This window comes from Pyrgilauda ruficollis, unplaced genomic scaffold (genome assembly GCF_017590135.1).
Source record: "Pyrgilauda ruficollis isolate IOZ18807 unplaced genomic scaffold, ASM1759013v1 scaffold74, whole genome shotgun sequence".
NCBI lineage: Eukaryota > Metazoa > Chordata > Aves > Passeriformes > Passeridae > Pyrgilauda > Pyrgilauda ruficollis.
The window spans coordinates 1,038,850-1,110,938 of NW_024529266.1; the positions used below are offsets into that span (position 1 = coordinate 1,038,850).

Genomic DNA, 72,089 nt, shown 5'->3' on the forward strand with positions numbered 1-72,089 from the left:
CCTTTATACTACTAATCAGCTTCATACCATTTGATCTCCGTTGCTTTTTATCCATCTAATTACAAAGTAGCAGTAGATGTTTGCATCACAAAGACTGGTTTGAGTACACATTGCAAACTCCTTCAATTTTCAAACGTCTGCATTTTTCCAAAGATGCAAGACTGAAAGCTAAACATATATTTAAAGGCTATCTTTCATGTGCCACTGGTAGTCATGTATTTAAAAACTATTTTATGAAGAAAGATTCATAATATTTTTTACAGCAGCAGCATACAAAAAAAATTAACATGAAAAGCATGATAGAAACATATGCCATCTCTCCATTTTATAAATAAATTATTTGGTCTGAGACCAAATAATGTGCTCTTTTTCACTAGCACGCACCAGTTCTGCTTTCTTGTGACCTAAACTGAAACACACCCCCCAAAAAAAAAAAAAAAAAAAAAAAAAAAAGAAATTTTTGGGGGGTTACCAAACCAAAAAACAAAAACAAAAAACCCCCCCCAAAAAAACCCCCCCAAAAAACCCCCCCAAAACACCCCCCCCAAAAAAAAAAAAAAAAAAAAAAAAAAAGGTAGATTTGGAGGCTGCTTTAGTAGTTAGAAGGCTCAGAAGGGCTTGTCTGGATTCCATGATTTAAGTTGGTCTTTGGAAGATATTCTCTCTCACTCTTAGCTGAGTGCAGCCTCCTAAAACACCAGATATGCATAGAGGAGATCCTGTGAACAGACATCTTGTCATGGCTACAAATGCCACCGTGCCTTCTGCCCTTTGCTATCAGTCCAGTCAAAACAGTTTTATGTCTCATGAAGCTTATTGCAATATCCTCCCTCAGCTATCATCTTTTGGAAAAGCCAGTTGTGGCAAGGGAAAATAAGGTATGCTTTGCTTTGGTGTGGACATTGGCCACCAATATGTGATTACAACTGAATGACAGGTTCAGTTCAGCACTCAAAAAAGGGAATGGGACAAGGTCTGAGGCCAGCGCTCCTGCAGTCCTTACAAAATGCACCTCCTTTTTAGCCCAGATTTAACCTTAACTGGAACTGAAGATCCTATCATTGATATTTGCAACTAAACTGATATTTAAAAACAGGTATTTCTGAAAATAGGTATTTTGATTTTTAAAAATAGGTATTTCTATTTTTTAAAAATAGATATTTCATTACCCATGAAATAGGTATTTCATGCTTACTAAAATCCATTTGCTAATGCAGCCCATCCACTATGTTTTTCTGGAAACTAACATGAACCAATGTCATTGTAGGCCTTAATGAAACACAATGACTGCACAGTCAGTGACTCCTCAGGCTGGAATTTTTGCTCATCAGATCATGCTGATCTTATCAGGTACTGCAGTTAAAAACAACCCTCCATTGCCACTTTGTCTAAATGAGAACTTCAACAAATGTTGAAGTAGGCTTCTACTGTGTGAAAAGGCTCACTTTAGGAGGTCTTAAATGCCACTAAGAGAGATGAAATTTTTTGGTGGTCCTTACTTGCTCAACTGTTTCACAACGGCAAAAGATTTTGGAATGAGGTACATGTACTGCTGTAAACATTTATAAAGGGCAAATAACAAGTCATAGTTTCGTGTCTATCTGCGTATTTTATGCCCAAGCTGTCTTTCTCATGTTATTAGACAAAATGTTGGTGCTATGTAAGGTAAAATCTCATGTTCTAGAGCTTGACCAGAAGGCTTGGGGCAGTAGCATGCCCAGTGCCATGCTGCAGCCAGAGTTCAGTGCTGTAAATAATTTTGAAATAATACTCCATCATTTTCGGTGTCACAACTTGCATTACAGAAAGATCAATTACGATGCTATCAAGTTAAAACAACGCTGGAAAATGGAAGGACTTGATGCCTGATGTTAAAATCTTTAAAACCCGCTGTTGTATTTCTTTCTATTACAGCCCAGAGATGGAAGCAAGGAGAGTCATTTGCCTCAGCTGGGGCGTGTGACACACAGCTCTGCCACGCAGCTGGCCGGATTTAGCTCCCGAATCCATCCCGCCTGCCTGCCGACGCAAAGTTTTAGGGAAACCCTGTCCTGGAGAGAAATGCTGGAAACTACAAGCCAAGACCTCCTTCTGCAGCATTACTGCACAAATAGTTTAAAACCCCTGCTCGGCGACGGCTGATAGCTTCATTTTTAGCATGGTTGGAAGCCCTTAAGAATGAAGGAGTTCCACCAAGGAACTCTCTCTCTTCGTTTCCTTTCTCTCTCTCTCTCTCTCTTTTTTTTTTTTTTTTTTTTTTAAATTTTCATTCTCCACAGGAATGCCCGTCAGCTGCTGCTGTCCAACACACCCAGGCCCCCCACCAAAACTTAATCTGGCACGGTTCCCTCCCCACCACCACGCACGGCTCTGGCGGCCAGCGCGGGGCGCGGACGGGCAATGCGGGCCCGCGCCACCCGAGCCCGGCATATCCCTGTGCCCGCCCGCCGGACCAGCACAGCACAGCATAGCATAGCACAGCACAGCACAGCACGGCACGGCACAGCACAGCACAGCATAGCACAGCATAGCACAGCACAGCCCGGCACGGCACTGCACGGCCCGGCACGGCACAGGACCGCGCCGCGCGCGCCCGCCGGCTTCCAGCCAGCCCCGCCAATCAGCGCGCGGCAGGAGCCTCCCGCGGCCGGGGCGGGGCTGGCGGCGCGCGCTCCCCAGGCCTGGCGACTCGATTGGCTGTTTTGCAGGCAAACCGCCCAATCGAAGAGTGCTTTGCAAAGGAGCCCCGAGCCTATCGCAGAGGCGGTTCCTGTTCCGCTCCGGCAGTTTGAAACCGTCGGGGCCGGCGGGGCGCAGCCGGGGCCCGCAGGTGAGCGGGGGGGCCGGGGCCGCGGCCGCGCCGTCCTTCCCACAGCACCCCTGCTCCTGCCCGGGGGCCGCACTGCCGCCCCCAACCCCACCCCGAGTTTCCTGAGGGTGCCAGCGGGCGCTCCCTGCCCACTGTTTGGGCTGGTTGCCTTGAAAGCCCTGTATCAGGAAAGCAAAGGAGAATCTCCTGTGTATAATCTGTCGTATTCGCGGCTGCCTGACCACCCCTGTGCCTCCCTGGTTTCTGTGGGACTCTCAGCGGATTGTCGCTGTTTGTCCCCGGCTGCCATGGCAGCCGCGGTGTCGGCGCTGCCGGCCCCGGGGGCAGCTGCGGAGCCGCTGTGGTGAGGAGTTAGAAGCGTGAGCAGCGCTGCCGTGCAAGGGGTACGGGTAAAGGGAAGGAATAGGTCTGGCCTCTACTGGCGGGAGGTGTGTCACTGGCAGTGTTCCCCAAGGCTCAGTACTGGGCCCAGAACTGTTTAGCTTGTTCATCCATGACATGGATGAAGGGGCAGATGCCTGCTCAGCAAATTCACTGAGAACACAAAGCTGGGAGGAATGGCAAACACTCTGGAGTGCTGTGAAGCCCTTCAGGGACCACGGCAGGTTGGAGAGATGGGCAGAGAAGAACCATCTGAAAGTCAACAAAGGCAAATGAAGGGTCCTGTACCTGGGGAGGAAGAGCCTCAGGCACCTGGGGCTGACCTGCTGGGAAGCAGCTCTGCAGAGAAGGACCTGCAGGTCCTGGTGGACAACAAGCTGTCCATGAACCAGCAGCGTGTCCTTGTGACCAAGAATGCCAACGGTATCCTGGGAGGCATTATGAAGAACATTGCCAGCAGGTCATGGAAGGTGATCCTGCCCCTGTACTCAGCCCTGCTGAGGCCTCACCTGGAGTGCTCACTCCAATTCTGGGCTCCTCAGGACAAGAGAGACATGGAGGTCCTGGAATGGGCGGGCAGAGGCTACAAAGATGATGAGGGAGCTTTTCCATAAGAGGAAAATCTGAGGGAGCTGAGCCTGTTCAGTCTCAGGAAGAGACAACTGAGAGGAGACCTCATCAATGTCTATAATTATCTGAAGGGAGAGTGCCAAGGCAATGGAGCCATGCTCTTCCCAGTGGTGCCAAGCAGTAGGACAAGAGGTAATGGGCAGAAACTGATGCACAGGAAGTTCCACCTGAATGTGAGGGGGAACTTCGATATTGTGCAGCTGACTATGTTCTGGAACTTCTGGATTGCTTAGAGAGATTGTGGAGTCTCTCTCATTGGAAATATTCAAAAACCACCTGGATGCAATCCTGTACCATGTGCTCTAGGATGACCTTGCTTAAGCAGGAGGTCTGGACTGGATGACCCACTGTGGTCTGTTCCGACCTTAGTAGTCAGGATCCATGATTTTCTTTCCTAGGTGTTTAGTCCTCTGATCTAAGTGAAACACTAAATTATTTGGAAAATATCACCTTTAGTTAAAAACAAAGCCAAACCCACAAAAACCTGAGCACAGCTTAATTAATTCAAAATTAAGGAGGAGAGCAACGATGCTGAGTCACACCAAGGTCTTTATAGTTGCATCCTGTTTCTTAAAAGTAGCTGTGTTACTACTGCAGTTGTATGCTTATGGTTTGGAAGAAACTGCTGCTGTTAGCAGCAATCTTTCTTTAATGAAGTCAGAAATACATTTTGGCAGATGCTCGGATCAGTTTAGAAGAACCTGGTAAGCTTGAGGATGTTCTTCTCACATGTCTTTCCCTTTAAAATGATTTGCAGCTTAGCAAATTAGCTTGTTGACCCAGAGGTGGTCTCTTAATATCCCTTGGTTTGTCTTTTAGGAACTTATCTGGTATTTTGTGCTACTTAGTGCTTGTTCACTGAGATCAAAGCTGACAAGTTATTCTTAGGCTGGCTTGGCTGAGCAGGGATCTTCTGAAGCTAAGGGAAAAAAGGAAAGCGTATGCCCAGTGGAAGCAAAGTCAGATTACATGGGAGGAATACAGAAACTCAGCTCTCCATGGCAGACAAGAAATTAATGTGGCCAGAGCTCAGTTAGACTTGAAGCTGTGGGGAACAGAAAAAGTAGTTTTTAAAAATATGTCGATAATAAAAGGCAGTCCAGAAATAACATGAGCCTGTTACATGATGAGGATGATCACCTTACAAACGGGGACAGAGACAAGGCAGAGATGAGTTCTTTGCTTCCATCTGCAACATTGATGCAGTCATCGATCACTGCCAGCATGGGTTCATGAGAAGAAGATTCTGCCTGAGAAACTTAATTCCCTTTTGTGGCAAGGTGACCCACGTACTTGATCAAGAGAAACCAGTTGATGTGATCTTTTTGGATTTCAGTAAAGCTTTTGGTACTCTCACAGTATCCTTCTGGAGAAAATGACCAGCACGCAGCTGGATAACACATTATGTAATGGGTGAGTAACTGGCTCATGAGGTGGGCACAGAGGGTTACGGTGAATAGGGACATAGGACCTGTCCCTAGGGCGTTCCACAGGGCTCTATCTTAGGCCTGGTGCTTTTCAACATCTCCTTAATTGACTTGGATGCAGGCATTGAGGTAAGTTTGACAATACTGAGTTAGGTAGGGCTGTTGATTTCCTCAAAGGCAGAAAAGCCACCTGGGACAGGGCGACCCTGGATGTAAGAACAAACTGGAAAATCAGAGGCTGGAAAACAGCCCCGCTGAAGTGGTCTGGTGAATCCTGATCAGTGGCAAGTTGCCCTGACAGCCAGGAGGGCCAATTGTGTCCTGCCGGGCATCAGGCCCAGCATCACCAGCCAGGCAAGGGAGGGGATTGTCCTGCTCTGCTCTGCACTGGGGCAGCCTCACCTCGAGTGCTGGGGGCAGTTCTGGGTGCCACAGTGTAAGAGAGAAATTCTGCTATTTGAGAGCATCCAAAGGAGGGCAGTGAAGATGGTAGAGGGCCTTTAGGGGAAGCTGTATGAGTGACTGAGCTCACTTTGCTTTGTCACTTGTGATGAAGGAACCTTCTGAGTTTTGGAAGACCAGAGAGTAGTTTCAGTGATAAATAGAGCGCTAGATCCACTTGATTGCTTGGAAGGGGCATGATCTTAAAGACCTGAAAACAGAATTCTGGACAGTGGTTTTAAGTTATTGAACAAACTTTTCAGTAAAAACCTTTCTTTTTGACTTCCTTGGACTTGTCTGTGTTCACATTGAACTCAATTTGCCATCCTATTTCTCAGAAAAATCAATAGATTAGTTCTTTTGAAGTGTACTGAGAAGGGAAGGTATTACAATATTTGGAACTTTTGGCTGCAAATACACATATAATTCCTGTAAGTGCTAGATAGTTGGTTCTTTGTGGTCTTCACTAATGCACGCACATCTTTGAATAGATCCACAGTTTTTAGAATAGTCAGGATCCACAATTTAAGAAACTATGTAGGAAAGCATATGAAGTTGAAGTTGACTTTTTAGAATTGAAGAAGTATTTTTTGGTATTGAAAGACTTTATCAGCTAAAAGAAGGTAGAGTGCTAGTATAGAGCTATTTCATTATGTAGAGAGGCTAAAACCAAGGATTTATATAAGGAATAATTAATGTGAGTGAGGAAAGAAGAAAATTATCAGACCAGGAAGCAATGAAAAAGGTGGAGCTGACAAAGGTAGTATTTCTTCTGTCATTTGCACATAGATATACAGGAATAAAAAGTACAAAGTAAACCTTCATTAGACTGCATTTTTTGTACTTTAAAAATGTCGTTGGTATATGAGGGCTCAGCAAGAGGTAGGAAGGTGGTAATCACGTCTTTTGAACCTTGAGCTACAGGAAATCTCAGCATTTGAAACTGTCTTTATACTGTTTTTTAAACATCCATTGTTGGCACAGAAATGAACTTCTGAAAGGTGTAAAAATATCCATGGCAAAGAGATCTATTGTGGTGCAGGAAGAATCAGTATATAGAACAGCTCAGAGAGCAAAAGGATAATTAATTTATATCTGTATTCCTATGTGGGGGGTTTGATACTTTGAGAAACATTGATGGTGTTTAAGTAGGATATTCCTGCCAGTTTTATGACAGTACAACTAACAATTTAAAATTTACATTTCTGTCAGAAAATGCATCTGTTTAAAAAACAAGAGTATTATAATTGACAGTTGTAAAGATCTCTCTAAAAATAAATTTTCCTTGCAAGTTGTTTGCTGCATTGTACAGTCAGTCAGTTCCTCTGGTTATTTATGGTGATATGCCTTCTCTCCTGACAACTCCTTAGTCAGTGTGTCTAATTGTCTTTCATATGCGTCAGGCACCTATATCACACTGCCATTCATTCATTAACAAACTCACCTTGCTTTATACTCAGTTTCCCCTCCTTTTGTAATTCCTTGCATCATTCCCTCTCCTGCCATATCCTTTAGAGCGCTTTTCCCTTTATTCTGTCAAATCTCATCACAAGAGCTTCACTTCTTCACTGAAGGACCTATAAAAAGCTGTAGTAGATTAAAAGATACATATAACTTTCACGAGGTCTTCAAGCTTCTTATCAATTCTTCAACATTGCCTACTTCCCAAGTAGTCAAAGAATGCCTTACTGTCTTGCTAAGAAGTTGCTGGAATGATTGATACTTATTGAACCTAAGTTATTACTTGTCCTTCCATATCTGTTCATCTTCCTGGACCTGAAACTCAAAAAAGTGACGGGAGACTGATGTTGACCAGTAAGATTCAGGGTATTGAAAAGGAGTGTTCAGGGTACTATCTTATCTTGGGCTTTGGTTGAGGTCGTGTAGTGGGTGGGCACAGTGTAGCTTATAAATTCTTATGTTGCTCTGTAGGAATTTTGTACTGAAACACCCTGATAAACTAAAAGGCAATACCTTGTGAATAAAAATGAGAGACTGACACAGGAATATGTCTGTAACTGCAACAACTGACATTGTTGCTTTGTTTTCTTATAAGATTGTGAAAATATTTCCATTATTTTGAGTATGGATCAGACAGTTTCCAGCATTATATTGTGAGACTGTTCAGTCAGTTTAGTGCAGAGAAGGGCATTGATCCAGTTGTTACAGCAGAATCTGTTTCTGGGGAAAATGTTGATGAATATATGTTTACGTACTGAAACTGAAAAATGAAGTTCAGCTTCTACTGTTTTATAGACTTACTTTGTGCAGAATGTCATCTGATGAGGAGAAAAGCACAAGTCCAGTTTTCCCAAATGACTTTGTTCAGGACAGTTCTCTTTCTTCAGATGCTCAGGTAGGACAGAGGCAATATAATTTGATTTACTGTCATGGCATTTTATTTGGCGAACAATAACTATGAGGAAATCTAATTAAATGTGCATATTTTTTGTATTTTACATATACAGGAAAATAATAAAAATATTAGTGAAAAGAAACAAAGTAGACTGCAAAAAATGCTGATACTAAAATATGTTCAGTTATATTCTACTTCTGTGCATTTCACAAGAAATTTATGTAAAAATTATTACCTGAACTGTAGTGTTTGATCAGCTGCAAGTAAAATAGGTCATTTTCTTACCGTTTTTTTCCCTAGTGTTAGTGTTTATTTGTGTTAAGTCTTATCAAGAAGCCAGAATTTGACACAGTAGGATAGAAACCCATAACTTGTGAGAGATGAAGAGTAACTATATTTTAGGCTTTCACTATGATTCAGTTTTGTAAAAACTGATTTTTTTAATGGATTTATTTCCTCTGGAGTAGTATTATGCCCAAGTTTATCACAGAATTGCTTTTTGTTTTGTTTTGGTGGGGTTTTTTTGTTTTTTTTTACTTTCTGCATCAAATACATTAAGACATTCTGTAACTGTAATACTGGAGGTTGCCTCTTCTGTGCTCATCATGCTTTCAAGAGGATGCAATGATACTGGATTAAGTCTTTGTACCATTCTTTTGAAAGCAGCAGATTTTCATAATTTAATAATTAGTTATTCCTGTTTGCATAGTAGATTGTGTGGCTTTTTCCTTTGGTAGGGTACAGTCCAAGCCAGGATAGTTTTGGTAATAACATGTTTTGCTAGTTGCCTGGTAGAAGTGCATCTCCACATTTGTCACGTGGTGAAATGGGCATATCAGCAGCAGCACTGTTGAAGGGGTTTTCTTCTTTCTTTTTTTTTACCATTTGGATTGACTTCTACTTTTTAAACAACATTTTATGGGGCAGTTCATTTCTGCAGTTCATGTACTTCTCTATTTGTGCTTGTATCTCATGGATAAGTTTTCATAATCTTTGTTTAGGAATAGTAATGCATCTGTGTTTCCAATGCTTTTTGTAGTCAGAGAAGAAAAAAAAAAAAGCATCATGCTACAAATTTTGAAGGACCAGAATTTTCTGTTATGAGCTGGTTGATAATCAAGGAGCTGTAAGGCCACCTGGTAGAGAATGATACAATTATACTAAGAGCAACTCTTTTGTGAATGAGAACGTGTTTAGAGAAGAATAATTCCAGTTGGAGGTGATCTACATCAGTCGTTGGCCAAACCGCTGTTTTGGGGCTGAGCAAAAGTTAAAGCACGTTATTAGAGGACATTGTTCAAATGCCTCTTAAAGGGTGACATGCGGGTGGCATCAAACGCTCTCCCTAGGGCGTGAAGCCCATTCCAGTGTTTGGTTGCCTACTCAGTAAAGAAATGCTCCCTAATGTCAAATCTGATCCTCCCCAACACAATTTTGAAGCATTCCCACTTATTCCATCGCTGGGTCCCAGGGAGATGAGATGGACATCTCTTCTCACTTCCCCTGCTCAGCAAGCTGTACAGAGCAACGAGGCCTCTCAGCCTCCTTTTCTCCAAACTAGACAAGCCCAAAGCTACCCCTGGTAGGAGTTTGCTGCTGTTGAAAAAGAACAACACTGAGGTCACAGCTGATCAACAGGAATGTTGACAGGGAAGTGCTCTACTCCATTTAGATAATTTTGGAAGGTCTGTTCTGTTTTGTTTGTTTGGGCCTTTTTGATAATGTGTTGCTTTTAGCTAGAGACCAGCTTATTACTTTTTCTTTACAAAGACATCCACTGTCTCTTAGAGAATTTCCATTACTTATAATTATTACTTATAATATTTCCATACCTATTACTTTATCCATTCAATCTATTCTTGTTATATTGTCTAATTACCTTGACTACAATCCTCTGCAGTGTCTGTAGATTTTTATTTTAAAAATAGAAAAAAATTATCAAGAAAAGCATCTGGTTTTTTTTGGTGCCATTTGTTCATTGCATCACTACATTTTCTTTTACAAAATCACGGCATTAAATAGTCAAAACTCCACAGACTTCAGGTCATAGAATTATATTCCTATAGTTTTATACATGAATAGAATTGTTTGCAGTTGACGAAACAGCTTGAAAGTTCTGTTTAAAGCAGAACCACAATAATAAACCAAAGACATATTGTTAAATTTATTATGGTTTTATTTTAAATGTACTGGTCAATATTGCATTCCAGTTGCAGCATACTTGTTATGGAGTATTTAATATGGAGGTAATATACTTAATCATTCAGTGTTTCCATACATATTCCCACTGCTGTCTCCAGGATTTTTTTTTCCCATGTGTCTTAAGTTTCTGATTACAACTGGGATACTGTGCTTTCTTTAATATTTGCCTTTCAACTTCATTCCAACAGTGTTGTAATATTGTAATTTATAAACATTTATTTCCAGATTTGTCACTGGATGCTGTCTATTGACACTTTCTGTTGGCGCGTAAGCGTGCGTATTCCTGTACAGATTGGATTCTTTGAGTTTGAATAAAAGAATTAGAACATGAAATAAATTTCCTGACGTAACTTGATATGCATATTTTGAATGCTAGGCATGACTATAATAGGACATATTGCATGATAATGAATAAGTTGGGTGACTCAACGTGAGACACCCACTTGCATCTGACATCTAGCCTCCTAGGTCCTTTGAACTGACTGACATAATCATGGAAGCAGCTGGATCAGCTCTGTCTGAGAACTAACTTGTTTGTTGGGAAGAATTAAATTGCTATTTGGTTACATGATGTCTTATAAGAAGACAGAGGTTTGATCTAACATCTGCAGAATCACTGAATTTTTATTAGTTAAGGCTAATATTGGCTTTTTTACTCAGCTGAGATTTTGCTGCAGGGAGTTTTGTATGGTTCCATGTAGTTCCTGATTGAGTAACAGATCTAAAGGTATCTGTTTTCTTCTTTTGATATCTTATAAAATTTAAACTGTATATATTTAGAAAGATATGGCTGTGGAAAAATTGATAGCTTGTTGATTTGAAGCTAACTATACCTTTTACATGGATTGTGACACACTTGCATGTCCAAAAGATACATTGTGTATTCATAATTCTGTAGCTTCATATACATTTACTTTGAAGGTGATAGATTAGAAGATGGGAAATAGACATTTAAATGGAAACTAGAATTCAGATTAAATGTACCAAACCTAGCTTCTTAAATTCTCTAATTAGTTGAAACACACAAAAATATACAAGTTACACTGGGTGTTTTGAAGTATTATCCTTCTCAGTTGTTAGATTCAAAAACATATTGCATGTAATTGGTACCTTTCATTGACTGTTTTCACTCTAACTTCCCCCAGGTTTAAGTGGAAATTAATTTTTGAATTCACACTTGGTTTCTGAGGTTTGACCTCATTAGGATACTGAACAGAACTAATGTGATAATACTAAGTGAAGAAAAAATAACTGCTAGTGACCTGGTTTAGTATTTTCCAATGGGCATTGTTTTCCAAATCTTTAATTAGTAGATTTTATTTGTTTTAGTAAGCAACTGTTTTACTAAAATAAGTTTTACTAAAACTTTTTTTTAGTAAGCAGTTGTTTAATTAATTACTAGATTGTATGTTTAAGCTATAATACAGATTGTTTATGGTTTCACAATGAACTCTGAATACTTTCATCCTGAAAATCTGTTTCATCAGGAGGTTTAAAAACAAATTGACTTAGTTTGGTGTGTAGCATAATGTCACATACCAGTTAGATAGGTTTATAGCTTCTTAATAGGAAAGCTGCTTTCTAAGTTATATGTACATATTCCTTATAGCTGTATAATTTTAAGAATAAATAATATAAGGTGAGAATAATTATATCCACTCAAAACTGTGTATAATCAAATCTCTTTTGATGATTGGCTTTACAACTTCCACCAAGGAAATTGTAATGATACAGAGTGTGAAGTGTGACTGTGTTCAGCAGCATCTTTGTCATGGCTATAAAAATACATGTTTTTCTTTGAAGCACTAGTAGTAGTGATTAGAAATAATAATGGCCGATTAATAACTTACATGATCAGGGACTGGAGTTTTTTACCAGTTCTTATTTTAGATGCCTATTATAGTATCCAATGCTGGAATCTCACAGAGTCTTTCTGTGCAACTATTACAGTGCATATAGTTGTAATCAGAAGGAATGTGAACATTAAACAAGAGAAAGTTAAATTATTATAGTCACTGTAGGAAAATAGCTCACTTTTGCAGCTTTAGGGGAAATCCCCTTATTTAGACCATAATAATAAAAAAGACACCTCTCAAAATGACAGAAAATAATATGCAATTCTTTTTACATATGTTTAATTTTTAAAAATGTAGTTGTAGTTTTATAATTCTTTGTCACCACTTTGCAACAGGATGAATATGAAGAGCTGTTTCGTTATACTGCAATGAGTCCGAAGTTTGAGCAGTGTGTCTCAAAGTTGCCAGAACCTGCCTCAGAACAGAGACCACCTGAAAGAGTTTCCAGGTTAACAGATTATGCCAGTCACCATTATACTCCAGGTAGTATGCCCAAGGCTATGTGTTGAGCTTACAAGAATAATGACACAACTTTGATGACTTAAATTTTTTAATAGCTTTAGTTTGAAAAATACATGTACCTCATTTGTAGTACATTTGCATTTTGCACAACAAGAAACATAGGAAGGCATATTCCCTGAAGCGTTCTCTCTCTGGCATCACTTTCAGATGACAGTGTTGATGTGCTTACAGTACTTTGTGTTTTGTGGTGCAGATGTTTAAAGGTGATTGGTGTAATAACAGAAAAAGGGATACCCTTACAGTATACTTCATTGAAATTTGATGGGTCACAGCTGGTTTGCTCAAACTGGTATGGTTGTGATAGAGAAATACATATAGAAACAATGATTCAATGTAAAGGAGGATTGCCTTAAAAGGGCTTTGTGTAGTGTTGAATCATGTCACTACATGAATGTCATTCTTACTTTTTTAGTTTAATCCTTTTATTCTACTTTTAATTTATTGCTTGGTATTTTATTTATCCATGTTACTGATGCATCACAAGACACTAAACTTAGTGTCTTGTGATGCATTAGTAACACGGATATTTTTGATTGTGTTGTTTGCTTCTGTCACTAGTGTTTAGATTGAGAATTTTGCTTTGCTGTTAATTTTGCTTCAGAAGAAATAGTAAACAAATACACCTGCATTATTTCTTTGCTAGGAAGTTAAGCATAATCAGAAAAAACGGACTTTAAACAAACTTCTATTCTTTATCATTCTATTTAATTACAAAAATATTTAGCTGTCTTTATGTCTTCACTTTTATAACCTTTATGGATGGCTTTATGTCTACTGTTTAGAGAAGCAAGTGACATATTTATACCTTCCAATTTGGAAGTTTGGTCAATACTATTTTTTTTAAGTCTTTAGATTCTAAAGCAATGGCTAGACAATCTGTGTGGAAGGATTAGGGCTGCAGAGGCTAGCAAGTGGTAGGTGATGACAGCGGCATAATGACCTTTAGCCCTTCTGTCCATCATATCTTGACTCCGTCCTGCTCTCGCCTTGAACTCATGGCACACTTCTAGGATACAGGAGGCCTTAGCACGAGCTGTGAGTTAGCCAAAATCTGAGCAGGACTTAGGTGAACAGTTACAGCACAAGCAGAATGTCTGCAGGACACAGATCACAGTGCAGCTGTGACTCCTGTTGCCAGTCTCTGTATATGAACTTATCATGACACAAGCTGTCCCCAGTTGCTGTGACAGTTTGTCTGGTTAAAGCCAGCTCAAGTCTATTGATATGTTGAAATTTCATTTTGCTCGTTGCTTAGTTTTTATACGTGCTGGCTCAAGCCATGCTTGTCTGGGTAGCACAGAAATGTGTTCAGCATTCACAGGTAACTGTTAAGGCCACTTACACAACCAGTTGATCCTCTCAACTGGTGCAGCCTTTTGTGAGAAACAAAAGCCACCCAGAGCCCTTCCTGTGTTGAGATAACTTCAGCTTCCTTTAAAACAGCTGTGATCGCTCCCTGTATTCTTCCCAGAGCTCCATGAGCAGAGTACTTATCTCCTCTGGATGTTCTTCCATTGTTGATCAGTCACATTATAAGTCACCCATTGTCAGGATTCAAGTACACTTGCAAAACTCTTGATTTGTAGAGCAGTTAATGTCAGCTGCTGGAACTGTTTCTCAACCTGAGCTGATGTTCTTAAAACAGTAGAAAATTTCGAACCCAGCTATGTGGAACTATATTATGGAGCATAATAATTCTAATTTGGGTATTGTCCTCAGTGCTCTGTGCTTAGAGTTTTGTCTCCCAGATTGAGTGGAATATTGTTTTCCAAGGGATTTTTTTGTGACGTATAATACTGCTGTTCATAAGAAAGAATATCAAAATCAAAGCACTAGACACTTGTGCTTTTTTGGTACATGACTGTATACTCTATTTTCTGTCATATTGTCTGAAGAGAAAATTGTAGCCAGCCACCCAGTCTCCTGTCTCTCTGTAACTCTTTCGGGTTGTGCTCCTTCTTTTTAATTTTTTTTCTGGGCTTTTCATGCAAATCCAAATGTATTGGGTTTGCATGGCCAAACTTTAGTAGTGAGGGTGCTACAGGGGTGCCTTCTGTGAAAAGCTGCCAGAAGCTCAGCCAATGTCAAACAACTTCATGGGGCTAATTATGCAAACATGTAGTCTGTCAGGTCTTTGTTCCTTTTTATGGCCATAGAAGTGAGAGGACAAAATTCTATTTCCTTGGTTGCTTCTCCTGAAATATTTGAAGAGTGTTATCTTTTAATATGCCTGGTGTTATCAAATTATAATAGTCATTTGCAAGCTCTTGTTAATTGTCATGGAACAGGGAAAAGAAATAATCTTATACTTGATGGTGATCAAAATTTTGCATTGTAGTTCTCATTAAAAGAGTTGTATTGCTCGTTACAAGGAACCACTCAGATATTTATTATCCTTGCAAAAGGCAGCACCCTGCAAAATAACTTTGTCTGTTATTTTCAAAATGGGGAAAAAAGTGATTAAAGACAGTAAAAAATGTGCTTATGAACTTCCCAGAGAACACAAGAGACAAGAAGAATATTTACACAGACCTATTCTGCTTCTGTCAATTAAAATGCTATAAACAAGTTTCCTTTGCTTTGCTACTTTATCAAAATATGTTTGCTGTTCAAAATATCACTATGTCTTCTCAGTCTGGGAGAGAGATGGGTCATACCTTCTAGAGATAGAGCTGGAAACAATCTAGTTGTAAAAAGGTTATTTCAACTTCTAGAAAGAGATCTGATCAAAATCTTGAACTCTTCTGTGTAATCACTACTATTGATTGATGGTGATTACGTATTAAAGTAGTGTTGGCCACAGTGTTAATGCCCTCAGAATATCTTCTTTTTTTCATGATGGTAATAACATGACTTTGAATGAACAGTGAGAAAACTGTTAAGTTCAAGATTAATACTATACCTCTAATGCTTAAATTCAAGCTTAATAGTCTGCCTCTAATGCTGATCCGGTGGGATTGTTTACCAGGCTTTTTCCTGAAGGACAATTAACTTTTTTGTTAAACTCCATTCTTTTGGCACTGCTTGCTTGCTCACACTAAAAATCAGGCTTTTTGAAATTTGGCTCTAATGCTGCTACTATGTTAAAAGAACTAAATCATAAATTATTAGGTTAGTGTTCTATAACTGTAAAACAAAATGAATGAATGAATGTACTGAGCATGGAGTTAAAATCTGAAAGTTTGCTCTTCTGCAGAGCTTCTCAAGTTTACAATGTATTTTCCCCTTCTCCATATGATGGTATTGGGACCAATAGAGTTTCCAATGCCATGTGATGCCTTCTGAAATGAATTTCTGGTTATGAAGTGTTCTTTGGTCTGGATGCTACCTTTATGGTTGTAGAATTCTGATTACTGGTAATCTCTATTCGTTGCAGAAAATTTAAGTATACATGGTATCTTCCCTAACAGCTTTCAGTCAAATAAGAAAAGTAATTTGAATAAACATGCTCTACTATTCAATTCAGTTCGATGTCCAAGTGTTTTTAAACTTTGAAGCATAAAACTTCATTTCCTGTTCTTGTTATCAGTTTACTTGATTAAATTTGAAAATTACTAAGACTGGAGCAGTAAAATATTTGTTGCAGAGATGTGCAATGATGACTCATACCAAAGAGTGGAAAAAATCCTTCTCTTTGAGCCTGCCAGTCCTCAGTATATATCCATTAAACTTCTTAGCACATTTTAGCAAATTACTGTGCTCAGCTTGGGCCATTAATAACATGTAATGTGGGAGAGCAGTGTCAGAGCTTATTTACTTAATAAAAGCAGAAAAAGTCAGATACTAGAACACAGAAAAGCTCAACAGTAGTAACAGACATCTGGATAAACAGCTAATTTCATTACCTCCATCTAGAGATTTGTTGCAGTAAATGCATGCAGAGATTATTTAATAAAGTACATTTATATACTTATCATATCCAAATGGTTCCAGTATCATTGATACCTCAGCACACTGTAACTGAATGACATCATATAATTCTATGGAAGGAATAGAGGTGACAGAAGGAGACCATTAGAAATAAGAATTAAATTAGTATGTGTACAACTAGAAAATTATGGCAATGCTGGAAGGCCAAGATGAATTTCATAAGATGATGTTATAAACATGTAACAGATACACATGGTGGATTCAGTGAAGATATACATCCTATGGTAAATGAGAGAAATGAAAGCTGTGTTAGTATAATCTGTTCATAGGGAGAATTAAGGGGAAGGGAGTGATGAACTAGTAATACTGCGATTCTCACACTATGGCAGTTGTCAGTCTATTTTAATATCCTGCTTTGATTGGTTATATTTTGTTCTGTTGGGTATTGTTTTTTGGGTTTTCTTTGGAAAGTATCTTACAAACCGTGTTGTGTAAGATACCTTTGTAATCTAATCAAGTAGTAGAAGTTTAAAAATAAAAACAAAGCCTCATGCCTTTCATGTCACAACTGAAGGAAGGAGGGACATGCAAGAATAAGGAAAAGTGGTGAAGATCAGAACGGTGAATATTTGACAATAGTCACAGTGCCAGATAATTTTATTGTCAGATGCCAGCCAGATTCTTCATCACAGAAATTAGATGTATTTTAAGTACTCTGGATCATCTGTCTGGCATGTCACGTAATTTGGACATTTTTACAAGCAACAAGTATTCAAATTCTGCCACTATAGCAATACTTCTGTCATTTTCAAGAGAATCAATGACAAAAAACTAAAGCCTGATTTTAATATACTCTGTGATGGGAATAATCTCTTTATGCCTCTGTAATAGGGTACAACAGTCTATAGAAATGGTGTTAGATAGCACTCCTTTAGCTCTAGCTGGTGTTAATTTTATGATGTGTGGTTGTGTATTACCTTGAGAGAAATATCAATTTCCTCATTATTTCCCTTTTGTTTTAGAGCATGAGCGTAGTAGTTTTGTGGCAGGGAATATTAGCCAGACAGCTCTTCTCATTTCCTTAGGAAAGAAAACCTAACAGTAAAAATAACTGTAAAAGAATATCAACCATCAGGCTCTGCCTTAAATAAATTAGAAACACACTTTTCTAGTGTCCACTGAAGATAGTGCTTTGTGACAGATAAGCTTATCGCTTCTAGGTTGAATCAAAAAATAGTATCCATCAGACAATACTTGTTTTCAGAAGTGAAGACTAAAATTTGGAGGTTTTCTCTGTTTATGAACTTTTTTGAAGTTGTTTGTTGTTATTAGCAGGAATCTGCTAATACCTCTTCTAATTTTCTTTTATTCAGTTGTCAACTGATACAACTATTTTTCTGTAAGGAATAACTAAATATAAAACAGTATTTTACTTCCCAAGTTTACTTAAATATTGACTTTATTCTCAGCTCAAATGCATGCAAACTAGCTTTTGGGCAGGGATTAACTTTTCTTGCAGTGGAACCTAGCCACAGCTCCTGAAGGTGAGGATTTCTTGTATAAGGCATTATATAAATTCATGGTAGATACATCCTTTCTCAAATTGTTTGAACACTAATCAGATGAACAAATTTAAGGTTTTAAGAAAAATGGATGCAGGTACATATAAATATCAAAATATATCCACAGGTTACTTTGTGAATTTGTAAAGGAACACCACAGACCTCAGGTGTTTACAGGCTCATTGAGAAAAAAAACAGAAGTTAGTAGATTGTTGACCTGAGTTGTTAATTGTCAAGAAGCTTTTATTTATACAGCCTTGTTCTTTCTGGCTGTATTTTTAGTCCTTGCTGTGATAATTCTCTTTCAAATTAAGATACTGTATTATTAAGATACTGTATTTTAAGGGAGCACTACTTTTGAATTTACTAATGTTACAATAGGGTTGTCAGTTTAAATATGTGTGTCCAGGAAGCATGTATTAGAATTGGATTGGTTTTTCTTACGTGGGGAAAGGATGTTTCTGATGTCATAAATATTTTGTTTCCTTTTACCAGTGTCTGTCTTCTGACTTCCACCTACAGTGTGGACCAGTGAGCCTTTCCAGAGTGTCAGTTCTTATTCTCTTGTTTCATTTTCAGTCTCAACATCAGTGAAGCAGGCTGGTATGGAACAACCTACTCTTCCAGAAGCAACTTCTTCCACACATAGTCCAAGAGAAGTCAGCAAAACCACGGTGACTGAATTAACTTTACCAGATGGAAAAGTCACTCAGATAGAAAACATAGTTGATCTCTGGAGTGGAAATCTTAAGGTATTTATATTGTATGAAATCCTTAAAAATCATTCACAGATATCATTGCTTTGTAGAGTTAGTGCAGGATATTGCAGTGTGATTGCTGGGAGAATGGTATTTTGTTGCATATTGCATATAAGCATATGTAGCACAGACTATCGTTTTTCAGAAACTTTGGAATAACTGTCTCCATTAGGAATGTTCAGATATCATGATTCAATAGTTAATTGTGTCTGGTAATACAGCACTACACAGCTTGTATAATGAAGGTATCACTGCAAATATTTGTGTCTCCTTAATTGCTAAGTGTTTTAAGATAAAAATAATAGAGAGGAGGGAATAGTTTAAACTCATTGCATTACTGTCATTTCTTTACCTTTTCAGACAAATATTCTGACTGAACTGAAAAACTGGGAACTTAATTTGATTCAACATCACAAGCTTCAAATGAAACAAGAGAAAGAGAAACATGCCACGCAAGTGAAACAACTGCAGAATGAGATGGAAAACCTGAAAGAGTTACTTCATACTTATGAAATCTCTATTAGCAGGAAAGATGAGGTAGTAACTCCATTTCATATATTAACAGATCCTCTTTGTTTAAAAATATCTACACTAAATTTTTTGGTCCATCACTTTGAATAACATTTTTTTTTAGGCAAGTAACATAGAGACATAAATAATACATTCAGACAGTATAATAGAAAAATAATAATGGTTGGTAATAGAGTTGTCTATATTAAGAATGAAAACACATCATATGTGCATACTTTGCATTCTTTGCTTCTTAAATCTAGAATCTACTCTTGTTTCTCATTTATTTAATGAAGATCACACAGGCATAGGTGAGTCTATTAGCTCTTACGCTTCAAAAGCCTCTAAATTTTCAAATATTAGATTAGTTTTCCTCAATTGAAATGGGCAGCAGTCTCATAAAGTTGAGAAGCCTCTATTTTAAGATTCTTAGGAATTCTACATTTGTACATATTCATAAGATTGGACATTTGGACTCTCTGGTTTACACTTTCCTGCTGGCAACAGTGCAAATAACTTGAAAATTAACCAGAACTGTGAAAGCGGATATAAAATCTTGGCAGTTTTACAATCACACAACATAATTGAGTCTTCTTACTGCTACCCTGAACATATAACCTAGTACTTGAGAACGCTAAATGGAGTTTGGGTTTCTAAATCCTACTTATATTAAAAAAAAACATACATTACAGGAGTTAAAATGTGAATGTATATGGTGTTCTCTGTCCATTTGGAAAACAGACTAATCTTACAGAGCAAGCAAATATAAATGTTGTAACATTATAGTAACTGGATTAGTCTTGTACCATGTAACTAGTACCTTGTGCATGGTTATTTCAGCCTATACCTTTCAAACATCTAATTCTGTTGAATATCATTGTATGTCAGTCATATTTAATGTGCCATAATTCTCAATGGTACTTTGAAAGCCCTATTTTGTTTTCTGCTGCTAAAGAAATTATTTCTTCAGCCAATTTTATAGTTCTGCTTCTAAGGAAAAAAAAAAAAAAAAAAAAAAAAAAACCCAAATATTTGAATAGAAAATTACTATTGTTGCTGCCTGAATGGAAGGTGGCAGTGCTTTCATGCTTCTGCATATCATTCCATAGTTATGAAATCTGCTGTATCCTGATATGGACATAAACCAAGGTCCATCAGCCTCACAAATAGTACAAGTATTAGATTCTTATTTCACATTGTAAATCTTAAATGCTTTTCATTTGCAAAAATATGCTAATTAACAAAAACAGACTTAGGCTAAGACTTCTAGTGTGTAGCAGTATGTATGCAGCTTTGAAATTTGATTTTTATGACACTTTTTCAACAAAAGTAATTAATATATCAATTTAATTTGTTTTCTTTTTTATTTCAGTTATCATTCATTAAATTGATGCACGTTCAATAATTATTACTTGTAATAAATGCAATATAATGTTAACATATGCTAGCATGTATTGTCATAAAATACTGTTCTCAACAATATTTATGAAGAGTTAAAATAACTGCATTATTCCCCAAAGTCCCAAGATAGGTCACTGTTGACCACTGAAGTTGCTCATACATGGCTAATGGCAGGATCTAGCTTAAGAAGTTAGGCAGAAGTAGGGAGTAATATTCAGATTTGGTCTAGCAAATTTGCATCATACCTGTCTTAATTTTTAGTTGGGGAACCTCAGCTATTACTCATTAAATTTAGAGATTGCTGGTAGAAATCCCCAGTTGAAGTCTCTGTCCAGTAGGACATCCTGCCTCTCAAATGTATATAGTATCTTTCATGAGAACTTCTAAAGAGAGTAACAATTTCTAATAAGGTTTTTCTGGTTTATAGCAACTACTTAGCTTGTTTATTCTGTTCAGACAAGTGAAACAAACTTCTAATATAAATGGTTTTGATTTATTAAAATTCTCTTTGAAATAAGAGGTTCTTCTGATGTTAAGTTACGGTAACATTTAATTACGAGAAGGTAGCTCAGAAACCACCAAATGTAGGAGAAAATAACAATTCAGTTGAACTTTTCCTAAAATTACGCAATGGAAGTGCCACAACCTGAGTGTCAAAGCCACAGGAATTTTACTTTTCATTTGAACTCTGATTATTGCTTCTTACTTGATTACAGTGAGGGGAAGTTTCAATAGAAAGCATCTGTTAAAAGCAAGTGCTTTAAGTGAAATAACTGAGACATAAAGACATTCTCTTTGATCTTACAGTGATCATAGATACTGAAATAGTGTTAATGAATATTTTTGCAGGTAATTACAAACTTGACCCAAGCATTAGAAAAGCAAAAGGAGAGAGTAGTGTTGATGAGAAAGTTTACACTGTGGCGGATTCAGCATGTTAAAGCCAAACAAGAGGTATGTGCACAAAGTCAAAATGCAGTGAAAATTGAACTCCAAAGAATCAGAGCTGCTGCAGTTCCTGTTACAGTTTGAAGAAATCATGGTGTTTCTGTTTTGATGTGTTTGACAATGTCAAATAACAGTTTGAAAATATCAGTTCTAAAAGGAATGTTTCTGTCAGAATGCTCTCTGGAATGGGAAAAAAACTGTTGTCTGCTGACTATTTTGAAATACAGAGTTGTTTTAAAGTAGTTTTTAAACAATCCTGAAGTCTAAATTTATTCAAAAGGTAAGTGTTTTACGGTAACTATCTGCAATCTTTGTGACTGCAGGTTTTATATGATTCCTGCAGTGAATCCAAATGTGCCACATACCCAACAAATGGCTTCATATGTCTCTTTACACTGTGTATGTGAGGTTGTTTTTTGAGTGTCTTTAAACAAAGAATAACACCACTGTTGCGTGTGGCCTAGGAGTTCACAATACGGTTTCTCATGGTGAGGACAGTAATGCGCCATGGCATGTGTGCAGAGGCAACTCTGAGCTGCTGACGCTGCTTGTGTAACACTTCACTGCAGGAACTTAACTTAAGGGGTTCCTGTGGTGGTCTGTGTAATAAGCTGTAAAACAATCATCCACAGTAGAGTACTGAACTTCTTAGCAACTCTCAACTTTTGTGTGATGTGGTTGTATTTACTTCCTAAGGAATATGCAATTAGAATGGCAGATACACATTTCCAAACAGCTTTGATGAAGAAAGTGTGGGCTGCATGGCGCTCTGTTAGTGAAGGAAGATGGAAAGACAAAGTAGCAAGAGCCTGTCAGTTAAGGGCAGAAGATGTGTGTGTTCAGCTCACCAATGATTATGAAGAGAAAATTGCAGAGGTAAAATCAATTTTTCTTTCCTTCTTTTGCTCCTTGACTCCCATCCCCTGTTCCTCCAAAGTATGTCTTGCTCAACAAACCTAACAAACATGAGTATTTTCAAGTAGAAGAGAGCTCCCAAGTATGCAAGAAGATCTGAATGGATCTAAGATCTGTTATGATTTTAGACATGCCTATTTTTCCCTGCATCTGATAGAAAATGTTGCCAATCAGAAGGCACAGGTGAAATAAATTGTATTTTCCTCAAATAAGGCAAATATTTGTTTGCCTACTAATGGGAATGCCATTTGTTTTCTAACAGCATTCTGTTAGTATGGGCTATGCATTTTGAGGTCTTAATGAAGGAGACAATGGAAATAGAAGACCATTATTTCTTTGAATGATCATGATGAGTACAATATTTTTTTTCAGTAATAGCTATTCTGTTAAAGGCTGAAATTAAGTTTGATTTTTCTTTAGCTCACTAAATAAGTTTGTTAAAGAATTTTCAGAGCTTAAGGTGAAATTGTCAACCTGTGCATTGGTGTGTACTAAGTAATCAGTTTTAAAATATTACTTTCAAGAGCTTTGTATTTCAGCAAGAAATTGAACCTAGAATTTTAAGAATAGGATTTCCAAATGTGTCTTAACAGCACAAAAACCATAAGTAGCAACTTGCTCTGATATTTTCTCAGCATTTTTAGTTTTTTACAGTATCTAGAGAAGTGAGACTGGTGATGAAAATTTACCCTTAAATAATTTTCAGAGAAGACTTACTCTTCTGTTGAATGAACCCATGTTTCTGCAGAGATCTGGGTTGTGCCAGATGCCAGCTTCTAAAAGACAAAAGCTTGCAAGATATATTTCTGCTTAGGTAGAGTCTGACAGTCCTTTTGAATAGTCTTGTCCTTGATATGCTCTATTATTAATATTGCGCTGTGTTACAACAAAACTGAGCTGTTCATCTCTAGTGAAGCAGAGATTTTCAAGTGAAAATCTCTATCTTTCTAAATATAGTAAATTATTTTTAAAGTTAATTGATTAGTGTGTTTGTAGTTTGCATTGAGAAGTAAGAGAGACCTGTTTCCTCTTTCTGTTCCGTAGTTAACTGCTGCTTTGGAACTGACAAGAGCTGAGATTCTGCGACTGCATGCTGAAAGAGATCATTATGAAGACACCATGAAGAAAGCCTTTATGCGTGGTGTATGTGCTTTGAATCTGGAAGCCATGACTATGTTTCAAAGCAAGGACAATAGCCCAGATCCTGGTTAGTATGAGCAGCTTGTTTAATCTGCTAGTGTGTGTGCATTTTTGTTGGATTTGTTTGGGAATTTTTGTTTGTTTTTTTCAATGGAGTTCCTTTTCTCTTTTTTTTTTTTTTTTTAATTTGAGATTTTTTGGCAATACAGAGTTTATTAAACTTTTATTGCTTTAATACGTCCTGTTGAAAATGTTGAGAAGTACTCCGATGCTGGACTTCATACTGCTGTACCTGAACGAAGAACATGTTCTCTTTATCCCACATTGCTGGGAGAATGGTAGCCTGCAGCTGAAGGCAGAAAAGGAAGTCAAAGGTGGCAAACTTCTTAAAACACCAGGTTATGGAGCAGTGAAGACCAAATCTTGAAAATTCCTTTATACTCTGGAATCTCAGTGTGCCAGGAATCAGCTTTTCCCAGACAGCCCTCCCTTCTTTCTTAATCCTGCTTTTGAATGTAAAAAGGGCAAGCAAATCTCTCAGGTTCTGTATTTAGTTGTATCTCCATGCCAGAACAGGAAACACCAGTTTATTTTTATCAGCAGCATACCTGTAAAACCTGTGCAGCTACACAGGGAAGAGCTGCACATGCTTACAGGCGTAATGAAATCACACTCTCAGACTGAGACAATCCATAGCTGTGGGAACATAATCGTGCTGGTGCAGTAACCGAGGTTAAAGAGAAAATAGCTGTGCCAGCAGGAGTGCCACAGCTATACATGTGGCTCAGCAATTATCTGTACTGGCAGCAGTGGTTAATAGCCTTAGGCAAGTAACTTCAGTTGCTAAATTTAACAGTCTTACACAGAAGTTTCTGAACTACTTTAGAGAAATTGTTCACCAGAAAAGGTAGATAGAAAGAGGAAATAAAAACCTGAAGATGTAAGCAGATACTTACCTGAGCAGCTGTCTAAATTTGTTAAACATAAGTGGTATTTGCGCAGTTGCTTAGGAAATTAATATGACATTAGCGAAGTGTAGTAGCTGTGTGCTAGTAAAAATTTACGATCAGTATTTGTAGGAGGTTAAGAATGAATGATTTCTTGAAGATACTGGGTTTGGGAACAAAATTACAGGGCATTTCCCAAGTACTTTATTTTTCACTGTGTTACTAATTAATAATTATTGTATCTGGAAGCATTATCTTTTATTTGTTTGTCCGTTGTTTTCAAAAAACATGCAACAGACTCCCTAATAATGAAGGTTAATTGACTGGTGTGAAACATTGTTTCTGTAAACCTATAAAAATGAGAGTAAGTAATAAGGAAATAAAGAAGACTGAGCTCTATAGGAGTTGTGACCAACCCTTAATTTTCATGGACCAAAGATTTTGCTTGATTTTTACTAAGCTGGAACTGATACTCTACACCAGCACAACAGCTAAAGATTTTGTTGTGCTGAGTACCTGTAACTCATTTCTTTGTGTGTCCACTATTGTGCTTTTTAATCAGGCTTCATAACATTTCACAGACTCTGTTGTCCTCAGTCCTGAGCAGGTCATCAGCTTCCACCACCTCTGGTACCACCTCCTCCCCTGCCCCAGGCATACTATCTTTTGCTTACAGCCAGATGGTGGTTTTAATGAAGTCAGTTACATAATTGTTTAATATGGTTGAGCAACTGTTGCTCTGCATTCTTAATCAGTTAGAACAGTAATCAGGACACTGGAGGACTGCAAACACTAGGGAAGATGATTGTGATTTGTTTCTAGTCTTTTGATCTGTGGACAAAAAAAAAAAATAAATCAAAAAATGTGCCAGAATCAGTCAGGAATTATAAATTTATATGAACACTGCAGTGCCACCTACTGTCACTGGATATAAAATGCAGAATTTCACCCTTTTACAAATTTATTATTAAGTTATTTTAATATACATGTAATATACACAGAATCTAAAGGTAAAATACATATCATTATAGTATTTATTAATAGTGTGCATGTATCACAAACTTGATGGTTTCATAATATTTAGTGTCAGTGTTGATGGTGTTAAAGTTACCTCTCTAATTTGCTGACTTTTTTTGGTTAGTAGTATATTAAGATTATTTTAACCTTTTCATGTACTTTAAGGAACACTGATGCCACAGGAATTCATAACTTCTTGCTTATAAAAGTCCTAATACTGTTTTTCTTCAGTAAAATAGATCAGATCTTACTGATCTATAACTGTGAATTGGTCCTGTCTCTGCTTAAGCTTAACGTGTGTGTACACACTTAGATATGTACAAAATTCACATTCTGGTATCCTTTTACTCTTGACATCTACAAGTAGTGCACAGATTTGAAGAACCTTCGTTTTATTTTTCCTACTTATTTCAGCTAATTAAAAAAACCAAACACAACTACCACATGGTGTCACTCTAGTTCCTGGAATGAGCAAATGACCTTTGTGTTTTACTATCTAAACTGGATTTTGTCTCTTAGGATAAGAGCACCTCTTGCACGCTGATTTTAATTTTGGCAAGCAGTAGGAAGAACCTCAATTCTTTGCACTACAAGTAGGTGACGTGCCACAGGGATGCTGAGACATAGAGAAACAAGCTCCATGAAAAGCATTTATAAGCATCTCAAAAGAGGTTAAAATACAAGAATGTTTGTTTATATCTGTCTACCTACCTCTATAAAGAACAGCCTGCTCTTTTTTAATAGATTATACATAAATCCCAAAGAAATATTAAATTTTTTGTTGTAACTGATCTTCCCCCATATCCCCACCCCTTAGGATTAGCTAGATTATGTGCTTATCCCATTACTTTGTGTTTCTAATAATAGATACAGGAAGCAGGAGAAATGATCATGATGCCACTGGTGCAGGAAGACCACCTCCTTCACAATATAATCAACCCTCACCACCACCTCCACCAGCAGCTGCTCTTCAGATGGAAAACATGGTAAGCATGTAGCTGGAAAACTGGAACAGAATTTTATTTCCTAGTGACAAAAGAGAAATTCCTTGATTGGGGCTTTTTTGAAGAGAGTCCAGATCTAAAAGGAAACCTGTAGGTGTGTTCAGACTGCATTGTAAATGGGGCACAGCTGCTGTGGCTTACTGTACTTTCATTAAGCTCTTTTTTTTTTTTTTATTTTAGTGAAAACACATTAAAACAATGAAGACAAGGTCACTACAATAAGTATAATTTGCTCTCTAAGTTTCTTTCTGGAAAAAAGCTGTTAAGAGAGTTTTTTTTTTAAAAAAAACCTGAATTTAGTATAGTCTTGAAAGATGAAAAGCTGGCTTGACTTCAGACTTCTTTTTTAGTGGGGGGTAACACATACAGACATTGAGGGAACTCAGCTTATTGTCCTTCATACCAGCTTAGCAAGATCATCTAGCATGGTTGCTTTGGACCTGCCATGGAGTCATCCTGAAAACTTTGCCACTGTAAAACAGTATCATGCTAGAGAGTAGGTTAGAGCAGAGATGATGTGCATGCCTCTCTCCTGACTTTTCATTCTAATAGTGATAAATGTCATTCACACCATTTCTACAATTTTTAGACAAGTAATTTTATATTAGACAATAAAGAGTAACACTAGAGGTAAAATGTCTGCAAAGACAACACAATTAAAAGGGTAATTGGGATAGTCAAAAAACTGGCTATCTAAGGAGTAAAACTGTATTTTCTCAAAAGTAGTACTCATTCTGTATAAACTCTGGTTTCATTTCAGTTTTGTTGCCACCTGGCTCATGCAAGCACTCCTGAGACCAGGCTAGATTCTGATTCTCCAGTTATTGTCACTAGCACAACATCAGGATCTGGTGTAACATCATCACAAAAACTGGTAACATGCTAAAGTTAACTTTTTTCCTTCTTTTAGGACATAATCATAACAAATACTAGTTTGGGTATTGTTATTTGTGCATTTCTCAAAGCAGCACAGGTATGTAGTTGAGGACACTGCCACAGAGTTTACATAGCAGTATGAAGATGTTACATTTTAGTTAAATGATATGCTCTGTCTGATCCCTCGAAAATGTAGGGTTTATTCCAAGCCTGTGATCCTCCCCTGAAGTATCATGTGTCTGTAATCCCATTGGCCCGAATCTTAATCCGCTCCCTTGGATCTCCCTGTTAAGCTGTGCGAAGAGACCCTCTCTTGGCCCTTTTCTCCCTGGGCTCTCCCCCTTCCCCCCTTTCTCCCTCAGTAGCCATGCTGCTCCCGGGGGTGGGACCCCCAATAAACCCCCATCTAATCGGCACCCTCAGAAGGCGTGTGGAGTCTCCTTGCCTTCCTGCAGCGAACTCACAGCTTAGGGGACCCCCCCAGGGACTCCCAGACTAACTGCAACATGAAGACACTAGCTTGAAGATGCTTATTTATGTTATATAAATTCATTTAAGCTAGGAGCAGTTTTAAATTCTTTTTGTAGGCAGGGCAGTGTGGCAAAGTGAAAAAAAGAGTGCACTCAGGTATAGTGCAACAGGAACAATCTGTGTTGGACTTGATAACCTTTTGTTATGCAAATTGCTTTGTCTCATTATCCTGCTCTTTGAAATTTCTCCCTCATTCTCTTTTCTGTGCTTCGTGCTAAACTGCCCTCCTTTCTTTTCCACATTTGGCAAGGTCTGCTATCAGCTGTCAGAGAAAGATGCATTTTGGTATGCATGGGAGCGTTTTTATTATCTGCTCTGTCATTGCTAGAAAGGATTTCCACAATGATGGAAGTACCCTCAGATGTCACTCAAGAATGCAGTCAGCAAGCAAAGCTAAACTATCCATGCTTCTTGATTTTTGTCAAATTAGTCTTACTTCCCTCAGGACAGAAGACATTTACTTGAAACGCTATCACATAAGTAGAAAAAATGGAGTAATCCTGGTTGCAGCCAGGTGGAGCAAATTCAGTCCTGTGTAGTGTAACTGGACTACCTACAACATCACATGTTCCATTTAGGCATGTAGCAGATAAAACTGAGCAGAAACACCTAGCATGATAAATATTATGTTTAGAATTTTTTACTAATTAATATTTAATTTATTTATAGCCCATGCCAAAAGTAATAACATCTGCACAACAGAAAGCAGGAAGAACAATCACTGCTCGAATCACAGGCCGAGCTGATATGGGACAAAAATCCAGAGCTTCTGGGGGTTTAGCAGTGATGGGAGTTGCTCCACCCATGAGTTCAGTTATTGTTGAGAAGCATCATCCAGTCACTCAGGTAATCAGATTGTGTATTTATGTTCTTAAAGTATTTTTATTACAGCACATCTGGTAATGGTTTGAAGAAAAATTACCTTGTGAAGAGGTATTAGACAAAGGTCAGACTTGAGGCCTGTTGAAAACAGCAAACAGTACTTACTGTCTTTGTGTAGAAGGCACTGGTGAGGAAACGTCATGGTTTAACCCCAGGCAGCAGCCAAGCCCCACACAGCCACTCACTCATTCCCCCACCAGAGAGTTTGGGAAGAGAATCAGAAGGGTGAAAGCTGGAGAAATCATGGGCTGAGAAAAAGACAGTTTAATAGGGAAAGCAAAGGGTGTGCACACAAGCAAAGCAAAACAGATAATTAATTCAGTGCTACCCATGCACAGGCCATCTCCAGGAGAGCCAGGCCCCACCATGCAAAATGGTTACTTGGGAAGAAATGACATCGCCACAAATGTCCCCCCCATTTCTGCTTCTTTTCCCCACTTTATACACTAAGCTTGGTGCCACATGGTCTGGAATATCCCTTTGGTCACTTTGGGTCACCTGTCCTCGTTGTCTGTTCCCAACTTCCCAAGCACCCTCAATCTCCTCACCATCACGGCAGTACCAAAAGCAGAAAAGGCCCCCATTTCCTGCTATGACTCACAGCCGTGTGGCTTGCTGCTTTCAAGAATTTGGGTTCCTAAGCAGAAATTAATATTTAAATTTTATGTTCTTAGGAGTTTAGAGATTCAGTGTGGTAATTATTTCATGAAGAACAGTTTCTGGCTTCAGATTTTGTGACTAGTGTGACAAGGAAAGTACCTGAACTACTGTAACAAAAACTGACTTCTGAAAATGTAGTAACTGTGAAAGCCCTGGAGATACATTCTGTATACCCATTCTGCAAATAAAAATCTTAAGTCAAGTATTTGTCTTGAGTTAATTTGAGAGGGAAGAGAGTTTACCTTGATTAAAAGCAGAATGAATACTGTTTATTACACTAAGGTGGCTGGTTTTATGGGCAGAAAATTAATTCTTGATAAAATTGCAAACCTTGTATTTTCAAAGATTTTTCAGGGACTGCCTCATAGCAAATACTTCAAAAGGAAAGTTGGCATGATTAAATTAGCACTACAGGGGAAAATTGTGAACAGTATAGTAAAAAACTAAAACAAACCAACCTTGAAATAAGACTGAGGTGAAAAAAGCCCAAAATATTTAGGTAACTGGAAGTTTAGCACTTTGTATTCTAAAACTCTATGACAGATAAGAAAGGAAAAAAACTTACTCTTTCTCTTAAATGACCATTTATTTTTTCCTTCTTGATAAGTGTATTTCAGTTTGCTAGGTTGCAGGTCTTTCTTTTTAAACAACAGCTCACCAAGAGCTATTTTAATGTGACTTTTTTGTGTCATTAAGTGTTTTGATGTATCTGATTACTTTTCAGCAAACCATATCACAAGCCACTGCTGCTAAGTATCCTCGAACTGTGCTTCATTCTTCTGGCTCTACCACTTCGAGACCTGCAGGACAAGCTGGGCGAGTGCTTCAGAGCCAAACTCATACCAGTGTTCAGTCAATAAAAGTTGTTGACTGACTATCTTTCTCACCAGTAGGGGTTTTTAATCAAGGTACCACTTCCCAGTCTTTTCAGATTCGATGCAGTAAGGCCTAAAGTACATATCATGTTTTTACCCTTTTCTAAAAAAATGAGGTTTTTAAAAGTAAAAGTGCTTTTATAATAAAACCTGGAGGAGAAAAAAGAACTTGAACTGTTTTTCTACCTCCAAACTTTTATTATTAGGACAAATATTTTCTATTTAAGGAATCTTTAGCACACTTTTTAAATAAAGGATACAATGTGATTTTTGTCTGAATCTCTTGTTTAATCCCAATGATACTAACATCTGTGTTCAAGAGAAATTTTTTTTTTTCTTACTTTTAGTTGTTTATGCATGTAAGTATAGCTGGCTTGAACCTTAATTATATCCTGCAACACTGTATTTAAATGGAGAACAGCAGGGTAGCATCCTCCTCACCCAGGTCCAATTTAAGCTAGGTGAGGTGCCCAGTCCATCAAATTCTTAAACATTTTCATTTTGCAAGCTAATGTTGTAGAACTTGACGAATACTGTAGGTTTCCAAGCATTTGTACTTTAGCTCCCTAATTCCAAAACTTTATGATTTACTGGTCTTTTCTTCATATTCCTGGGATGCTCTGCAGCAGAGTCAAAGAAGCGTGCAAACAGGAGGGCAGTTTGGAATAAGACTTCAGACTAAGATACAGATGACTTTTTAGTACAAACAGTAGGATTCCGCTCAAAATAATGCTAGCCATATGCAAACAGAAAAGGCAATTCAATTCCTACATCATACTATATAAAACTATTGCTATGTTATAAAGAAGATCACTAAGATAGACATTTACATAATTTTTCAGATATTAAATATATTCAGTAATAAGCCTTTAAACATAGTCAGCAGGATACTGCCAAGTATTAATTCAAGATATAAATAAATAAATAATTGCTAGATGTGTGAAGTATTAAATATCAAATGCTCTTTTGAGGGTATGTATACAGTGTTATGCCATGATAGAACATTCTACAGCCAGCCACACGTGGTATTTACATATGACATTTTTGTTTCTTCACTACATAAATCAAATGTTGCAGTAGAAAGACTTGTCATAATCCTAGCAAGAATTTATAAAACCTGAATCCCAAGTAAGGCCAGATGCCAACTTATTTGCCAAGTATTAATTGATTTATACACATAACTTTCACTTAACTAAATTTAATTTTTTCATGTAGAAAACATCTTATTTACATTTCATATCAAACACAGAGTAGTTTATTTTGCAGTTCCAATACAGAATAGCTTTATCAGTGTTAGGTCAGATGTAGAAATTGTAAGTGGTGAATCTTGCTTAGCAGTTATAAGCTAACACTCAGCCATTCATTCTTAAATTTTTTACATAACTGTTTAGCAAGCATTTGAGAAAAAAAGTAACCATTTCAGGAGTGCAAGTTCTAGGGTGGAAAAAGTTGTACAACTTCAAAAAATGGTTTTTGTTTCCCAAAAAGATATTTGAAAGCCACTTTCCTTCTGGCATGTTCCATCATATATGCCATGTTTTGTTGATGAACTCATGAAATGACACATTTCCTGGAGTCCATGCCAATGCTAATTGAAGCTCTGATCTTCTCTGTAAAGTAAAAGAAAACACTTGATTGGTGTGCTCTGCTTTGCACAAGGTCAGACTAACTGAAGGATGGCCAGTCACAATTTAAGTGTGTGTACAGGAGATGAGGGAAGCAAAGTTTGCACATCTTTCTTTAGAAGCCTTAATTCTGACATAAATGCTTTTTCTCAAGCAGCCTCACTCCTCAGGGAGGGCAGTCCCAGAAAAGAAGAAAGTGTCCTCCACCCCTGCCCTAGCCACAGCTTCCCAGCACCAGCAGGGACCTCGGCATGGCACTGCAGTCTCATAGGTGACACTGTAATGTGCTCTGTATCAACTTACCAGCTAAAGACTGAAGTCCTGCTTCCACCAGATCTTCATATAGATGTTTAACAGGATTCTGATGAGCCAGCAATGTACCATGTAACCAGATGAGCAACATCCTATTCCCATGCTCCTTGTAACTTTTTTTCCCTATGCAATACACAGAGTATTTGTTCAATATGTTGGAAACAGTGTGCTTTTGCACTTTAAAAGTTCCAAGAGGTTTTAAAATTACTCCTTACTCTTAACTACATTTCTCATCTAGAAGAAAAATGAAGACTGAAGCTTACAAAAGTTTAAAAAAAAAATCTCATTTTATCCTAACACTACTGTTAAGACATAAAAAACACCTAATACATCTTAAAATTAAATTTTCCTTTCATTTTCCCCCAAGCTGTGGCAATACACCCTGGAGTAGTAGTAATAAGTACAGTATGTGCTGCAGAAGTACTGTCTTCCCACCACTTGAGAGGCCTGAAACCAGGAACTCCTGTTTCATGGCAGCTGTGCAGACAGCGCATGAGCAGAATTTCTCTGTGTCATGAGGTTCCCCAGGTCCTCACTTGCAGCATGACCCCCAAGAACCTTCTATGATGCTCATGGCTTCTAGTTTTGATCTCCAAAGAGGAAGGTTTCTTCAGGCCAAGAGGGAGAGCAGAATGTCTTGTACTGCTACAGCACTGCTTCCCAGGAACTAGGGACAAGGCTGGTACCCCTTCACTATAGGATAGTCAGATAGTTTAAAAAGCAACACTTCCTTGTGGGGGCTTTTTATCCTATATATTGTGTCTGGCCACTCAGATATTGTTACCTGTCCACTGTTCTTCAATAGCTTTAATTTGTTCATCTGTGAACTTCCAGAACAAAGCCAGTTTTCTCCACTCGTAGGGTTTTAACTGGTTGTATGCTAGATTCCAAAGGGACGAACGGATTTGCTTGGTCTGTGTGCTGTGGTCTTGTTTGAAGGACACATTGAAGTCTGACCCATTACCACCATGAGCTAGATGTGTCTAAAAAAGAAAGCAGATGATAAATTGTGTAACAGAGCTGGGAACCTTTGCTCAGTGAGGTCCTGTACAGATGTATCTGCTGACAGATGCTTTACTCAGTGCCTGTAAAGGAACTGTGTATTGCCCATAGAAACAGAACTGAAACAAAGAGTTCCAGTGTTTGTTGTATGTATTACTAAATTAATTGCAAAATAAGCCACTTTCTCTGGTACTTGATACACAAAAGCAAAGTAACAGCAACTGTTGTGTCAGCACTGCTGTGCTGCTTGGTTCTGTCTATGTCATGTTTAGAACACAGCTGAGTTTCAGGCACAGTTCTTAACCCTTTCTCTTGCTTCTCAAAGCACTAATCTTTCCCTGAGGAGAGGGTAGGCACCATGGGCACAGCGCCTGCTCAACCTGTTCCTGCCTCTGCCCTGTCGGCTTCACTTGGCTGAAGTGGGGACTTCCAGATCCTTTGCTGGTACCATCAGCCATTAGGTTTATCACAGGGACTCCCATTCAGCAAAGTGTCTAAACACCAGTGTGCACATGTGTGTTGAGCATGGATCTAGTTTCATTCTTGCATAAGTAAAATCAGGCAGAAACCAAAATCACATGGATTTTACCCTCCCAATTAAAAGTGATGTTCCTACTGTATGCATGGATCACCTGGAACAGGAGTGATGGGGTTACCTCTTGTTTGAGCACCTTGGCAAAAACCATGTCAAGTGATTTCAGTTCTAGCTAAGCTGTGCCCAGGAACATTCCTAAGTAGTTAAGCTCCAGCTATTTCTGTATTTCATTACATTTATGTACTAGTCCTGTTTCAAATAAATCTTCAAAGGGAAAAAATTTCTTTACAAATTTGATAGAGGATGACAAAGTAGCTACTAAGCAAAAAAGGAAACAGCAGTAGGCCACATTTTAAAAATACTAAGCATAAAGTGCTTCATTCCAAATTAAATTCAGAAAAATACAGCAGGGTTATTTCCTAGCCTTACAAGAGACTTACAGAGAAAAAAAAGTCACAGTTCAGTAACTAAGCACCACATTTTTGGTTCCATTCATCTGATGCAGACTTTATTTCATGCTTCTTAACACATGCAAGGTAAAGTTTAGAACAGCTTCAGGGTCTCTCTGATTAGATCATTTGCTTATGATGTTTAATTAAAAAAAAAAAAAAAACCTCTTTACAGCAGCACAGCTTCCCTTTGCTGCTGTGTTTTGAGGCAACAGCAAGGTGGGATAGTAACAGCTGCCCTCAAATCCAGTTAAACCCAGCCTAGACAGTGATAGGGAAGGGTTGTGTAGAAGTGATAAACAGAGAAGGGGGCAAACAGAGAGATGACAGTCAGACTTTAGTATCATGTGCCCTTCCTCTCAGCTACATGATATTTCCTTTTGTAATTAATGCTTTGTCACAAATGACAAGTCAGCTGAATGTAACTAAAAGACAATCCTTAAAATAATGTTTCAAAATGCTGTAGTTCCAGTATGGTAACGCCACCAGCATCATATTCCATAGCCGTAAGATTTAAGCTGTTCCAAAGGCTGCACTCTCAGCTTCAGGCAACAGGATACAAACACTTACGTTTGTATTTCCCAACATCTCTGGTGCTTGTGCAGAAAGGCATCTGATTAACACCTTTTCTTCAGAAAATTCAGTGAACAATGCCAAAATGTTGAGAATATTATGGGCTTACTGCTGTCAGACTTGTTATGTCTTCTGTGGCAACAGACTGCTTCTAATTCCTCTTTGAAGCAAAAGAAACAGTAATGGGAAAAAGTAACAGTACCTGACAATTCCAGCTGAACTGGTGCAAATCAAATGCTCAATACAGAGAGTTCATGGAGGCTTTTTTTGCAATAATTAATCTAGATCTGTGACTTACCAGCCCTGTAACATTAGTGTCATGGATTTGGCCACTCAGGACAGGAGTGGGGTGGTAAAACCAGCTAATCTTGTACCTGCGCTGAGACAGGATCTGTATGCTGATACACTTGGCTAACTCAGCAGGAAGCAGGAGTGAGAACAAAATCACAAATCGATATGGCAATTACTTGTAGCCCATTAGAGTAGCCCATATTAATTTTATAATAAACACACAAGGGACAGAAGAGGGAGCTTCTGTTGAAGTAGCTGAGCTCTTGCTAAGATCTGCTTACAGTTTTACAGCTAGTCAGGAATAAAGCCTGGATGGGCTTTCCCATTCCCATTTCCCAGTCCTAACTTTTGTTCATCAAGGCCAGTCTTACTGCCTGCCAAAAGGAACCACCTCAGCCAAAAGGCATCTCAAAATCAGAAGTGGCTTTTCCCTTAGGTATCTTGTGTCTAATGAAAGATGACTCTTACCTGTTTCATGGCAAAATACCTTTCTGCTTTAATGATCATATCTACAATGAGGGCATGATGGCTCCTTGATGCTGTGGCTAGTGCATTTTTCCCATGCTGCAAGCAGAGACAGTGAATCAGAACATTATCTTGTGTGTGTCATAGAAGAAAAACACAGGGACTGTTTACAGAACCCATCCCTTTTTCATGGCTTTTGGGTAGCTGCAATCAAAGTCCTATGCTCTGCATAAGCTGTATCACCTCAGCTCAGAGGTGGTCAGTTTTCTCACATACTAAACTCCCCAGTAAAAAATTCTGGTGAGGTACTGCTGCTTTCAGAAACATGCACTCAAACTTGAATACTTCATACCAGCTTGCAACTCCAATCACTACGTCCACATTCAAGCTACCACAAATACAGTAAATTCCCATGCTATGGTTAAACTGGCATTTCAGATGGATAGGCTGGCAAAGTTGGAAATCTCCAACTTAAAAGGCAAACCTGTGCCTTGTTTTAGATGGTAAGCTGGCTCACAGAATAAAAAGAAAATTACTTTCTCATTAGACCTGAAAGGAGCACAACTGCAGGATGATGCTTCATGGGTATAGAAGGAGCCACAGTTGTTCAAAGCCATTGCTGCAACACCAGCTGCAGAGGTTTGCTCAGTCTACCTGAACCCATCTCTCCTATCAGCACTTAGATGCACAGGCATCATGGTGGCTCTAAAAGGATTTCTCTGCAATTTTCTATTTTCAGCAGATCTGCACTGAGTGCAACTGCCTGGATTTAAATATTACGATTATTCTCCACATAACAAGTGCTAGGCATTACTAGAAAACTAGATCTAAAAGAAGCCAATCCCTTAATTAGAAGGTTCGTTAATTAAATTATAAGGTATTTCAGTTCTACAGATAGTATAAAGTTCCCTAATATATACCTTTTGAGTTCTAGCTCCTGGCTGTGCTCAAGATCATTCCAATTAACCTGTTTTTAGAAGAGCATCACATTGGAAGCCAATGAACATACATTTCATTAAATCTTTTAGGCATAGGCATGTTTTATATGTGAAGAGTCCAGAGACCACAAGAACTCCTTGGGCTCTGGTCTGGAGAGGTGCTTTGCATTTCACAGAGGAAGAGAGATGCAGTGGATAAGGGGGGTATTTCTGTAACCCTGTGCTAGTAGACACTGCTGGCATCCTGCATGCACATGCAGCACAGCAGTCTGCACATGGGGAGCTCTCTGCACTCACAACAACAGACGGAGTGCATTTCCTGATCTCTGACAGGAGCAGATGCATGGCATTCTCTGGAGACTGAGTACTGCTGCCAGGGCATGGAGGCCAGAAAAATACTGTGCAATCAAAGCAGGCTCCCTTTCTTCCTGTCTACTGTTCAGCAAGGACAGTAACAACTTTGGCATCTCAGCACCAATTCAGTTCAAAGGGTGCTGTACTTGCATATGTTCCCAGCAGTGGCATGGTCTCAGGGGCCATCCAGCAAATAGGCAGGGAAAAAGCTACTCCAAGAAATAAAACAGAATGCAGAAAGGTGACCTGTACCAGAACTCATACTGTCTCAGAGACAAATTCTCATAAATAGCTCTATCAGTGTTGCTGTAATACAAGGGCACTGCCTCGCCCAAAGACTTGCAGGTGCTTAAGGTCATAGGCAATAAGTAATTTTTTGTGTCTGCCTTTGGAATATGAGTATGTTGAAAAGAATTCCCAGTAGCAAAGGTGTTGTTTAAAGTGGACAAGATTTCATTCTGGGTTTATCCCTACAATATTGTATGCAGGACGACCCCAGCTTGGTGAATGATTGGCATCTGACTCCATTGATTCAGAAGGCTGAACAATTGCTTTATTAGAACTACACTATATTACATTAATACTATATTATAACTATACTAAAGAGGTACTAAAAAAATACTAAAGAAAAATCTGTGACTGTCTGAGACAGCCAGTTCACAGCTTTGAGTGATTGGCCAAGGGATCAAAACAATCCTCAGCAGAATCCAATTGACAAATCCCTTCAAGTAAACAATCTTCCTAACACATTCCACATGTGCAAAACAACAGAAGCAGCGAGCACAGATAAGAATTTCTCTAAGGTTCCTCACTGCGATTCCCAGGAAATACCCATGGGAAGTTGTGCCTGTCTGCTCTCTGTGAAGAGAGCTGTGGCTACACTACAAGAACTGCAGCCCTTTGGCAAGTGTAGGCGTGATTCTAAATGGAAAGGCTTAACTACAATGCAGCATCTTACCTCAGCGTCCCAAAAACATACCAACCATGCAACCCACACTCAGAGCCCCAGGCTAGGGCAAAACAAGACAATTCTAGTCTGTAAAGCTTCATTTCTCATCAGGACAGTTTTGTGCAGGAAAGTTACTTTTTAAAGTTACAAAAAGGCAAGATTTTGCTCATAATAAACATCAAATCCTTCAACTCATACAGAATATCAAGAACAGTGTAAAAGGGAATACTCAATCTTGCAGTAATTTAGCAAAATATGTAAATACTGGGTTTGGTACTCTGTCCTTTCAAAAGCACTTCCCCTGTAACTTTACTTTGGTACTTCTTCCAGCCATTACCATTTTTGTTTCTATTTTTCAGGCAGAACATCATCTCAGGGTTTAAGTATCCATCTGAATGGATCTGGAATATCAACATGATTCTCAGATGACCTGGAGTGATAAAGGGCAAACTCTCCATCACTGCACCTGTGAAGCTGCATCTCTCCTGGCACTGAGCCTGGCTGCAGATGCACAGTTACAAGGAGCCACAAGCCATTTTCCCCTCTGCAAGCCGTATTTTCCATGAAAAATTGCTGGAATGTCTCTGTCTCCCTGGGAGCCCCCCAGGAACTCCGGCCAGCCCCGGCTCGGCAGACAGCGAGGGGGCAGCCCCGACACGGCCGACACTGGGGGACACTCTCTGGTGCCCCGAGGGTACTGAGGGCAGCTGGGCTGGTCACCTTTGCAGCAGAGGAGACACTGGAGACATCGGCAGAGGATAAAAGGGCTGACTCTTAGCAGGGGTTAATCCAAGGTTTTATTTGGAGCTCATGGATGCTCCCACACCTCAGGGGGCCTCCTGCTCAGCGGGTCCGGGAGAGGTGCCAAGGTTACATTTAAAGGGAAGTGTAAACCAAAAAAGCAGATAAATTTGCTGGCCAATAAAGACACTTCAGGGGTGAAAACTTAGGGAAGGGACATTTGGGAAGCATATCGGGTAGCACTTGGGGGGTTGACCCCTGGTCTCTCACTATTCACTCAATGACCTGGACTGAAAGTTCTAGAGAGAAAGGATGGGATGCTGAGTGACTAACAGAGAGCCAGAGTGGGGATTTGGGGATGATCTCAACAAAGGAGGGGGAATACACAGGTAGAGGGAGGGGGTACAATCAGAAGTAAACCATTTGGGCAAAATAAGGAGATACAAAAGCAAAACCATTAAAAAGTATAAACACACTACAACACTGGATGCAGTGTTTGTCCTTCAAACCACAGAGCCTGGGAGCTTTACAGCTCTTCACCAAAACCATCAGATCTCTACAAGCTGCAGGTATAGCAATATTAAGACTTCCTTTGTAGTTAGCTTTACTTAGCAAACAAAATTTGCAATATGTGCTTTATGCACCTGTGTAAGGAAGATTATAGAACAAAAAATAAAATCATGTAATCCTTACATGTGTGAGGAATGCAATTTACCTTATCCATGGTCTTGAGATTGCAGCCTGACTTCAGCAGCACTTCCACCAACTCCACATTGCCAAGATCAGCTGCCAGATGTAGAGGGGTTTCCTGCCTCTGGAATTGAAGACACCAAAAAAGTGCACTGAGTCAAACTTTCTCCTAAAAGTAGCATGCTCACAGGCTGAATCTAAAATAGATTCACAAGAGGGGTGACCTTGGTGAGAAAATACTGAGCAGAGGGAAGTCATTTAACTTCTGCATGATCTGCCGGTTTTGTTTCAGGCAGACAAGACAGCATATGGGATCTCTGCAGGAAAACCAGGCAGAAGTTCCAGCTGGCTCAGGAAAGGGTTGCTGTTATGACCCTCTAATGTACTGTAAACTAACAAGCTGAGTCCCTCTCTTCCCTCTTAAAGCAAGGTACTTTGGACAGAGGGCTTCATATGTCTGGCAACCCACACACATATCATCCTCTCAAGTAACCTTTTCCCTGCTGAAATTCATGCCAAGAAAACTGGATAGCCACAGTTCTCATCAGTACATTATGCCGCATCCACAATAGAACTTTTTAGTCAGCTCTGCCACAAAATGATGATATACAGCAGAAATCTACCTGCTCCATAATGGGTTCAGTGAACCTTAAACAACACACATATAAAAAAACCCAAAATAAAATCATTAAACAAGGCCAAATCATTAACAAGAAATACAGCCAAAATGGCATTCACCTTCAAGTAAGTCTTTGAGTCTGAAAGGAGGGTATAGTCTCTACATAACTATATATACCCAAATATGTATTTATTTATTTTTTACAGAAATTAGAGTAAGAAAATCCAGACATCTGTGGGTGAAACGCAGCAGCAAATAATGGAGTAATTGTGGAAGCCTTGCATATATGGGAATGTTCCTTAGTATGTTTCTTGGGACACATTATCCTTCTAAGTTGAATGTTTTGTGCCTGTGCTTCTCTGACATTGCAAGTTTACATTCTGTAGGTCTGGTTAGAGAACTTCTTTGACCTTTAGATCTTAATTATAGTTCGCACCCTAAGAAATACCAGGCTCAGGGTTCCACATTAAAAGTCTCATCAGTTAATTTTACAGTTTACACTATGATCACACAATCTCATGTATTCACCTTACTTTTTTATTCCCATAAAGAAAAAGGGTTTTTTTATTCATATACCCTACTTTCTTTCCTGCAGAAATTTAGGGATACATAAGTACCTACTGTAGGCAACTTCTGGCATGCTAGAGACAGAGTGCAAGATATTTCTAAAAAATGTGTTGAAGAAATTTACAGAATTCTCTGTTTTATGTGACCAGAAAGTCTTGTCATCACTCCAACCACAAATGACATCCTCTGTCTTCCACAAAAATGTGTATAAATTAATCTCTAGCAATAAATGAACAATGGGAAGGGGTGAACCACTGATTTCTCAAAGACTCATCCTTGTTGCTATTGTGGGGAGCACCTCCACATGTCATGAGGGAGACCAGGCTGCATTTCCTCAGCAGTGAGCCACAGTGCCCCAAATGGTACTTGACAGGCCTGCTGGGACAGTCTTTCCACTGAGATGGATGGCTGAGATATCTGTAGGGCTGATGGGGAGGGGGAAGAGAGATTCTCCTTGAAGTGCCACAGGTGGCAGGGCTGTCTGTACACAGTTGGACCACTGGAGTCTGTCATGGTCAAGAGCCAGTGTATGTGAGCTCTGTACAATCTTCTGCCACATGGACTATGGGCACTGGATATCACTGAGATTTTTGGAGACCTAGTTGTTGTCAGGTCACTGTAGTCCACTCTACTACCATTCCCTCAGAGACTGGATACCTTCTGTGGTAGTTTACTTGCCTTACTGGTTTGCAGTGTCTTTGAGGAGACATTTTGCATTCATGCTCAGTAAGAGCCACCTTCAGAGTCTTGTGAGTGTCTACCTCTGTTATGATCCCTTTGTCAATCCCTTAGTCCCTAGAGGTGGACTCCCCTGAGCTTCCCTATCTTCCCAACACTGGAGCAGTCAGGTGGGTTTACCTTGCTGACAGATGAATACTTGCTGCCTACCTAAGAGATCATTCAGAGATGGACACCAGGTAGTTTTGCTTCTGTTGTCGTTCTTGTATTTTCCCTTTCCTGTCCTGCTACAGGCCAGGCTGCCTCTTTTGAATCTTTCCCCTTTTGCCCCACAGCAGGAGCTGCTGTTTCTCTTCCTAACCAAATCAACATCTATTTCCACCATCTTCCCTTGAGCTGAAGCACAATTATTATAGTTGAAGGGCTGGGTCTCCAGTTAAGCAAACGTGTGACACCTCCAACTAAGTGAGTTTTCACTTATGGTGGCTTCAGAGCTTCTCAGTGTCCCTTTGGATGCTCCTTGATCAGGAAACCCTTGTTCTCTTTTGAGGGCACTGGATGGCAGCTCAGTAGGCAAGGGCCAGACCCAACACAGCACTGGAAATCCCTGTGTTTCATAAGGGCAGGCAAGGATCCCCTCCTTCATTCAGATGGTGTATTAATTACTTGGGACTATATTCCTGCAAAGGCATGAAATCCTAAACCGCTGGAGGCAGTAAGAGCCTCAGGCACCTGTCCACTTCCCTTCTCACATGATACCACCTGAGAATTGATTCCTCTGGGCAAATCCCTGTGTGGCATTCCCGATTAGTTGTTAATTGTTACCCACAATAATCTAAACCTGCTCACAACACACACTAGTATGAAGAGTGTGATTATGCAAGGATATTGAAGGAACTGAGTAGTGTTACAAGAAGGTGGGAGAGACTGTCATGGAGGAGAAGAAGGGGCAAATGCCATTCTTTCCTCTTTCAACAAAGTGCCTCTCCAAGGAGGGAAATGAAAAGGTGTAATTGTTGATTTTCTCCATGAGATGGTCACCTGAGTAGACCTGAGTGGCATTGTAAGGCCCAAAAACACCAGATCAGGCAAAGCCAGTGCTTCTATCATCAGTCTACCAGGCAAAGCAACACAAAGTGATATGCAACATAGCAGAAGGAGAAATGGACATTAACAATTACAGGAGGTTTTGTACAGCAAAGAAGGGATCAAGCATGACACCACCAAAGTATGATACACGTCAGTGGTGGATCTAATCTACAGTGATCTGATTTACAGTCAACTGGCCAACAACTAACCAGGCCTCCAAAGACCGCTGACACCAAGCAGGGTGAAAGAATCCTGGTTAAGGTAAGGAAGACAGGTGTAGCTGTCCGTGGATGGGCTCAAACCAGCATCCTTTCAGTTAACAGCTGCTCACTGATTGCATCACAGAGACCTGTGACCTTGTCATTCGGTGTTGCTGTGTTGCTGGGCTCTGCTCAGCTCTGCCCCCTCCCAGCTCCCTGAGCACCCCAGCTGATTAAGGTGTGGGCACAGAGCATGAAACAGAGAAGGCTTTGATACTGTGCAAGCATTGCTCAGCAAAGCTTTAAGAGCATTGTCTTACCAGCCCTGTTTTAGTCACAGATCTAAAACACTGCACATGGTAGATTACTTTAAGGAAAATTTAACTTCTTTCCAGCCAAATGACATTCTGCATTGGGATTCCCTCTGAAGCCAATACCATTAGGCATTTCTGTCATTTATTACACATAACACTTGAACAATACATTACCCAATCATTTTCTGAGTATACAGCATTGTGCTAGCCTTATCTTGCTCAAACAATATTAGCACAGCATGTACCAGTGACTAATACATATGTACACACACAAAAAGATTAGGAGGGAACTGCCTCTTCCTTCCTGTTTTTTCGTACCCTGAGCTCATAAGGAAAAAAAAAAATTCAAGCAAAACCCACATAATCTCCCCTTTACCAATAAAGCTGTGTAAATTCCCAGCTTTTCTTACGTGATTTAAGGAGTTTATGTCGTGATTGGCATCCAAAAGGCTTTTTACTACCAGTAGGTTATTACTGAGAACTGCTAAATGGAGAGGGGAATTCTTCTGCTGCGGAGGGAAAATAATAAATTATTATATTTGGGAATATTATAAACAAGAAAGAGGTTCTAACTGAACCTCACCACTTGCAAAGGTGGCATGCTCTAGCAGAGGCTCAACACTGCAGAAAACACACCTGTATGTGTGGAGTTATACCAGAGGTGGTAGCCTGCTCCCACCTAGAAGCAGGTAAACAGAAGAAAACTGGAACTGCTGAGTGTGTGGGGTGTGTATCAGTGTGCCACCACTCAGCAATGCAGCAAGGCACTGCTCTTAAGTGTTCCTGCCTGGGATGTACTGCTATCCTGACAACAGAGAGATCAGGATAATGTTCCTGCTTCATCAGAAAAGTGGATTTGACCTTTGTTGAACAGCCTGGAGACAGACTCATTCTGTATTCGGTAAACTGATTTCGAAATCTACTTTCCAGGAACAAACTCTTGTCATGTGTTGCTGCTGGAAATGCTCTTCATATTAAAGTGACTTACTGTCATATTTATAAAATATGACAAATTACAATTAGTAAGACAGAGGTTTTATTTGAGTGATTATTTATTAGTATAACCAGGGCACAGATTCAACACCAGTCAAAATCCACACTAGGTTGGTAAGATCACTTTGTATGTTGGACCTGTGACTTATCAGTTTCTTGTGAAATACAACTAAAGAATAATTCCATACCAGTATTATTCATGGTGCCAGGCACCAGTTCAGTGTCTTTATAAAACACAGCCATTCCTTCTGGGCTACAGAAAAATAAAGCAATAAATAAATAAATTCTTATGCAACATTATGATGGAAATATTTGCAAAATGTAAGTTAAAATTTTTTTAGTTGCTTCTGCTACAGAAAGCTAAGGAGAACAAGCAGCACAACAACTGCCTGACTTTTAAATCATTTCAAGCACAACATAAATTGTTATTCTTTGATAACTTTCTGCAAGAGGCCAGTGATATGGCATAAGTCATGAAACTCAGATTCTATTTTCATCCTGTACTGCAAAAGTGGAAAATAATTTCCTGTTCATAGAAAATCTCAAATATCTGTAATATTTAAACTGAGAGAGGATTTGGATAATATAAATATGTCTTTCTTTTTAAATCACAAAGAATGTTGGCATGCAGATTTTGAAGGCACTAAGGGTGCATTTACCTGCAGAGGATAAAAGCACTGAAGTGTTTATTTACATTTTAGTTATCTTTATTCAAAATCATGTTGACTCTTAGCCCATGGCATTACTACTGCTAAGTTCAAGCTGCGCAGTTTGCTCTTCTTCTCCACATGCCTGGCCCTTGGCGTAGCCTGGCCATGTCTACTCTGCCCTGCACCAGCCGCTCAGGCACTCACTGGGCTGGCAACAGGATCCTGTCTCTATTGGTCTGTGTGTTGGGTGTAACCAACACCTAGAAACCAAGTAATAGCGTGTCTAGGAAAAACTTCAAGGAACTACTCAATCTCATTCAGCTGTCTGAATTCCCACAGAAAGACAAGACAGGCTGAGCAGCAGCAGAAGAGTTATTCTGATAAACACTCACCTCAGGTTTAGGAACCAGGTCAATATTCTTATCAATAAGAAAAGTAACCAAGGATAGATGTCCATTTTGAATTGCAACCTGCAAAGCACTGCTATTGTTCTGAAAGAAATTTGATAGACAGAAAAACTTACATTTTTATTTCTGAAAAAAACCCAGTATTAAAGAGAGGTATAAATATAGGATAATCTTGCATTTAAATTTGTCTTAGTATCCCCTCCATCAATAAAATCTTTTGAGAAAATGATACAAAATGAAGCACATCAGCAGCTGGCATGATGTTTTTGTCAGCAGCGAAGGAAATTCTCATTTTTGCTATATCACAACAAACATACTAAAGAACACATGTATCCTATGGCCCCATCCAACTTCTCTTAGAAAAGAGACAGATCAGCATCATCATCTATACTATGCCACGGACAACAACAATGCCAACATGTCTCCTGTTCTGTTAGTTATTCTGTTAGACCCTTACCAAGCAAGTATGGCCACATCAACCAGTAAATCCATAGAATAGTTAGTAAATCAATAGAAAAATAAATTAATATAAAATAAATTTTAAAAACTAATTTTTACAAAATAGGTCTGCTTAAACAAACAAGTACTCATTCTGCTGGAATCATAAACTTCTTGCAGCAGGCTAGCCAAGGCCATTCAGCAGATATGAGCTGGACTGCAGTTCAGGAATCACACATAGAGAACAAGTTTGCCATCAGATCAGTCACATACACTGCCAAAAAGGAGGATTTTCAGTTATCCTTGTTGGTAACATTTTCTAGTCACATGTGGTACTAGTGGGCATACAGGAAATAAAAAGCTCCACCACAGTACTCCATCAAATAAAGCCAATGCTACTTTACTTCCACATTGGTTTTATTCTGTTAGTACTCTCTACATTCCCCGTTCTATTTTTTTAACTGGTTTCATTAAAAAAAAAAAAAAAAAAAAAAAAAAAAAAAAAAAAAAAAACCCAAAAAAAAAAAAAAAAAAAAACCACCAAAAAAACCCAAAACCCAGAGCAAATATCCTTTGCTAGTAAGGTCCTTTTCACAGTCTAGTACGCCCCACTAGGAGGGATACTGTGTACATACCTGAGTTGAAACATTGATGTCACTCCCTGCCTCCAGTAAGAGTTCAGCACATTTTTCATGACCTCCTTCAACAGCCAAGTAAAATGGAGTTTCTCCATTCTAGACCAAAAGAGACAAAATGTCTGTTCCAATTCAAGAGATGTGACTACAACACTGAGAACACCTCCAGTAGGCTCCATCAGGCTCATCCAACTCTTGAATGACATGGCTACTCATCAGCAGTTAAGTGACAGATGATGTTTATCTGTACAGACGTATAGTAAGGTTTACAATACAGAAAACTATTTCAAAAATATTAATCATGCTCTTTTTGGTGGGCAGCAATTGTTGCCATTCAACACTAGGAAACATCACTAGTATGCTAGTACATACAGTAATTCCAATTTCTGTCAGTGCAATGCCATGGATTTCTGACAAATTCACAACCCCAAGTGCTAGCTATAAGGAGAACTTTAAGCAGAAATAATCCTGTTTCATATTTATTTCAAATATTTTCACAATGAAGGAGTCTACATGTCTCCACAGTAAGTCTATAAAATGGGATACATCAGCTACACAATTACCTAATTCCTGCTTCTCAACATCTAAAATATATAAAGGTTTAATGAAAGTTACTCTGGTGTTTCAACAATCACAAAAGGATCAATAAATCCTAATTTTTCTTTGTTTAAAATCCTGATGTTATTCTCGTAAACTTAAAACATTTTAGTACTTTGCTCATGCTGTAGGAAGAGAGATCTATTTGAACACAGATCACAACATCTCCAGCTGGATGGCAAGGTCACACCATTAGCCATGCCAAGAGAGCGGCACAAGCAGCACAAGCTCTGTGTGCAGAAACAACATTCTTAGACAAGCTTTGGAAACACAAGGGCTCCACATTTTGAAGAGGCTCATGAGCCTCACAACAGCTGAAAACAGCAGACAAGTTGGATAAGAGGGAACTTCTCAACTCATCAGTCTGTCACTGATAAAGGAAGAGGAGGGCCTTGGGTAGGAGTGATTCATTTTGCTCCCTGGCCCAGCAGAACAAATGATCAGCCACATGGCAGATTCCCACAGTGGGCATTCCAGCCCACAACAAAGGAAATTACCTTGCCCAGGTTGTTCCAGCTGCCCCATAGAAGAAACAGAAGAGAACAAAAGAACGCTGAGAGGAGCAGTTGGTGTGCATTTCCTTCCTCCACTCCTTGTTTAAGCCTCAAAATGAACCTCAAGAGTGCCTTAACTCAGGGATACAATCTTCCCAGCTAATATACAATTGATGAATATGTTGAGCTCACCAACACTAAACCAGGAAAGCAAATTGGGTAGGCAATGTCTGCAGCCAGTTTTGTGCAACTGAGGTCAGATGGACCAGATACAAATTACCTCTGCTGAGGTGCCTGGGATGGTATGTGCTCGGTATCCAAGTCAAACTGGCTCAATGAATAGGCTGAAAAAGTGAGATGTTACAAGGAATGGGATCACATGGCTAAAAATGCTGGATGACAGAAAGCAAGGGGGAAGGCCTTCCTCTGTTGTCTTCTGCCCGCAGTTATGCAACAGCTTGCCAAAAGCAGGGGAGGACCTGCGTAAGGGATAAAGGACAGAGGAAGACACCGAAGGAGTTAAGGGAGGTTAATTCATTGGACAAAGAGCAAGGAAACAGGATGCAAAGTTACTAGGAAACCAGCAATACTAATGAAATCTCCTCAGTGCCACATCTCTTCCTTTCAAATTTGATTTTTTTAGAAAATTTTTCAAATTTCTAACTTTATTTCTTTCAATAGCTTAGTGTACTTACCTGATTGAAGTCATTTATTTCCTCCCATTGTTCAAGCAGAATTTCCACAACTTCACTGTGACCATTTTTGGCTGCTAAATGCAATGCTGTGTTTCCCTCCTTGAAATTAAAATGTCAAATAATATATTTTAAAATGCAGAATAAAGACATTATCTAAAACCAATACAATGCTTTTGGTCTTTTACCTACAAGTCTTTCTTACATACAAGGAGAGGGAGGCAACTGCATACAGCATGTGCCAAGATTCAGTCTAATTTTGATCTAGTCTGATCTAGTTAGCTGTCTGAAAACTTTAGTGTATACCACCAAAAAGATCTGAAATTCTAACTCCTAACAAATGAACCAGAAGAAAACTTCAGGTATTGGTTCCCACAAGGGTGGGTACTACACTGAGCCCCCAAGACCACTGATTTAAAGAGTAAAAAACCCTAGGTCAGAGTACAGAAGTTTGTCATGGTTTTGATATCAACATCACGATCTTTGATCTCTGTCACCATCAGTGCAATTTCTTTCCAGTAAATTAAGAAGCACAAAACAGAAACAAAACCAAAACAAAAACACCACACCACCAAGCAAAAAAAAGCAACTAATAACTTCAGGCAGAGCAGCAGCTTTTGAACTAAATGAAAATGCAAGCATACAAAATAGTATAAAAATGACTAAAAATTTTAGAAGAATCCTAACTCTTAGAAAAATGAGAGTCCAGAACAGTTTTTCATTCACAGCATTGAGTGGGAAGATGTGGGAATCCTTTTTACCTTTTATGGTTACAGTGTGATTTGGTTTAGTGACCCAGGAAATGAATTTCTATCCTGGCTCCTTACCTAATTTGCAGGACCACAGCATTTACCTCCTGACGCTGTTGACACCTTTAACCTGCTGGATATCTGGGACAACACTTTCTTTCTACCTCTGCTGGTAAACTGCTTAGCACAGCAGAGCTCTGGGGGGCACTTCATCTTTTAAACTATTACCAGAAAACCAAAAAATCCAACATCACTTCCTGAGTGCTTACTTATGTGGTTCTGTAAATGCAGTATCTGACATATTCACAATATTTAATGTATTTGTCCTTACAATGCCTCAGATGCAGAGAAATACTAACTTGCTCATTCCAAAAATAGTAAAGTGAGGAAAAATAAATTTAAGAGCAGATGTTGAAAATTACTAAGATACCTTAAAATACAGTCTCAAAGCAAACTCAATCAGATTGAAGTGTTAAGGTACTGCTGCAAAAGAATTTATAGGTGTTTATTTTCATCCTGGAGCTTTTAAACACCTTTGAAAAATTGGTCACACAGCGGCACACAGACACAGACAAACAGAGTGAAATACTAAGAAATATGATCTCCCAGAAGAGGCTGACACCTTTATCACCAGGCTTCCCCACTTCTCTCAACAGATATCATATGCTAGTCTTGCTTTGCATAAATTATGAATGTGTACGGAAAAGTTTCCTGGCAATCATCCCACTGCCTTCCCTTTATCACTAAAAAATCATCATATGTTTGTTGGTCCCTTATACTACTGTAACACCTGTGCAGCACACACAGATATTTGAATATATAATAATCACAGTGAAACAAAATAATTTTTCATAAGCACATTTGTAGTTGTACATCTGTGGAAAAGAAACATTTACCTCATCTTTTTCAGATGTAAATAGCTTCAGAGCAATCAAATTTTTTATCATGTCAACATGGCCTTTTTCAGAGGCCAGAAGAAATGGCTTTTTACCTTTCTAGAAAAAAATTATGGAAAGAAACACAGTGTTAAAAGTAGAAATACTTTATTTCTAGTTACTAGATATATGGCATGCATATGTATATGTGTATCCTACATAAAAATTTATATATCATATTACTAAGGAGATTAACACAAGAGTAGATACACAGAAGAACAGTAATTAAAATTACACTTAGTGTATACAAACAGATCATATATCTTTCATATCCTGAATAAAATATATAAAAACCGTTTAGAAATGGTAAAAAAGTGGAAAACACACTCAAAATATTTTAGTCTTACTTTTTGTCAGTATGAAAATATTAATTAAAATAACTGTGTCATTAAAAGTCTGAGGATGCTCAGAAACAGGCAGCAAAGAAATTGCAAAATTTATTTCCATGGGTGAACTTGTTTGATCCAAATTCTTGAAACAGAGACCAAAACTAACGTATCTCAGAAGTTTCATCCAGGGGGCCTGAATTTAACACTGTAGATTGCAGGGGGTTTTGGTAGTGTTGAAACTAACAAAAACTTTTCAAACTACTTACAAACTCAACTGCAGAAAGTTATCTTGACACAAAACCTAAAAATCTTGACACTGTTCAAGACAGTAGGCATGTAACCAGCTAGGTAAAATGGCTTCATATCATGTCTGGTAGTGCCTATAAAAATGTCTAGAAAAAATGCATGCACCAAGTAGAGAATTATGATGCAGCCTCAACAGGTCATTGAGCTCCTTCCTCACCTTTCCTCTCCCAAGGCCTAAACCTTCAAAGGTATGTTTTGTTAAATTAACTCTGTTTTGTCAGACTTATTCAGAATTTGCACCCTTGGGTCAATAAAATTCAAGAAACTCAGAGGAAAAAAACAAAAAACAGGGAGATTTGTTCTTTGGATGTCAGATCTCAAAGGAATAAGTTTTCCTCATGTAACGCTAACATATCTGACTTATCTACATAGCATTTCAAAACAAGATCCCAACACTGTGGAAATTAAAAACACAGAAAACCTGATGAGGACAAGGCACTGTTGGAGAGTCAGTGCTCCTGTGTAGGATAACTGCACAGAGTTCTATGTTCTACACTGATGAAACATGGCCATGTTGGCCATAACTGGCATGTTTTGGTAAGGGCAGGAGTCTGTGAAGATGAGCTGTGTGAGAAATTACAGAGCCTGCCCTGTGCTGGTCACAGACATTTCCAGCTGGTTCCACAGTGGACCAAACTGCCCCATGATGTGCCAACACTTAACCCACCATGGAACCAAACAATGCCTCTATGAAAATGTGGGACCAGGGGAGATGCAACAGGAGACACAAGAAGATGCAAGGGAGGAGACACAGAAAAAGCTATACCCCCAGGTGACTGCAGCCCATGCAAGAAGCTTTCTGGAGCAGAGGAGAATAGTGAGAAGCAAAAGGTAGAAAAAAAGGGAATCAACTGGGGACTGAATCCAACCTCCTCTGCCTTCCATTGCCTCACCACGACTGAGAGTCACATGCAGCAAAAGCAAGGACAGCAGAGGGTGTCTGCAGTCCAACTGAAACAGGCAAAGAGGGAGGAAAGGTGTTGCCCCCATAAGGGCTCGTCTGGCTGTTTCTTTTACCTGTTTCTCAGTATGAAGTCAGTAATTAAAAGTATATGTAACTGTCAATAAACTAAAATTCATTGAAATTCCCCCAGTCAAGATTGTTTCCCCCAAAACAGAAGCCTCATGACATCAAAGAAATAAAGAGAAACACACTGTACCCCATCAGGTTTGTTCAAGTCATTCAGATGAAGATCTTGGAGGAAATAATCAACTATTTTAATGCTGTTGCTCTGAGCTGCAAAATGCAGTACGTTCATTCCTTCCTGAAAAATGGTAAGTCAATCTGTAAGAATGTTTATTTTTTCCCAACATAAACATGTTTAGGGTTGATAAAAATTTTTCCTCAACAAACCTCATTTTTAGCTTTTTGATCAGCACCTGCTTTAACTAGTTTTCGTATTATATCCAGATTTCCAGTCCAGGCTGCAAGATGAATCACTGTCAGGCCGTGCTTCAAATAAAATGACAAAGGCAGAAATTACCACCAAAATATCTCAAGCCAAATTTCTTTAAATCTTTTTGATTGATTCGGTGTATTAATGGGTTCCAATCTGTAGGCTTTTAGAAAAGCAATATGAACACCTGACTGTGGGTGGGATTCATCTCACTTAAATTAAGCTAAATGCAATAGAGCAAGACCTAGATAAATGTTTGACTTCTTCACAGAAGGTCTAGCATCTCTAGGAAAGGACTGATCCCATTTTATGACAGAGGGATTAAGTCCTACCTGGAAATTATTTTCTCTCTCCAGAAACCATGTAGATAGATAGTCTTGGGTGCAGTGGATGACATTTCAAATGACAATATGCAATGACTATACCCCATGAGTCACCATAATTTTCCATTTAGACCTCTTTCTAATGCTCTCACCTCTCAAATTCTCTAAAACCTTTTTCTCTTATAAGAAAAAAAGAACCCTGTTTTGAACATCTTAAAAACAAAAGGACTAGCTCAACTCTGGGCTGCTGTGACCTTATCTCAAGTGCTGGGGACAGTTTTGGGTGCCACAATACAAGCATATAAAGATAGTAGAGTGTGTCCAAAGGAGGAACACAAAGACGGTGAAGGACTTGAGGGGAAACGATATGAGAAGCAAATGAGGTCACTTGGTCTGCTCAGCCTGGAGGAGACAGAGGGGAGCCCTCACTGCAGTTATAACCTCCTTGTGAGGGGAAGAGGAGGGGCAGGCACTGACCTGGCAGGACCAGAGAAAATGGCATGGAGTTGTATAAGGGGAAGTTTAGGTTGGATATTAGGACACCTCCTGATATACCCTGTTCTACACTTCTAATCACTCTAGAGTCTCTGCATGGGACTCACTCCACTTTACCAGTCTTTCCCGTATTTCAAGGAATTACAATGGAAAACAGTGGAAGGCAATATGGAATATGTACCTGGTATGCAGGCAATAAGATAAATCTAGGCTTCAGCAAAATTTGTGGCTGTGGCCTAAAAGTCTGCCCTGAAAAACCTTCCAAGCTATGAACAGCTGGAAGCCAGCCACAAGCAATGCACTAGGCATCCATCCTGGGAATGCTATCTAACATCTGCATTAATGACCTGAATGATGGGCAGAATGTACCCGCAGCAAACTTCGTATTAAAACTGGGATGAACGGCTGATAGACTGTATTGGTGTGCTGCCATCCAGGAAAACCTTGACCTGGCCAAGGGAGGTGCCTTGTGCTCATTCAGGTATTCAAGCTTCCAATACTTTGGGCATTGTGTTTTTCCTCTAAAAATGCTGGTTTTGTACAAATATGTGTAGTTCTAAGACAAACCATGTTTTTACTGTAAGCTCTTAATTTTTGCACAATTGGGAGGACAAGAAAATGATCTGCTTTTATTCAAAGGAGTTCCTACATATGTGAATCAAAACAAGTAAGCCAGCTTACCTGATCTGCCATGTCAAGTCTAGCTTTGTGATGAAGAAGAAAATCCACCACCGACACATGGCCTCCCGCAACAGCAAAATGGAATGCTGTGCGCTTCAGCTGGAATAAGCAAAGCTTTGTTTGTCAGGTCTCTAATACAGTTCTTTCCCTGCACAGATGGTCAGGATTTTGGAATTCTCTGATTGTTACCAAATGTACCTGATAATATACATTATTTCATATTTCTCCTTTAACAGTCACACTTGATCTTTATCTATATATTTTGTTTTGTTTCCTTCGATAGAATTTAGATGTTGATCTTAGAGAATTCTTGTAAAAACAGAATGATTTTCTTAGTCTACATAGCATTGTCCTTTCATTGAAATGTAAAAATGGGATTAGCACTGCATAGGGGAGGTGCATGCAGTACAAGAAGCATCCTTGTTTATTATTTTATTGCATGGTGTAGTTTGAATAGCTGAGGTCTATATGTAGATAGACTTGCTTTTGGAATCCTCCTTGCTTTTGACTAAACCTCTGCAATGCAAGCCAAGATTTCTCCCTCACTCAATGTTAGTCACCTTCCCATACTGAGTCATCATCTACGTAAATGAAAGCTACCACCTTGCAAACAGTGAGTAATTTTACAGAGGTGACTGGGCTCAGTGCTCCTCAAGAAGACTTCCATAAAGTAATTAATGGTATATATTTAAAAGGGATTTGTTAAATTGAGTCAAATTTTACTGGAGAGAGTTTTGCTTTCAGTTAAAGTAGGCATAACTGGGTTTAACATTAGTGACTAATAGCTTCCATACAAAGACATCTAGGAGATTTAATCAATTAATTTCAAAAGTCAGTTTGAATTTGCTTTCTTAGCTTCTCTGAAGATCACCTGACTTGTAAAAATTTAAATTCACAAATCATATGCATCAAAAAGAATGAAAAAGTAGGATTTATGACATGTATTTATGTCAGAAAAAAGCCTCTTGTAATATAGAAAGAGTACTACCAAAAAACTCATCTTTTGATGGCCTTCCTTATTTGGCCTAAGATTAAAGGGGAAGGAATGATCAACATTAACAAAACTAATGGCTTTACCAGCATAACCTACATCCCTATTAGGATAATCAAAGCACAACACCTCTAGCAGCTATGCTAGTAACTCTCTCATACTATAGATCTAATTTAAGGATGACAGAGAAAAGTTTTAAGCTACTGAACTGAAAATGTATTTAGTTTAACTTCCTGAATTCTGGAAAGCAAGAAGGAAGAAAGAACTATTTTAAAGTGACCTTTAGAGTGTAATGCAATTGATACTCTCAGTATTCAAGAGGAGTGTGCTCAGACAAAATGTTTATCTCCTTGTCTGTTTCATAAACAAATCAAGGAATGCACTATACTATCTTCTAAATTTCCCAGTGAGTGAAAATGCATGTGAGCATGGGAGGTAATTTTTTTCAGAACCCAGAATAAGCAACATTGGATACTCAGGGGTAGATGATTTATATGTAGCCATTGAGAGGACACTTACAGAAAACTCCCAGATTAATATCATGACTGCTTGGTTCCTGTTGAACTACCTCTCATGTGGAACAGAGTGCTATATTTAGCTGCTGTGAAGTATACATCCTCAGATTTTAAGGCCTGGTGTTGAAGTCAGAATAGGAAATGCATTTTCGTATATCTAGGGTAAATCTGAACTCTGAGCTCAGGCTGGAGCCAAAGAATGTTGTAGAATGCTCCCACAGTTCCATGCAAACCAAAGAGTAATACTTCTTTTTAGAAATTTGTAATGCTAGCAGCATGAATCCACTCTTAAAGTGACTGTGAGGTGAAATCATCCCACTCAGAAAGGTGGAGAACTTGAGGAATTAGTCACCAAAGAGCTCTCAGGAAACACTAGAGCAGGAGCACAATTGAGACGTCCTTAGTTCCAAATGTGATACACTGACTACTGCGAAACCTGAGAGTTAAGCTGTACAGCTCCCAGTGTCCATAATGGCTATATGAAATTATTTCTTCATCAAGTCCTAGAGGGCACTTCTGCAGCCTCACTCCTGCAGCCGAGGGGACATGCTGGCATTCCCCCATGCAACCCCAAGGAGTCACCCTTCACATTAGTGATCTGTCAGGCACCTTATACTCACAGTATCTACAGCATTTATGTTAACATTCTTTTTAAACAGCTTTTCCATGGTATCCAAATTGTTCATTTTAGCAGCATGTTGAAATTCTCTCTCATCTGGCAGTACTGTGGGAAAACATGATGAAAAACCCCATATTATTAAAAAAGTAGCCACCATAACCAACGTAAGGGATGATGATACTGTTTACACTTTCTGTTCTTTGTACTGATTTAATGTTATGAGAATCACTTGCTTCTCATCATCAAAGCATTTAATGACTAGGTTTTTCTCCTTTAGAGACATCTGGTTATATTTCTAGTTTCAACTTTTAAGTGCAAATAAAGGGAGACTTTTCACAACACAGATTATCAGGGCTAACACTCACAGGAACAGCTTATGAAGCTCTTACTACCTAACTGCATCTCAAATTACTGCATAGGCATAGCAGTGAATTCTACAAATTTCAGCATTTATTTCCTATTCTTTGAGAAATTTCTCTTTTTTAAAACACACCACCAAAACACAAAATATGTAAAGCAGTAACCAAACAGTGTGACATGACTGGAAAAACAAACCAAAATAAACAAAACCCACTTCTAAATTGAGACCTTCCTTTAACGTCTCAATCCAAAAATTAGCATCTGTTTGGTCAGCTGAAGTAGCAAGACATATTCAGTAACTCTGAGAAGTAAAATTCCAGTGTCTGACCTCCTTTAGCTGGAGGTCAGAATATTTTTCATGTTTATACTGTAGCATTTCATTAATCACTTAAAAGAAAATTGTGTAGCAGTTACACCAGTTGCAAAAACATTAGTACATACTTTTAATCAAATAGCATGTCACACTTAAGTACTATTAGTTAGATGTCTTCTGTCTAGACTATTTTGGGCTGAAGGCCACTTGTCCAGTGATATCACCAAGGAGGCACCAGTCTGTTGGACCGGAACTACAGGAATTATCTTATTCTTGAGAGCCCAGGCAAGTTCATCCCACCACATTATATCTAAGTTCATTAATGCTTAATCAGGACACAGCCTGAGGCACTATGACTGCAGAGCATACTAAGGAAAATCAGGATGGCATTCACTTAATTGCGTTTATATGTTCCCTGCGGCTATCATTTCAGGGAGAATAATCACATTTTTACTGTACAAAATGAATCAGAAATTAAACTGGATTCTTGCAAAGGTGTTTCCAGTTTCCCTAAGAAATTATGCCTCAAATAAAAGAATCATCCTTCCAAACTTCTCTGGGAATCGCAGTATATGTGTTATTTGCATTACAACGTGCAGGCACGAGGAAGGGGGAAAAAAAAAAAGAAAAAAAAAAAGCATTTGCAAAGAAAAATGCTCTCCTGGCATTTGGGACAAGGAGCATGGCTGACAGCAAAATCACCATTAGGAACAGTGATCTTTGAAGAATAAATCCCTCAGAGCCAGTTTTCACAGTTATTACCTTAGGAAGGAAGTATCCAACAGAGCTTTCTACTAACTTGATTTCAAGCTCAGGTGAACCAATGGTTAAAGGGTATGTTGCTCAAGGCAAATTTATGTCAAACGTGGAAAAAAGATACAGCACTAATTAGCAGCAATTAATTACAATAAGGCCACATTCATTCCTGCTGATGGCTGTCTTACATGAGGATGCAAAGATAAATGCATATCAGGACAATCAGGAACAACCCTAAGACTTTATGCAACACTGCCTTCAAAACAAGATAAAATTATGTTTCTTTACTGTATATGCATCAGAAAGGACAGTTTTGCAGTTCTAACAAAAAATAACAAAAAATAAATTCTCTCTTGTCCAGAAGCCATGAATTGGCCATGTGCTGCCAAAAAAACCTTTTCCTCTGTGCATTATATTCCTTAATAATCTCTCTCTCTTCACACTTAGTGATGCAGGAGTTGAGAACTCTGACAATGTAGACACACCATGACTCTGATTTGTTGCCCAAACTTTTGCTACCTTTGCAAAATATTTTTTCATGTATGACATTACAAGAGTACAGAGCTGTCAGACTAAGCTTTTTGGAAGTCTTCTATCCAAGCAGGGGTCTCCAGGATTTAACACTCCTCCTGTAACTAGCAATTACTCTTATTTTCAAGTAACAGCAGCAATCAATTATCTATGTGTGACTTCCAGGTTTTTTAGGAGGTATTTTCTTTGGCACTATACAAAAGTCTGGTTTATATAATAAATATATAATTCATATTGTAACAATTTAGTAGTTATATTCTGTTTTTCTTTTGAGCTAACTGAAATTAGTACTTTGATTTCTTCTTCTGATACAGCTAAAGAAGAGAGAGAGAGAGCTTCGTAGAGAGCTCTGCCAGCAGTATATTGAACATCCCAAGATTTTCCATCTCTTGGAAGAGCAAGGAAGTAATTAAAAGTGAAGAAAAGTAAATTGCTTAGTTGACCTCAAAACAAAAAGTGAGGTATCTTCAATAATTTTTTTTCCTCTTTTTTATGTCTTACTTTAGAGGCTTAATTCTTTCTTTCAGGAATACCACAAATAAAGATGATTTGCAATGAATTTAAAAAATGCAGCTGAGGTTTCAGTACTTATAGAACAGCAAAAATCCCTGCATGTGTGTATCCCTACCTCCCTGGTCTGCTTTTAACTTCCTGGTGTGATGTCCATAAGATGAAATCCACAACTATCTTAACACATGGGAAAACAACCCCTGAATCTGAATTGGCTGAAGAGGTCCAAGAAGGTAAAATTTTTAAAAATCAACAATATTTGGATTCAAATGGCAATATAAGTACTTTTACTCTATTGATTCTAAAAATGAAATAATCTATTTAATGATCTGGGAACATTTTCAAAGTTTTCTCTGGGCTTTCTTTTTACTGGAAATAAATTTACTAGACCAATGTAGGGAACTTCTTAAGTCACTAAGTTGTTTTTTTTTCTAAAATAGTAATCTTCCATTTCAAAGAAGTCATGCGAAAAACTACTTATTGGGTCCAATGGCATAATTTCATTAGCTATTTTTCTTTTTCTGCCCTCTTTGCCAGCCTGGGAGCAAGAACCACAGCCCAAGATAATGGCTCCTGGCTGTCACACTGTGATCACTGGGGCGAAGCAGGGTTTGGCAGCTACCGCTTAATTTCCACAAATCACCTGTTTTCACTAACTACAGCTCACGCCAGAGCAATCTGTCCTTTCACAGACTGGTTTGCAGGTTGAAGGCTGGAGACCCCACCACTGGGTTGTGTTTCTGAGTGCAAGATCCTCTGGTTTCTGTGTGCCTCTCAAAACTGGGTGATTGTCTGTGAAACTGGTGGCAGACACTCAGCTCCAGGGATGTGACTAGTACGTCTCAGAGCAGTTCAAAGCGAAAGTTAAAGCACGGCAGTGGGCAATTTGCAGGACTTGCCCCTGGGAACACCACATGCCAAAAAAAGCCCAGCTCCCAGTCCCACATCCACACATTTGCTGATATCTTTTACTACATGTAAAACAGCTCATGTTCATCGTTGTTCTTTCCAACCCCCACCGCTCATTTTGTTCTCCGGTCAAGGCAAAAAGCACGTTTGGGTGGGTCCCAGCGGCCCGAACGGGGCCCGGCACGCTGCCTCCAGGGAAGGCCCCGGGGCTGTGCCGGCCGCGCGCGGAACGCGGGCCTGCGCTGCCCCCGGGCGGCCTCGCCTGCCCCCCCTGCGGACTCACGGCCCTCGTGGCTCACGGCCACGGCTCCCTGCGCGGCATCCTCCCCGGCGCGGAGCAGGCGGCTCAGGCCCTTCATTGCTGCCCATTGGGCTCCTCTTCCTCCTCAGCCAAGGGAAAGGGCCCCAGGCCGGTGTGCCGAGGGAGGTGTCTTGCTCTGGCCCCGACAAACCGGTTCCCAGGCCGCCAGCACACGCAGCCGGGCCAAACACACCCTGCAGGCACACCTGCACAGCACCCCGCTGGTGCCAGGACACCACCGTGCAAAGGGGCAGACTTGTGGAGCAGCTTTAGGAGTTTGTTCTAAGAGAAACCAAGCACTAAATACACTGCATTTCTTGACAGTGGCTAGGCACTGAATGGGATCATCCTTTCCCCATCCAATCCCCTCACGTCTTCCCTAGTGGCTAGTCTTACCTACCAGGAGCAATCAGCACCCTCAAGCGCTCACGTCAGACAAAAGGCAGTCCTCTTGGGCCAGACAACTTTTGAAAAGCCATGCCATAAGCAAATGCGTACACACACAGAGGTATCACAGCTTGGATGGGATGCCTGGAGCCAGGTGGATTTATTACTAACTACTTGGTAGTAATGGAGCTCTCTATGCAGGTTGAAGACCATTTTCGGGGAGTTATTCTCATAATTGTAACCAGTGTTCAATGGACAGGAGAGGGTGACCATCCCTGCACTGCTGTGTGCTTCACTCAGCCTTAGGATGTGAGAGACTGAAGTGCTTCTGACATTAGTCTATAACTATGCACACATGGCAGCAGTATTCGTCCAACCACAAGACCCTTGAATTTCAGGTAAAAACTGTTTGCATTTGCTTTTGTCAAAGTCCATTAAAACCAAAACACACATGCCCAAAGGTTCAGGTTTTGTGACCTCACATACTGATATCCATCTAACCTACCTATTTCTCAACTTATCTTGACATCCATGATGACTTTGGTCTTTGGTATTTCCTTTCACATAGACAATGATTTTTCCAGAACAGGGCATATATATATTTTTTTAAAGGGAGTACCTTGAATTTTACTTTAAAAACAGCCTTTGATATTGCTATTCAAAATAAATATAGGAAAAGTAGTTCCAAGAAAGCAGAACAACCAGTATTCAGCCTCACACAACTGTAGACACATTGGAGTTCCTTCGCTGTAATTTTTTCTTAAATTAAATTACACAATCACATTAATTTCCGAGATGACTAACACTGTATCTGCCCATAATAAAATTAATCTAAGACTCAAGAGTTTGTAAATTTAACAAATTTAGATACAAAAATTATTTGCTCAGATTCTGTTTACCATATGATAAAGAGATTTCACAGTTCTTATCTCCTTTAAACATTTTTGGTATAGAGAGGCTGTGATGTAAAAAAAATCTTTACAATTGATACACTTCAGTCTAAGACAATTTCACCAACTGTAGTTCCAGCAGGTGAATGTAATTCAGCTGAAACAAAAAACAACCCTGGGAAAGTAAGCCCAGTGAGAAGAACAAACCATAACTGATTTAGCCATAACTGAATCATGGAGGTTTCCTCTGAGTCAAATGTTCCAGCAATTTCTTAAAAGTAAGAAAGGTAGGTCTGTATTATTTATACTAATACAGACTGTTTTCAATGTTAATGCTCAGTTTCAAAATGAGTGACAACAGACAACTACGGAGTGATTAGGTTAGCCTACAAAGGTGGCACCAAAGGAGGGACAGATTTGTAGTCTCATAGAGCATCAGTTACAGTAAAATCATAATTTTCAGTCATGACACAAGCTGCTAATTTCCAGTTCAAATTATTAATACATAATACTATTTCACAGCGTATCCTGTGCTTAAGCGTTATATGTAGCAAGTTTAGCACATTCTTTAACCACTTCCTACCACCTTGAGTCTTTCAGATGGCCCCCACAGACTGCAGGCAGCCTGACACAGAAACTTACAGAGCTGAAGAATCTGAAACAAAGTGCAGAGCAAGGAAGTACTGTAACATACTCCTTACTTGCCTTCACAGAGCTCTCATTCTTACAGGAAATTGAGCATTTCCTTTAATACTTAAGATAACAATTTCATACAGAAATGAGCAGAGCCAATATAAAAATAAAATGTAAGATGAGACCCAAGCTGGTTGAACGTATAGACTGTCTAAATTTCTTTCTTTAGAAATGGCAGAGGAAGTAACATTAAGATCACAGAATCACTACCCTTTTTCTCTGTTATTCAACTAAAAGAGGAATTCAAGATTAAGTACTTACATGTATACCTTAAATAAGGAGGTACTAACATTGCACAAGAAGTGGCATCTGCTGCTAACCTAGATCATTCACATGCTTCAGAACTATGGATATACTAAGTGTGGAATGGCTCACATACAGGAAATAATTTACACTTAATTAAGGACAGCTAAAAATAAAATGTCACATATTAATAAAAAGATATTTTAATTTAAGATCAATTGAATAACACAGAGTCACTGAGGAAAATGCAAAATAAAGACATTGCTTATACAGTCTTCTCCACAAGAAACATTTTATCACAGAAATTGTCAACAATGCTTAATCATGAACTAAAGGCCTTCTTCAGATGAAAGCAGTAATAAGCATGGTATAAAAACCTGTAAGAAGTAGGGGAAAAAAAAGACTTGTAAACCAGAAACACGCACAATTTTGTATTGGGTTTGCATAACCAAACTTTAGTAGCAGGGATGCTACAGGAGTGGCTTCTGTGAAAAGCTGCCAGAAGCTTCCTCCATATCCAGAAAAGGCAATTCTAGCCAGCTCAAGATGGGCCTGCTGCTGGCCAAGACTGAGCCAAGTGGTAAGGTCTCTCTGATAAGAGATTTGAAATGAAAAAAGATTATTGCAAAATTGTAATTGTGACCACAGAAGAACAGAGTGAGAATACGTGAGAGGAACAGCTCTGTACACACCAAGGTCAGTGGAGAAGCAGGAACATGGTGTGCTCCAGGCACTGGAGCTGGGATACCCCTGCAGCCCATGGAGGTGAGGGGGGTGCAGGGACCCACACTGGAGCAGGTGGGTGTCTGAGAGGGGGCTGTGACCTCATGGGAAAGTTTCTCACCCTGAACTAGAAAGGAGTTTCTTCCCAGGGCATTCCTACTTCAAGGCCCGACCCATGGCCTCCCACATCTCACCACGACGAGTCCTTCAGATCTGGTCAATCAACTCTTACTTTAGTAATTTTCAGTAACAATAAGAGCTTCATAGTGCTCTAAGTTCTTGTTCTTACCCTGTGTAACTGCGAGACTAACACATTTTTGTGTCCACTATGAAGACAGACATTAGCTGAAATCCAGCAACTCAACTCTGTTATCACACAGTTAATCTCACTATTGTATTTTTACAATAGGGAAGACAGAAGTTCAGGTGTGAGAAGATGGCCTTCAGCAAGTACAGTGCAGCACCCTAGCTAATAATTCATGTGTATTCTAGGGAGCTAAATCAAAGTGCTAGCAAATTCTGATTCTTAGAAACAATTGGGAAAAGAAGTATTATTCTTCAAAAAAAAGAAAAGAAAAAACCCTTCATTTTACCGCTTCTTCCATCTCAGACATCATGTTCTTATTACACAGATATGGAATGGTTCCAAAATGACAGGAACCTGAATCCAGCCTACTGCCAATGCTAAATTAACTTGCAGTCATAAAACTCTATGAAATGCTTCATATAGAACACATTGCTACACAGTCATTTAAAAAACATTTTGATTGTATGTTTGGAATTGCTTGACTTGGGTTTTTTTGATACTGACTGTGAAGCTGTTAGTCCAGACCTAGGGTTAAACAAAGGAGAGGAAAATAAAAAAAGTAAGAGGTTAAAATATACAATGCATACCAACACAGGTTTTACAACACTGAATATTTTTCTAGACTTCATTATTTTAAAACAAGTTGCATACTCAAACTTCCAAAAACTACTTACCTTTTTGTTCCTTGTGATGGATTTGTGCATGGCTGTCCTTTGCTTAAACCTCCTTAAAAGTAATTCAAAACAACCAAAATTAGTTACTTCAATAAAGAAAGAATGCTTCTGAAATTACATACATGGAAGGACTTTTTTAAAAATTTAATCTGTCTCAAGAAGCAGGTAACATTTTATTATCTGCAATTTGAATACTGTAGTTTATATTACCATTTTTAAAAGAGAAAACCAAAAAGCCTTTATGTTACTGAATTGTAAGGGATTACTTTGAACCTTGTAACAGTTTTCAGAAATATTTCAGCATAATGTTGATTTTCAAGGTGGTAGTTAAAAATCATGGTTTTAATTTTTTTATCCTGCAGGGGGCAAAAAAGAAACTTCACTTAAAGTAAGTCTTCCATTTAAATTAAATCATGCTTGCACATGTAACAGCAATATCACTTTAAAAATTTTCTTGTAAAATATTCTTATTTTAAGTTTTAATTGTATTTTGAAAATTCTAACACACTAGCATTTTAATTTCCTTTTATAAAGTTCCCAAAATAGATTAGGGACTACTTTAGGCAGATACTTTACTGCCTGCACATGCACTCTAATCTGGCTGAAGATGAACTCTTTGTCAAAAAGAGAAACTATTTCACAAAACATGAATGATACTGCTGTGGCATGTTACAGATGGAGTTACGTGATATGTTTTATAAGCTATAAAACAGAATTGCAAGTTTCTTCCTTTAAGCTCTAGTTCTCATCTCTCTATTTTTGCAGCACATGACATAATGGAGCCTCTCTGTTAACTGAATCTGAAACAATACAAGTTGATGTTTTCACTTCAATCTCAGTGACCTCACAAACACCTTTCTGAATATGGTTGGGTGTAACCAGTGTACAATTTCCATAAATGAGCAGTAATTCCTGTGTCACTTTTGTGGCAAATGGGAGGGCACTGACAAATTAACATCACATTCATAAATCTAGTTTGTGATGAAAATCAACTGATATTTTTTAAATAAAAATGTTCACTCCTATATAGACCTTAAATAAACTTGTTGAAAAAAAATTTCCAAGTCCCAAAAAGTTCAAAGTACACCACTGCCAAAGTATCTTAATTGCAAAAGCAAGACAATTTGAATAATTAAATATATACTAATGCACATGCTTACCAGAGAAAACTCTGTTTGAGTTTTTCATATTATATGTCTTAGTAGGAAAATCCTCTTTTTCTGTCAGCTCCTGGATAAGGCCTTTATTTAAGCAGACATCAACATGTCTATTAAATGACATAAGATTAGTGGTTTTCTGTTCCAAATTACAAACTGGACAAACAAGAACACCGTCTTCTTTGGCTTCAAAGAAACAGGATGAACTACTTCCTTCTGTATCTTCAGTCTTGTCAAAATGGTCTTCACTGTCTTGTGATATTAGTTTGGGGAAGAGACACTGTTTCATACACACATTTCTAGCAATGTCACTGAGATTGCTAGGCTGTTGTTCTCTGGGAGATTTATCAGGTATTATCTGACCAAATTTTTCTGTGCTATTGTCAGTAGAGCTGTCAGATACACTTGCAGACTGGTCTGTTCCTGATAATTGATCTGTTTCATTTTTTTGACATTTATCAACCCACTCATTTTTAAATTGTGGAAGAAAGTTAGATGTATTTTTTCTTGAACTGTCGTTCTTGGATATTTCCATAGTATCTTTAACACACATCCCACTGAGGCACTCATCAATGTGTCTATTAAGTTCTTCCAAATTATTGCTGCTTTGCTTCTCAAAGCACACAGGACATGTGAAGATCTTACAAACATTAGAATTCGGTAAATCTGTGACTTTCTTTGTTTCTTCCACAAAATTTGCTGATGATTTATCATCATTACTGTTTAGCTGTCTTGCTGCTCGCTTTTGATCGAAAAAACTCCTTCTATGAGGTGCTTCTGCATTTTTTGTGAAATACTCTTGGTTGGACTTCTCTGGCTGAAGCCTAAAGAAACCAATTTCTTTTCCTGATTTTAAGAAACTAGTAATGCTTTTTTGTTGGTATTTCTTTTCTTCTTCTGTTAGAAATCCTGATACTCGTACACCTAATGATGAAAAAGAAACTTATAATAACAATTCTATGAAAGCTTGATAACAACTCCTAATTAACACCTTTTGAGGTATACATTCACTCAATAAAGGCAAAATTTATCTTTAAAAAGATGCTAACCTACCTCCAAACACATCACAATGTCAATACCATTTTATCAGACCCAAGCACTAGTCCAACCATATTATTAATTTTAGTACTAAGTTAGTAAGTTTTAACTAAGTTAACTAAGTTTAGTAAGTTTTAACTCATTGCTTTATAACACAAAGTTATAAATACAGTTACACAGAATTCAGTCTGAAGGTTTTGCATGAACTTCACCCATCAAAACATATTTTTCTTCAGTACTTTCTAATATCTTAGACAAGTAAATTTTATATACCACTCAATGTTTTAAGTAGAAAGCATAAGGACCTGAAACACATGTCTTAGGGTCACAACACAGAGTTTACTATTAGAAATGTTCACATCTCCTGCAGAACACTGCATTTTCATATCTGTAAGCACTTCTGTTGTTGTGGCGCAAAGTAGATTTAAAAGTTCTTCTAAAGAAGCAGAATTAAGCGCTGCTATGATGAAGTTTCTACGGTCATGATGACGTGGCTGTTGTTGCATAAAACAAGTATGACCTCAATTAGTAAAACTTCCTAAGTTACTCACTCAGCACAGATCTGTTTCACTTTGAAAAAATTACCAGGGCAATAGAAAAATGGTAAATGCGTTAATACCAGTTTTACTTTAAAGTATGGTGTGTTATTTCAGAACACTATCAGATTTTCTGACTCTGAAAAGGAAGAATGAATTTGAAATATCTTACCCATAAGTCTTATCCGTAGAGGGTGAGGAGCAACACTACCAATTTCTGTTGCTAACAAATCTTTAGCAACAGTAAATATTTCCTCCTCAGTAGAAACAGAAGACAGCACAGTTGAAGCTCTTGTTTTAACTTCGAAGTTCACATTCTTAAGCTTCAATGTAACTGTTTTACCCTAGGAAAAAATACAATTATAAAGAAGGTTTAAAAGATATGTCACGTATGACACAAAAACAATTATTATGTAGAATCTATATAAGGGCTCTTAAGCCATAGTTAAGTCTGCTTATATTCACTGTGTGCTTATCTGTGCACATCAAGGGGCACTCCCAAGAATTTGTCTGCATGATTCTGTACTTGCCCCTAAATTCTGTACTTGCCCCTAAATTTCTGCCAAAGTTAAACTGGGTCATTTGACTGCAATTCTCAGCAGACCTTCTGCCACTAGTGCATGTTCAATTGAGTTCATGTTTTGGCTACAGATGCAACTTCTATCCCATCTAAAAAAAATTATTTCCTCATATGGAAATTTTCAGTGCTGGATATCCTAACTATGAAGAACAAAAAAGTGATACCCCATTACAGATTCATAGAAAAATTACTTCCTCCTGCACAGTGCTATCACAACCACACACAGTATTTGTGTTTGGTGCAGATATTTCCCTGGCAGCACCTCCCAAACAATTTGTGTGATTTATAATATCCATCCAAATGTAAATAACTAGCACTCTCTTTGGTGCTTTTGTAAGCTTCTCTCCTTTGTCCTCCTTAGCTGATCATCTCCCTTTCAAACTGTCATCTTTTGAGACAATCTTTTATGGCTGAACATTAACAACAATTATTTTAGGCTGTAAATGTAATCCCTTGCTTTACCGTAAGACCTTCAAAGAAAATATTTACTCTTTCCAAGTAAAAAACAGGTATCTCGGGAGAAGGAATAAAGGGACTGTTTGTACTATTGATACCATTGAATGGTGTGAGTAACTGGTTAGCAAATTCGGCACATGTCAAGATCTTAAAACTAAGAAACTGGCTATTGACTGGGTCCTGTATGTATACAGGAGAGAAACAGTGTTTTAAATACATTAGTATTACACAATTGACCAAAACATGTCTTATGGATGATGAGCTCTATTATTGCCTTGCAAACATTATGCTTTTAGCATAAAATGTTTACATGCCAAACAACTTGATTAATTTTTCATATTTCAAAACTCGATTTAATTTTTATCCTACACATATTGCTAGATAGCCACTTGCACAACAACAAAATGCTGCCTAAGTCATCCTAAACGTCTGCAAATTAAAGAATGCAGGCTTCTGAAGAAAGATTGCATGGTACAATGCTTACTGAAAGCACTTATACTAAAACTGCATAGAATTATTGGAGTGCAAAGCATCTTTTTGCACGTAACCTAAATAATATAAATACCTTAAGTCCCTCTTTCTGTAAGTCTTGAGCAAGGTCTCTGCAGAGCTCTCGACACAAACTGTACTGGTCTTCTGCTGTGTTTATTTCACTGAATGTTCTAAGACAAAAATATCATCTTTTTCAGTATGAATCCTATAGTATGTTCAGTGTCTGCAATCTAGAAGTATTTTTATACAGTTAAACAATACTATAATCAGAAGAATGTTATATAGGTTAAAAGTCTTATACACAATAATAAGACACAATAATTATTAATAGGGATATTTTTTTCGCAAAATGTTTCAAAGACCCTTCAAATAATGAAATAATTTGGTTTCAATTTTTCATGCACTATTTGAAAATTATTCAAATTTAATGTCATTAATGCTTAAGCATTTGCAAGGCAGAAGACTAACAGTAAGTGAATTCATAGAGCCAGCCAAGTTATTGGTATTTAATCTCATTTGTATACACTGTATAACATCAGAAGAAAGCCAGGAGATGGAGGTCAACATCAGAGCCAAGTATCAGAAATAGATAATGCAGATGCTAAGAATAAGATGCCAACTAGGATAATTATGTCTAGCCTCAGAGGAGGAAAAGCTGTCTTTCTGCCAAAAAATGTTGCCAACTGCCTTTGCTAGAGCTTCTTAGGACAGAAATTAGTGTTATCTTTTTGTTGTACATTTGCTTTTCAGTAATAACATCACAGGAAAAGCAACCTTCAGTTGTTTCAAGAGAAATAGAAAGCAAAACTTACAGACAGCACAGACTTTGGAAAGGTCTCACATTGTCAGGCTTTATATTTACAAATATAAGGTCAATAAAATTACAGTGGATTTTGTATCACTAAGTTATAGTCAGTTTTACCTGACTGAACCAAAAAGACATCCTCTATTATGATTCACATTCCCCTAAGAATGTTTGCATGCTGTCAAACTAATCGGCTGAGTATTTCACTGGGGGTCCCATACTGCTATCCAAGGAGTAACTCATGCTATTCAGACAATACTGCAGCGACTGAGAAGTTGTGAAAGTCCAAGGCTTGAAAGGGATAGGATAGAGAGAATGCTATTTCAGAGGTGTCTTTTCCCCCATATAAAGTAGTTTCATGATCTCAGAAGCCTGTAGACATTTCTGGTCTAAAACCGTTCCCTTGGAGGAAAAAAATAAAGGAAAAAAAGCAGTACAGAAAGATACTATAAAGATGTCCAAAATATCTGTCTGATTGCAAGGCAGCACAACACCAAAGCCATAAATTTTTCACCTGTGATGGTACCAAAATCGCATTACGCTTTTTTAAGCTGCTCACAGCTATCAAGTCACAAAATGACAGGACTAAGCATCTTTTCTTACCACCTTTTCTAAGAAGACACATGATGATGGAGATAATTATTAGAGTGCTTTACAGATTCTCCTGGCAGAACTAATTTTTAAAAAATTAACTACCTTCTTAAGAGACTTTACTCTGGTAAAAACTTTAGTTAGGAAATACAAATGACTGCAGACTACTACACTGATATTGACATTAAGCTTAAACAGATAAAAAAATTTCAGGTCCTTATATATCTCCACCTTATCTTATGGTTTAAAGATCACTTTGATGCATTAAAGGCTCTAGCAGAATTGGATGATAAGAGAATACTCAAACAAAAATACCTCCATGGAGTTCTGGAGCCAAGGACAAAAAATAATCAAAGCTTGAATCTGATTTAGTGAGCCTGTTGTATATGTGCATTTTTAAATAAATACACAGTAAAATTATACGACTAATAAAAGTATACATTACTTGGTATTTAGTGCTTCCAATGGTTAATGTAGTTTTTTCAATATTAAAGAAGCATACCTTTCAGTGCTCATACTTTTTCTTTCTCCATCCCTTTAAAGAGAAAAAAGTTGATTATACTTACTTGACGTAGAAATGTTACCTTTTCAATAAACTCAGAGTCAACCAATCATGCTCAAATAACTAACAGTAGTCTTTTCTACGAAGTTGGGATGTTAATTTTTTCTACAAATCTTTTACATGAATTTTAAGCAAGTGCAAAAACGGTAATTCAAAAAATACTGTAGATTAAGTAAAGACATAGATCAGACACAGATGTCTTATTGAAAAAAAAAGTTTAAAAAACCAAACAAATAAAAAATTCCCTCAGAAATCACCTATTATGTCAGAGAAAGACTGATTCAAAAAGAAAACAAACTACAAATCCTATGCCTATAGTCTTAGCTATAACTGTGAAGCATGGCTATTAGAATCCCATACATACATGTATGTTTGAATATTTCTTTTATCTGAGGATTTGAGGAAATATTTTGCTTTCAGGCTAAAAGATTGTTCAGCTTAAAGTTGATGTGTTAAAGCTTTTTTTGTTTGTTGCTTTCTTTCTTCTCAGTGTTAATTGAGTATCCTTTAACAACTCTTCTGCGTATAAGGAGATACATCAGAGCAATTTCAGGTCATTCTTCTGTTTTCAATTATTGGAAATAAGAAATTTGGTATTGTCAGATTTTCTTAAAAGAAGGTAGTCAGACACAATAAGATTAACTATTTACTGAAGACCCAGGTTTTAATATATTAAGTGTTTGCTTTCTCTACACAAAAATCACTGAAATCAGGTTGGTGCTGACCAAAAAAAAAAAAATTTCCTTTTTTCTTCCAAAATGTACTGGGATATATCCCAGGCTGTAAAACACCTAACCACCTAACTAGGGTGAATAAGAAGAAAGAGTGCACCAACTGTTAAAAGACTATCCAAGGTCTGTTTATATATCAACTGAAAAAAATATTTTGAAAATTGTGTTTTATCTTTTATCAAGTCACCTTCACCAAGTCAGTCTTACCACATATTTTAAAAAAATATTTTTATACTCTGAATAGAAAAAATACCCCACAAAAATTTGTGCTAGCACATTACTGGGCTTCAAACTGCTAACTACCTATATTATTTTGTAGTCAAATGAAAAAAGGGAAGATTATTGTCAGAGAAATTACAGATATAATACAGAATAGGTCTTTCAGAAGCGCATAAGACACTTTGGAACTTCTAATAAAATCAAATCATTGTCAAGCTGCTTTAAAATAGAATTTCAGTGCTGTGGAAAGGAATATATTTTAAAAAGGAGTCAATTCTTAATTAAGGCTCTTAGTTAAACAAACAGTAAAATGCTATGTTTTGGGTTTTTTTAAAGAACATGTTTGTCTCCAGGACAGGCTTAGAAATGACAAATATTGTTGAAAAGATATATACACTGCTAAGACTGACTTCTCCCATCCTAAAAAGGAGGCTAAAAGCCATTAAAGTACAGCCAAACTTAAAGGAACATGTATTAAAAAGGATATAATCATCTTCAGTTCTATTCCACCAAATTCACATGTTGATATTACAAATACGTAATCCTGATAAGAGACACAGAAACTTCCCGACAATTCACCACCAGAGAAGATCAAATACCTTTGTGATTTTCATTATAATCCCAGAATCATAAACACCAATGAATGTGCATTGTTTTTGAAGAAAAGGGCGTGCACAACTCTTCTTAGGACATCTCAGTTATGTTTAGCTATTTTGATAATTATAAGGTTATCCTAGATCTCTTGACATGCACTTATGTACAGCTTCCCTGATGAGATTTTTTGGATTTCATATTTAGACATGGCTGTACAAACCTTTGTTTTTTCATGTTTGGATACTGCATCTTAGACATAACAGTAACAGGCATCAGACATTTAAAAAAATATATTAAACAAGCGTATTTCCATAATATTTGCTAATTAAATAATATGTTCAGTATGTAACATACACAAGGAAACATTCAGAAAAATGTTAACACAGAAGGAAGAAACCTCCATGACTTACTTTTCCAAATGTGTTGAGCCCAAGCCAAGGGAAATATCCAAGAAATGACGCCAAGAGACTTCTGAAAAAAGAAGAGAAAGCAGCGCCCTCTGCTGGTAAAGTTCTGAGCAAGTTACAATTCCAAGGGCTTTTAACATCTTCTCTGTTACTTTTCCAATACCTGGCACCTAGAAGAGTATGTAACATTATAATGAAAAATTTTAATTTGTAGATCCATTACTAAGAAAATCCGAATCAAACACAACATGGAAGATTACCTAGAAAATTCTACCTCTTCAATAAAAATCTTGCTTTAGAACATAAAAACATAATGACAGAACAGTAAATGTCCTCGTGTCTCTTACCTTTCTAATGGGCAAATCTTTTAAGAAGTCTAGCACTGCTAGTCTCTCAGGAGAAATTCTGTATTGGCCGTTAGGCTTATTACGATCACTGCACATTTTTGCTAACATTGTATTTGGTGCTATTCCTTAAAAACAAACAAAAACACGGTAATTTAAAAAAACGTAAGACAAAGTTTAATTTCAACTACCCAATATTTATAAGCCACGGAGTAGTCTTTATACTTGGCAAAAACTAAATTAAGGAAAAGAATTATGATTACTGATAACCACATTTGATACAATTCTGCAAAGAAATTTTGTGACTATCCTGAAAGAACACAAACACATGTAACACATAAAATATAACTTAAATAAAGTGTATTTTAAGACAGTCAGGGTAACATAATAAGCACTAACTCGAGAGGGCTTAAATAGTAAGTCCTTAAAAATGACATCAGTTACATGAGTCAATAATTTTATGATGGTGATTGTGGCAAGAAAGAAAATATGTACTATGGTAGTTACAATGAACTCTTAAGTAAGTAGACCTTTCTTCCCTGTATTTCAGCAAAAAGCCTTTTTTTGAGAGACTTTTATAAATTCTATTATTTTGTGGGCTACCATTGGAATGTAGTAATTATAAATTTATATATATTTCACAGACAACAGAGGAATTAGGAGGGATAGCTCTTTCCTATCAAAGTAACTGTTTTTACAAATTAACTCTGAAATTTGTTTAGCAAAAGAAATAATAATTTTGTCCTACAGCCCTAGAAGTCTGCTCACTGATATAACATATTATTCAAGATGGCAGAAATAA

The 72,089-nt window shown here is 38.2% G+C and overlaps 3 protein-coding genes across 10 annotated transcripts in view; 1 reads left to right on the top strand and 2 right to left on the bottom strand.

Moving 5' to 3' along the window:
* Positions 1–2,792: 2,792 nt before the first annotated feature.
* POC5 (POC5 centriolar protein) lies at positions 2,793–30,773 on the top strand. 2 transcript variants are annotated; one of them, XM_041486130.1, is made up of 13 exons: positions 2,793–2,830; positions 7,966–8,065; positions 10,493–10,540; positions 12,459–12,606; positions 18,657–18,829; positions 19,196–19,372; positions 21,596–21,700; positions 22,391–22,570; positions 23,654–23,816; positions 26,581–26,699; positions 27,478–27,591; positions 28,794–28,970; positions 30,391–30,773. In XM_041486130.1, the coding sequence occupies exons 2-13, from the start codon at positions 7,982–7,984 to the stop codon at positions 30,538–30,540; spliced, it is 1,638 nt and encodes a 545-aa protein (XP_041342064.1). In that variant the 5' UTR covers positions 2,793–2,830; positions 7,966–7,981; the 3' UTR covers positions 30,541–30,773. The 2 variants fall into 2 exon arrangements, with proteins under 2 accessions (XP_041342064.1, XP_041342065.1); XM_041486131.1 differs by lacking the exons at positions 10,493–10,540; positions 12,459–12,606 and having other exon boundaries at positions 2,819–2,830.
* Positions 30,774–31,782: 1,009 nt separating this feature from the next.
* Positions 31,783–58,916, bottom strand: ANKDD1B (ankyrin repeat and death domain containing 1B). Its single transcript, XM_041486132.1, is given in 15 exon segments — positions 31,783–32,151; positions 32,470–32,601; positions 33,263–33,461; positions 35,797–35,892; positions 39,491–39,589; positions 43,343–43,441; positions 44,968–45,066; positions 46,026–46,154; positions 47,842–47,940; positions 49,484–49,582; positions 51,318–51,422; positions 51,512–51,610; positions 53,054–53,152; positions 55,180–55,283; positions 58,841–58,916. Coding segments are annotated over 15 exon segments (1,593 nt in total). The 3' UTR covers positions 31,783–32,092.
* Positions 58,917–61,911: 2,995 nt separating this feature from the next.
* POLK (DNA polymerase kappa) overlaps positions 61,912–72,089 on the bottom strand; it is a 32,785-nt gene continuing 22,607 nt past the window's right edge. For all 7 annotated transcript variants that reach the window (XM_041486051.1, XM_041486052.1, XM_041486046.1 and 4 more), the window contains 8 exons: positions 71,291–71,415; positions 70,947–71,113; positions 68,933–68,965; positions 67,108–67,204; positions 65,679–65,850; positions 63,936–64,856; positions 62,776–62,827; positions 61,912–62,626 (listed from right to left, as the gene is read on the bottom strand). In XM_041486051.1, coding sequence (XP_041341985.1) covers positions 62,542–62,626; positions 62,776–62,827; positions 63,936–64,856; positions 65,679–65,850; positions 67,108–67,204; positions 68,933–68,965; positions 70,947–71,113; positions 71,291–71,415 — 1,652 coding nt within the window. In that variant the 3' untranslated portion in view covers positions 61,912–62,541. The remainder of the gene's footprint in view (positions 62,627–62,775; positions 62,828–63,935; positions 64,857–65,678; positions 65,851–67,107; positions 67,205–68,932; positions 68,966–70,946; positions 71,114–71,290; positions 71,416–72,089) is intronic.

What these genes read in the sequence shown, in the direction of transcription:
- POC5 (XM_041486130.1), top strand. Translation starts at nt 7,982, where the DNA reads ATGTCATCTGATGAGGAGAAAAGCACAAGTCCAGTTTTCCCAAATGAC. An exon ending in TCTGGAGTGGAAATCTTAAG is followed by an intron (nt 18,830 to 19,195) that starts GTATTTATATTG and finishes TTACCTTTTCAG; the next exon opens with ACAAATATTCTGACTGAACT. An exon ending in TAACATCATCACAAAAACTG is followed by an intron (nt 27,592 to 28,793) that starts GTAACATGCTAA and finishes ATTTATTTATAG; the next exon opens with CCCATGCCAAAAGTAATAAC.